This window comes from Cydia splendana, chromosome 16 (genome assembly GCF_910591565.1).
Source record: "Cydia splendana chromosome 16, ilCydSple1.2, whole genome shotgun sequence".
NCBI classification, from domain to species: domain Eukaryota; kingdom Metazoa; phylum Arthropoda; class Insecta; order Lepidoptera; family Tortricidae; genus Cydia; species Cydia splendana.
In genome coordinates, this window is record NC_085975.1 from 19,464,016 (window position 1) to 19,536,004 (window position 71,989).

Consider the following 71,989-nt stretch of genomic DNA (forward strand, 5'->3'; position numbering starts at 1 on the left):
AGTTTGGGGCTAGGTTGATCTGTGTAAGATGTCCCCAATATTTATTTATTTATTATTTTGAAAAGGCACGCTCCATTCATGGGGTGCCATACTACCTAGAAGTTATATCGGTAGATAGATAAGCTAACTCTAGCTCGATCGGAAACTAAAGAAGTAACATAGTAGGTATAGGTTTGTACTAGGTACCTAAGCTAGTATGAATTGATTACACAGACCTAATGACAAGGGCAGACATGGGGACAGGATAAACTAAATAAAGCCTATAAAAAGTAATAACGAATGTAATTAAATTAGTCTCTTAACATCACATTAATGTATACATATGTATTTGGACCCATATTTTGTGCACGATTTTTAACGGGCGGCGAATATCGCAAAAAAAGATTAGGTACCTACTTACCTATCCTATAGGTAGAAAACTTAGGTAAAGCCCATATAAGTAAAGAAAGAGTGGTAGAATAACTCCATACATCAGTTTTCTTACCAAAACGCGAGTTACTTCGTAGTCGACGTCTAGCGTCAAGTAGCGGTATTTATATCAATACTGCTAGTTGACAATAGATTTCGCGGCGAACGAAACCTCTAATATTTGGTACTCATCAATTTTCAGCTAATATTATAACCGGATTAACTGGAAGTATATTTTCAACTCCTTCTGCTTATAATATTAGTTCTAAGTTTTAGTAGCACATTTTACCGTCAGTAGCGACACTTGTGACATCTGCCCCCGTAGCACGGTCGCGTTTTTATCGCTTGTCACCATGCCTGTCACGTTCTAACAAGTATGTAAGTGCGAAAGGGACGCGCATAGTGATAGGCGATAAAAATGGAACCGTGCTGAGCCCGCTGGTGTCAAGTAGCGGTACTGATAGTTCCACTACTTGACGTTAGATGGCGATGTGAGTTATCACTCTTTCTTTACTTATATTACTCTATGGGCTTTACCTAAGTTTTTAATTATATCTACCGTACTCTATGATGCCTACTTTTCTCTGCTCGCGGCAGATCGATCGCGGTGTCAGTTAAGTTGGCAACTAATGTGAGATCACATTATCGATTATCAAGTTCTAGTCGGCCAGTAGTCTGAGAGTGTTTGCCGCTAGAGGACGCCCCAGGCCACGTAGTCGTCCACGACGCCGTTGAGCCGGTCGCTGAAGAGTGAGCTGGTCTTGACCTGCCACGCGTCTAGGCCCATGTCGTCCATGCGCGGCGCGTTGGCCGCCTCCACCGTCACCAGCGGCAGCACGAACACACAGATCAGCAGCCCGTACGGCAGGCTCTGAAATCAAACGTAACAATTGTAACTAAGTAAGTGCATTTCAAACACAATCTTGTATTATTGATGAATAAATATAATGATTATGATGAATCAGGGACCGACTTCAAGAAGGTTAAATATATTTTTTTGCAGCATAGGTACCTCTAGGCGCACGGGGCGCACCTAGGTAGTAGGTATAGTCGGACCAAGCTAACTCTGCACTGACTATGAGGTGACCAAGTGTGGCTGTGAAGAGTGATAGTAAACATATTAGGTATCATAGAAATTTGACATTGCCGCTGGCACACAAGTTCCACATTTTGCATTGCAGAATCTGTAATGTGCAGAGCTAGCTCGGCCCATGCAGATAGGACGCAAATTAGTTAATTAAATAGAGGTTCTCTTTTCGTCGGGATCATTTTTGGGGACGCCCATCAGGGGCGTATTTTGATAGTTGGCGCCCCGGGCCAATAAGTTTCGCCGCCCCAGAAGTCAAGGAAGAAAAACAAAATGCAAAATTGCTAACAAAGGATGGCCCTAGGGTAAATACGCCCCTGGGGACGCCTGGGATAATTTGGAGAAATCCTATTACGTATTAGTCCGGTGGCCGGCTGCATGAAACAAACCTCATCAAAAAATAGAATATACCTACCCTGTAGAGGTACCTGACATTTAGTAGCTTCCAACGCACTTGGTCGGCCTAGGCTTAACCTGGCAGATTTTGTACAAATGGCAAAAACGTTGGACAAAAATTCATCAAAAAAAACCTCATCGAAAAATAGAATGAAACTTGTATGGTAGGATACCTGACCTTGAGGACAGTAAAAAAAAATTGGTCGGCCTCACCTTAGCCTGGCAGTTTTTGCAGTCCGACCAGATTTATTGGGTCACGTGAGAGCTACAATTTACCTCATCGAAAAATAGAATGAAACAAACGGATTATAATAGCTAAAATAAGCCTGTTGACGTATGTCTTGGTCGGCCTCACCTTAACCTGGCAGTTTTTGCAGTCCAACCAAATTTATAAAAAAATCATCAAAATTTTTTTATCGAAAAATCGTATGAAACTGGTATGGTACGATGGCTGCCTTTGAGGACAGTAAAAAAAAAGTGGTCGGCCAAATCCTGTGTTGGCAGGTTCCTGTGTCCGACCAATTTTGTGGTACCACGTGAGAGCTACAATTTTACCTCATCGAAAAATAGAATGAAACGAACGGATTATAATAGCTAAAATAAGCCTGTTGACGTATGTCTTGGTCGGCCTCACCTTAACCTGGCAGTTTTTGCAGTCCGACCAAATTTATAAAAAAATCATCAAAAATTTTTTATCGAAAAATCGTATGAAACTGGTATGGTACGATGGCTGCCTTGAGGACAGTAAAAAAAAAGTGGTCGGCCAAATCCTGTGTTGGCAGGTTCCTGTGTCCGACCAATTTTGTGGTACCACGTGAGAGCTACAATTTTACCTCATCGAAAAATAGAATGAAACAAACGGATTATAATAGCTAAAATAAGCCTGTTGACGTATGTCTTGGTCGGCCTCACCTTAACCTGGCAGTTTTTGCAGTCCGACCAAATTTATAAAAAAAACATCATAATTTTTTTATCGAAAAATCGTATGAAACTTGTATGGTACGATAGCTGCATTTGGGACAGTAAAAAAAAAAGTGGTCGGCCAAATCCTGTGTTGGCAGGTTCCTGTGTCCGACCAATTTTGTGGTACCACGTGAGAGCTACAATTTACCTCATCGAAAAATAGAATGTAACAAACGGATTATAATACCTAAAATAAACCTGTTGACGTATGGCTTGGTCGGCCTCACCGTAGCCTGGCAGTTTTTGCAGTCCGACCAAATTTGTGGTACCACGTGACAGCTACAATTTACCTCATCGAAAATAGGATGGAAAAAAAACGGATTATAATAGCTAAAATAAACCTGTTGACGTATGGCTTGTTACGGACGGCTTTCATAAATTCAATGTGGCAGTGTGCGGCAGAATCCACTTGCATCAAATTTGATGCAACACATTGTGGCTGGACATTAAGAGATGAAATGTACATATAAGATCAAATGGTTTGAAGGACACATAACGCCTTTGCGAGTCGAAGAAATAACAATAGATAAGTCGGAGTCTGGGGAAAGTTCGTCAGACTTCGACTCCGAAGATGATTATGATTAACAGTAATTATTAACAATAAAAGGGTTATTCCCACTAGTAGTCTTATCAGTGGTAACTACTGGGAATTATTTTCCCACCTTTTACCACTGGTAACTACTGGGGAAAAAAAATCCTAGTAGTTACCACCAACTCGGTTTGGTGGTACCTACTGGGAATTTTTATTCCCAGTAGTTACCACTGGTAAAAGGTGGGAATTTCTTTTCTACAAACCGAGCTTCGAAGGAGAAATGCTACAGTTGATGGAAAAAAGGCTGATTTGATGCAAAGATAATCACTTAATATATGTGAGGTTATCTTGTGTATTTTACCGTTTATTAAAATTTTGGAAGGCTCACGTGCAGTTTTTCCTCTTATATAACAAGTGTTCGATTGAAAACTAAGCTTTGGTATATACCTGGATCACCTGCATGTACAAGAAGGCCTTTCATATACGCCCGCCCATCAGATAGGTACACAAAGTCATGATGCGTATGGAATACAGCATGTGTGGCCAAGCCATTATGCCCTAAATTATGTACTACTTCGTTAAAACTTAGCTTACCTGTGTATTTAGTCTTTCCAAAATATTTATCTTCCTTAAAATGCAGCCTACACAAACGGTCTTTGTCATTTGCCTTAGTTTTTGGTACTCAAAGCTTTTTCTCACCGATTTATGCATATCGGTTCCTTGGGAAAAAAGGGAGATCCTATAGGTATATTTCCACAATTTGTCGCACACTATTGCAGTATTGTGGAGAAAAAAAAACATACAACCGAATTGATAACCTCCTCCTTTGGGATTTGGAAGTCGGTTAAAAAAGGAGAATGTTTACAATTTATTGGAAACAATGTATGTGATTTGACAGTGACAGCAACTCCACTATGGAGGCGCCACCTGGCGTGATAAAATGTCAGTTAACTTGTCAAAAATCGATGAAAACCTTTTTATTTTTGACATCTGTGAGACATCATCTCAACGTAAGTGTTACTCTGAAACCACGTCAGTAGTTAGAAAACGTTATTTAGATATTAGATAGATTTATGAATAAAATTTGAACTGAATGTTTTCTTTTTTTTTTAAAGCCCTCTAAGACCTCCATGGACTCATTTACTTATGACTTTTTTCAGTTAGCATTATTAAGTTAAGTTCAAGCTGCGAATAAACCATATTTTCAATATAGAAATTATTATTCTTTATAAATGTGGTCGGACTGCAAAAACTGCCTGGCTAAGGTGAGGCCGACCAAGACATACGTCAACAGGCTTATTTTAGCTATTATAATCCGTTTGTTTCATTCTATTTTTCGATGAGGTAAATTGTAGCTCTCACGTGGTACCACATAATTGGTCGGACACAGGAACCTGCCAACACAGGATTTGGCCGACCACTTTTTTTTTACTGTCCTCAAAGGCAGCTATTGTACCTTACAAGTTTCATACGATTTTGCGATAAAAATTTTTTGATGATTTTTGTATAAATTTGGTCGGACTGCAAAAACTGCCAGGTTAAGGTGAGGCCGACCAAGACATACGTCAACAGGCTTATTTTAGCTATTATAATCCGTTTGTTTCATTCTATTTTTCGATGAGGTAAATTGTAGCTCTCACGTGGTACCACAAAATTAGTCGGACACAGGAACCTGCCAACACAGGATTTGGCCAACCACTTTTTTTTTACTGTCCTCAAAGGCAGCTATCGTACCATACAAGTTTCATACGATTTTTCGATAAAAAAATTATGATGTTTTTTTTATAAATTTGGTCGGACTGCAAAAACTGCCAGGTTAAGGTGAGGCCGACCAAGACATACGTCAACAGGCTTATTTTAGCTATTATAATCCGTTTGTTTCATTCTATTTTTCGATGAGGTAAAATTGTAGCTCTCACGTGGTACCACAAAATTGGTCGGACACAGGAACCTGCCAACACAGGATTTGGCCGACCACTTTTTTTTTACTGTCCTCAAGGCAGCCATCGTACCATACCAGTTTCATACGATTTTTCGATAAAAAATTTTTGATGATTTTTTTATAAATTTGGTCGGACTGCAAAAACTGCCAGGTTAAGGTGAGGCCGACCAAGACATACGTCAACAGGCTTATTTTAGCTATTATAATCCGTTTGTTTCATTCTATTTTTCGATGAGGTAAATTGTAGCTCTCACGTGACCCAATAAATCTGGTCGGACTGCAAAAACTGCCAGGCTAAGGTGAGGCCGACCACTTTTTTTTTACTGTCCTCAAGGTCAGGTATACTACCATACAAGTTTCATTCTATTTTTCGATGAGGTTTTTTTTGATGAATTTTTGTCCAACGTTTTTGCCATTTGTACAAAATCTGCCAGGTTAAGCCTAGGCCGACCAAGTGCGTTGGAAGCTACTAAATGTCAGGTACCTCTACAGGGTAGGTATATTCTATTTTTTGATGAGGTTTGTTTCATGCAGCCGGCCACCGGACTATATACTAATAAATATTGATTGATTTTTCCTACTTTGTCCCATTTATGGTCTACATAAACTAAATGGATCCAGGTGGAGAAGGAAACTCTAACTGCTATATTAGGTAGACTACCTATACCTATACCTATACCTATTCTTACCTAAACCACCCTAAGCCTAATACCTACTATTATTACCTACTCGGTCAACACCGCAGAGCAAATTTTCGTTTTTAGGGTTCCGTACCCAAAGGGTAAAACGGGACCCTATTACTAAGACTTCGCTGTCCGTCCGTCCGTCCGTCCGTCCGTCCGTCCGTCCGTCCGTCCGTCCTTCCGTTCGTCCGTCCGTCCGTCTGTCTGTCACCAGGCTGTATCTCACGAACCGTGATAGCTAGACAGTTGAAATTTTCACAGATGATGTATTTCTGTTGCCGCTATAACAACAAATACTAAAATCAGAATAAAATAAAGATTTAAATGGGGCTCCCATACATAACAAACGTGATTTTTGACCAAAGTTAAGCAACGTCGGGAGTGGTCAGTACTTGGATGGGTGACCGTTTTTTTTTGCTTTTTTTTCGTTTTTTTTTTTGCATTATGGTACGGAACCCTTCGTGCGCGAGTCCGACTCGCACTTGTTGATTACAGACACGAGTATTTCACAAGTATTTCATCACGAAAACAAGTTATACAGTCTACTCATCGACTCATCGTGTTTAAACGTCACTCGTGGCCATGAGCCATGACCCACTACACGATGTACAGTGAGCTAGGTACCGACCGGCTAGGATATTTTATTTTTAGACATCTTATATTACTTTACTCTAAGAATTAGATACTTAGAGGTACCCGGCTCTAGGCATTTTCAAAACTGTTTCCGGAATACTATGCCTACTTATGTACACCATATGGCACACCATAGGAAAATTCCACATTGAAATATTTCGGAAACTTCTAATATTTTTATTTTGTTTTTTCCTATGAAATTTTATTGAAACTTTTCCAACTGTTTATAGAAACTTTCTGCAACTTGCAAATCTGTAACTACTGCCAGCTCATAAGGAAAACCACCCGTAGAAACCAATATGAGTGTATTGCAATGGTTATGATATGATACTATCGTCAACACAGTTAACTGCCTGCCTATTTTAGACCTTATTGCGACGTGTTAAGGTTCATAACTATTAATGGTCAGCGTGTTGTTTGAGTAGGCAGGCAGGTTTGTGTTTGTAGTCTGTGCTTATAGTAGGAGATCCCACATATGGTCGACCTTTACCAATCTATCTGACGGATGAAACTATGAAAATATGTCCCAGAACATAAATAAATAGGGTTGCCTAAAGAAATATGGTCAAGGCTATTTTTAATAAATTTTTGAAAAAAAAAATTATTCGGCAAATTTCACCGATTTGTCTGACGAACGAAATAAGTTTCAATGGAAAGTATACAACTTGTACAACATAAATCAACTAGGTTGCCTATCTTTTTCCGGTCACTATTATGTGGTTGCCGTGTTTAAAGAGGTGATTTTATATCGATAATTGCACTCATCTGTCTGACGCTTGAATTATACATCAAAATGATGGTAATTTTATTGCAAATACAATGGTATAGGGTTGCCTGCGAAAATCCGGTCACAAATAAGGGTTGCCAGGCTTTTAATTAAAATAAGAAGGGAAGACTTTTAGCGATAACTCATTAACGGCTTAACTGACCAAGTTTGTTTTAATTATATTTGATTGAATTTTTTAAGCACTATTTTCATAATTTTTTCCATATTTTTTGGACAAATTATTTATTTATTTATCGTATGGCGGTTACACACTGGTTATTATATACAAATATTACAGGAAGTATTCAAAATTTACAATTATGCAGATATAAACTCGCATTCTTCGTTAGGTTTTTGAAATCTTCAGCGGGTCCGTTGTATTTGGTGATACACCCATTTGGTTTGGACAGATGGTTTCTAAACTTAGAAGGAAAAACTTTTTTTTTTCGTTCAAAACGATTATTTCCGAAATGGTTCACATTATCAAAAAATGTTGTTTATAGACCACTAATTATTTTGAATGGTCTATCCAACGACACCCTACACTATAAGGTTGAAACGATAAAAAAATTGTCACATACATTTTGTTTCTTTCAAAGCGAAATTCATTTTGAAAGACCTTTCCAACAACATCCTACACCATAGGGTTGACAGGAAAAAAAAATCCTCACGTACATTTTGTTTCTTTCGAGGCGATTATTTCCTAAAATATTCACTTTATCAAAAAATGTTTTGTAAAAAACCGTATTTATTTCAAAATACCGCATTTATTTCAAAATACCTTTCAAACGACATGTCACACTATAGGGTTGAAGCGAACTTTTTTTCGTTTGATACCTACGTTGTAAGATGTCATTTGATATGAGTTTTAAAATAAATAGGGTTCTTCAAAAAAACATTTTTTGATAAAGTGAATATTTTAGGAATAATCGCCTCGAAAGAAACAAAATGTACCTGAGGATTTTTCGTGTCAACCCTATGGTGTGGAATGTTGTTGGAAAGGTCTTTCAAAATGAATAGGGGTTTTAGAAGAACATTTTATGATAATGTGAATATTTTCGGAAATAATCGCTTTGAAAGAAACAAAATGTGTGTGACAATTTTTTTATCGTTTCAATCTTATAGTGTGGGGTGTCGTTAGATAAGCCTTTCAAAATAAATAGGGCTCATTAAACAACATTTCTTGATAAAGTGAATCATTTCGGAAATAATCGTTTAGAAAGAAAAAAAAAGGTTTTTCCTTCTAACTTTTGAATCATCTGAACCACCAAAAAATATGGAAAAAACATGAAAATAGTGCTTAAAAAACTTAATCAAATAAAATTAAGAAAAAAATTGATCAGCTAAGCCGTTTATGAGTTATCGCTAAAAGTCTTCCCTTCTTATTTTAATTAAAAGCCTGGCAACCCTTATTTGAGACCGGATTTTCGCAGGCAACCCTATACCATTGTATTTGCAATAAAATTACCATCATTTTGATGTATAATTCAAGCGTCAGACAGATGAGTGTAATTATCGAAATAAAATCACCTCTTTAAACACGGCAACCACCTAATAGTGACCGGAAAAAGATAGGCAACCTAGTTGATTTATGTTGTACAAGTTGTATACTTTCCATTGAAACTTATTTCGTTCGTCAGACAAATCGGTGAAATTTGCCGAAAAATTTTTTTTCTCAAAAAATTATTAAAAATAGCCTTGACCATATTTCTTTAGGCAACCCTCTTTATTTATGTTCTGGAACATATTTTCTTTCATATTTTCATAGTTTCATCCGTCAGACAGATTGGTGAAGGTCCACCATATTATATGGGATCTCCTACTAAGTATTACGTGTTGGCAATGACTAAACGCACTCATTTGAATGTCATTAAACACAGCTTTGGATGTAACGCGGAAGTTATCTAATCGCCATTCATGATAACACTCAATACGCTTTAACAACATGCTTGCCTAATGAACAGGCAATGATGCCCTATTGACTAAAGTAGGTACTTAACAATAGCACATTGCTTACTAACTATTCTTGAATACTTGGCATACTTGCAATACAAGTCTATTCTTTTATTTCGAACTTCTATTTCTATCCTATATTTGACTTGACTGATGTATCTTAATCTTAAATGTAGGTACCTATCAGATAGATTCTTGTATTGTTATTACTATGAGACTCGATCCTCGATGTAAACTGAATGATGGCAGAATATAGTATAATATTTACGTAAGTACCTACCTATTAAAATGATGTACCTATTTGATGGCATTATGTAAGCATCAGCAAGCACGCCATTAGGTACAAGTAGGTGAGGTAATAAATATATTAGTAAGTAGCTGCTGTTAGGTTTGACTGTCAATGGAACCGTCGGGCCAGATTCGCATGCAGAGTTCGCGAATCGAGGTCGAGAGGAAAATGGAGATTGCTCGTGGCCGCGTGACGTTTATCATTATTAGATAGTTGCTCTCGCTACGCGACCCAATCACTGCGATGGTGCTAGTACCCAAGGCCACGGACTGATGGACGCACACGGCGCGCCTCTTGCGTCCAGTCCGCGGTCTAATACGAGTTGTATATTATACGATTGATAACAAATGCTAAAGAATCCCAACCACAGGGCAACTACATAGTTATAACCAGCTATCTTATAGCTCTTTGTCCCGGTTACATCCCCACCTACAGCTACCTACTGATTCGGAGCGCAGAAGCCGCTCTTACAGAAATAGTCAGCCAGGCGGTTTTCTGCGTCTAGATAGGCCGAATCATCAATATGTAGGTACTTATTCGTGGCTCTAAAATTATGCAGAGACTGCTTACTGCTAAGTCTGGCTCTTCTAACAACACCTAAACTCAGAAAGTAAAAAATAAAAACTCTGTGATAGGGCTGATGCTGATGCATATATTATAGGGTGGGTCATTTTTCCTTTTTTTTTAATTTAATAGGGGGCACAGTATAAAAAGGTGCCATTTGGTAATTAATTATTGCACGTATTTTTATTTTATTTTTAGCTTTAATTTTACTGCTTTCGGATTTTAGTCAAAGTTTTTTAATTGTTAAATGTATGGACATTATGAAAAAGAAAATGTTTCTTTTTGAGTACTTTTTTATTTATTTATTGGCTCTGAACCTTTACCATGCTATTTCGAGCTAATAATGGTAGGTATAACTTTCTAGCTAAAGTTTGAATAAAGAGACGATACATAAATATACTCCGCAGGGCGCAGACCATACAAAATATAACAATATTTATATGAAAACTTTGAAATGGATCCGGAGGCAGAAAATGAATTCCGATTACAGAATAATTTGAAATACTGTTTATTGGCATTATTACGCAACTTTTTGTAACTGTGCCCGAAGGATAAGTAATACTTTTTTTTTCTCCATACACGAGTGACCCACCCTAATGTATAAGTAGTTATAGGTAGAGTACTAATGTACGTATGTACCTGTTGAAGTTCATAATCAAAGTCCGCCCTCGGGTAGAGCATGTCGGGGTCGAGCCGCAGCCGCCGCAGCGCCGCTTGCAGCTGCGCGTAGTACTCGTCGAGTAGCCGGGTGTAGTGTTGGTCGCGGAAGGCCTTGTCCGAGCCGGCGAACACCAGGTACAGCAGGTCGGTGACCGCGCAGCCCGAGCGCACCGTCTGCCAGTCCACCGGCACCACCTCCACCGCGCCCTCCTGCATGCCCGAACATATCACCAGTGTTCACTTATTATTAGGACTTACTTATACAGTACTTCGAATCGCTACACAGAATCGAGTTAGCCCGACACAGATTGTTTATAATGACGATGAATAACAGTCACGGTCATAATCGTACTCGTTTATTAAATTTTGAAACAATTAAATATTCCATTCACTTGCACGAGCACTCATTTCGAACCCAGAAATGAGTCCGCGCGAACGTTCACTATAGTAGGAGATCCCACATATATGGTCGACTTCACCAATCTGTCTGACGGATGAAACTATGAACATATGAAAGAAAATATGTTCCAGAACATAAATAAATAGGGTTGCCTACAGAAATATGGTCAAGGCTATTGTTAAGAAATGTTTGAAAAAAAATTTTTTTCGGCAAATTTCACCGATTTGTCTGACGAATGAAATAAGTTTCAATGGAAAGTATACAACTTGTACAACATAAATCAACTAGGTTGCCTATCTTTTTCCGGTCACTATTATGTCGTTGCCGTATTTAAAGAGGTGATTTTATATCGATAATTGCACTCATCTGTCTGACGGTTGAATTATACATCAAAATGATGGTAATTTGATTGCAAGTACAATGGTATAGGGTTGCCTGCGAAAATCTGGTCACAAATAAGGGTTGCCAGGCTTTTAATTAAAATAAGAAGGGAAGACTTTTAGCGATAACTCATAAACGGCTTAACTGATCAAGTTTATAATATAATAATAATAACAATTCAGCCTATATACGTCCCACTGCTGGGCACAGACCTCCTCTCATGCGCGAAAGGGCTTGGGCTTGATCAAGTTTGTTTTAATTTTATTTGATTGAGTTTTTTAAGCACTATTTTCATGTTTTTTTTTTATATTTTTTGGACACATGGTTCAAAAGTTAGAAGGGAAAACCTTTTTTTTTCTTTCTATACGATTATTTCAAAAATGATTCACTTTATCAAGAAATGTTGTTTAAAGACCCCTAATTATTTTGAAAGGCCTATCCAACGACACCCCACACTATAAGGTTGAAACGATAAAAAAATTGTCACACACATTTTGTTTCTTTCAAAGCGATTATTTCCGAAAATATTCACTTTATCAAAAAATGTTCTTCTAAAACCCCTAGTCATTGTGAAAGACCTTTCCAACAACATCCCACATCATAGGGTTGACACGAAAAAAAAAATCCTCACTTACATTTTGTTTCTTTCGAGGCGATTATTTCCTAAAATATTTACTTTATCAAAAAATGTTTTCTAAAAAACCGTATTTATTTCAAAAGACCTATCCAACGACATGTCACACTATAGGGTACATTTTTTTCTTTTTTGTCGTTTGATATCTATGTTCTAAGATGTCATATATGAGTTTTAAAATAAATAGGGTTTTTCAAAAAAAAATTTTTTGATGAAGTGAATATTTTAGGAAATAATCGCCTCGAAAGAAACAAAATGTACGTGAGATTTTTTTTTCGTGTCTACCATATGGTGTGGGATCTTGTTGGAAAGGTCTTTCAAAATGAATAGGGGTTTTAGAAGAACATTTTTTGATAAGGTGAATATTTTCGGAATTAATCGCTTTGAAAGAAACAAAATGTGTGTGACAATGTTTTTATTATTTCAACCTTATAGTGTGGGATGTCGTTGGATAGGCCTTCCAAAATAAATAGGGGTTTTAAACAACATTTCTTGATAAAGTGAATCATTTCGGAAATAATCGTTTAGAAAAAAAAAACAAGGTTTTTCCTTCTAACTTTTGAACCATGTGTCCAAAAAATATAAAAAAAATCATGGAAATAGTGCTTGAAAAACTCAATCAAATAAAATTAAAACAAACTTGATCAGTTAAGCCGTTTATGAGTTATCGCTAAAAGTCTTCCCTTCTTATTTTAATTAAAAGCCTGGCAACCCTTATTTGTGACCGGATTTTCGCAGGCAACCCTATACCATTGTATTTGCAATAAAATTACCATCATTTTGATGTATAATGGAAGCGTCAGACAGATGAGTGCAAATATCGGTATAAAATCACCTCTTTAAACACGGCAACCACATAATAGTGACCGGAAAAAGATAGGCAACCTAGTTGATTTATGTTGTTTGTGTTGTTTCCATTGAAACTTATTTCGTTCGTCAGACAAATCGGTGAAATTTGCCGAAAAAATTTTTTATTTTTTATTTATTAATAATAGCCTTGACCATATTTCTTTAGGCAACCCTATATATTTATGTAGTGGAACATATTTTCTTTCATATTTTCATAGTTTCATCCGTCAGACAGATTGGTGAAGGTCGACCATATGTGGGATCTCCTACTACTACGAAACAGATCAAAACCTGCACAATGCGCACCTGAACGATGCGAATTGTAGGTATAGTTCCGCCGGCAGCCGGATACCGAATATTCGGCTGCGGCCGATGGTCAGGCCGAACATCCGGTATCCGGCCAAACAACTATCCGTTGCATCTCTATAGTTCGTTTTTTTAGCATTAGAAAGAACTTGAAAGAAGGTAAGCGATCTTGACATGTCTTTTATTTGAAAAACCTTAAACTAATAACGCATAGACAGATAGTCCCCTTACGGCTAACCTGCCAAAAGTGAAGCCGAAACACGATCGATGTGTGCGTGGAACGCTCGTGTTTTATGCTCAGCAACACACACACATATACAAAAACGTGTTGCCAGTATATAGATATTTCCCTCAAAATGGGGGATTTAACAACATCCTTAACACTTGGTTATTAATAATTTGTGTGTAGATTTAATAGCAAAAGCTTTTTTTTATGTTTATTTAAGGAATTTGCATTTCTGTCCTTTGTGAAATAAGGTTTAAATAAAAAAAATATACATTTTTACAATTTTTTATTTAAAATGTGCATAAAATTACTACATAATTTAAAATGAAATAATGAAATATTTAAAAATATATAATTTTTATATAATTATACAAGGAACTTCAATTAAGCGTATTCATTTTAGAATGTAAACGTCATGTCCCATTTTGAGAAAAAAATATTCACTACACTGGCAACATTTATAAGAAATGGCGGCTGACGAAACATTGGATTTTTATAGTTACGATTACGTAAAAATATCACATTAAACTGTATACTTCCGCGTGAAATGTAACGTAAGTCGGTTTGTTTTTATGATATGATGCGTTGTGACACCCATTCAATGCACAAACAACCATTTTTCCTGTGTTTTTGATTTTTAAACGAGAGGTGTACACAAACCGACGTGACCTTGAGTACTGCCAGGGCCGATCGAATACGGTGACACCATAGTCTAATAAAACATGGTCTTCCATTCCCAGAGTGACACGGGCCTACGTCACAACAACATGGCCGCTATATATAGCGCTATCGCATATTATCATATAGCGCTGTCGCATGATGACGTAGGCCCGTGTCAGTTAGGTGACCTAGAAAAGACGGGAATGGAGTACCAGGCGGAGTATATTATTATACCATGCGGTGACACGAGTGCGACGTGACGTCGCACTTGAAATGGCTTCACTAGGGATGTACGAACACTCGATCTATGCCTTATAAATCTATGTGAAAAACGCTTTTTAAAAATCAGTAACTATTATTTATGAAAGCAGAAGAATATAAATGATCGTATTAGATTCATAATTGTTACATATTTGCCGTAACTTATTTTTAAAATGTGTTTTTCAATTAAAAGACACAAGATTGTTTACCTTATTTCTAATCCTAAAAAAACGAACTATAATAGAAAACAGTTCAATTAAATTGCATATATGTATAAAAAAACCGGGCAAGTGCGAGTCGGACTCGCGCACGAAGGGTTCCGTACCATAATGCAAAAAACGGCAAAAAAAAAACGGTCACCCATCCAACTGACCCCGCCCGACGTTGCTTAACTTCGGTCAAAAATCACGTTTGTTGTATGGGAGCCCCACTTAAATCTTTATTTTATTCTGTTTTTAGTATTTGTTGTTATAGCGGCAACAGAAATACATCATCTGTGAAAGTTTCAACTGTCTAGCTATCACGGTTCGTGAGATACAGCCTGGTGACAGACGGACGGACGGACAGCGGAGTCTTAGTAATAGGGTCCCGTTTTACCCTTTGGGTACGGAACCCTAACTATTAGTCTATTAGCCAATAGTGACATCTTGAATTAATAATCTTTAGCCTAGATCCTATTCCGATACATGCAAGCTAGGTACATTACATTGATCTATTAAGTGGTCTTTTACTTTACTGGAAAGTTTCAAGGAAATCCGATGAAAATTTGTTGAGATTCAAAATAATTAACGGCTGCTATTTAACTGATCCCCAGATTTAGTAAAATTTAATACCAAAAAAATATATTTTACCACCCTAAAATAATAAATGATCACCAAAATTATAACACCATTTTAATGTGAAATGATTACCAATTTTATTACATTTTACTATCCTATTAAAGGAAATGACACCAAACTAATCATTATTAACCCAAAAATAGTAAATGATTACCAAATTTCAAACCCCATTTTAATGTGAAATGATAACCAAATTTTTACATTTTGCTATCCTATTAAAGAAAATGACACCAAAATAATCATTGTAAACCCAAAAATAGTAAATTACCACCAAAATTAGAACTCCATTTTAATGTAAAATTATAACAATTTTTTTAAATCTTGCTATTCTATTAAAGCAAATGAATCCAAAATAATAATTGTAAACCCAAAAATAGTAAATGACCACCAAAACCGTAACCACATTTTAATTTAAAATGTGCAAATATTTAATACATAATATATCGTTATCCTATTAAATTAAGGCTACAAATATAATGACCACCAAAAAATACTTTGGTACCCTAACTAAAAAAACCATGCTTACCAAAAAAAATGACTGAACACCAAAAAAATAAGGCCTAAAAATACAAAAGTCCCACCGTTTTAATTACGACTGCACTTCAAATTGTATTCAAATACCAAATATATTGAATGATCACCAAAAATCATTAATGATCACCAAATCTTGAAGACCAAATTAATGCGATATGTTCACCTAAATAAACCACTATGATTACCAAAAAATGTAAACATATTACCAAATAAAGTAAAGTGATGCCAAAATTACTAGCCCCTCCCGCTCAACCCCCCCGTACCCCGCACCGCATACCTACCTAACCGAACCTACTTTTCTAGTAGCATTTCGTTATGCTACTAGAAAAGTAGGTTAAACTGCTATCAGTTTGAACTGCTATCAGTTAAGTGGGTTAGGTTAGGTTAGCACTGCGACCCTTACAGAAACGAAATGGTACTAGAAAAGTAGGTTAGGTTAGGTTTGAACTGCGACCTTTACAGAAACGAAATGCTACTTTAAAAGTGGGTTAGGTTAGGTTAGAACTGTGATCCTCACAGAACCGAAATGCTACTAGAAAAGTGGGTTAGGTTAGTTTTCAACTGCGACCCATACAGAAACGAAATGCTAAAAGAAAAGTGGGTTATGTTAGATTTGAACTGCGGCCCATACAGAAACGAAATGCTACTAGAAAAGTGGGTTAGGTTTAAACTGCGACCCTTACAGAAACGAAATGCTACTAGAAAAGTGGGTTAGGTTAGGTTTGAACTGCGACCCTTACAGAAAAGAAATCCTACTAGAAAAGTGGGTTAGGTTAGGTTTGAACTGCGACCCTTACAGAAAAGAAATGCTACTAGAAAAGTGGGTTAGGTTAGGTTTGAATTGCGACCCATACAGAAAAGAAATGCTACTAGAAAAGTGGGTTAGGTTAGGTTTGAACTGCGACCCTTACAAAAAAGAAATGCTACTAGAAAAGTGGGTTAGGTTAGGTTTGAACTGCGACCCTTACAGAAAAGAAATGCTTCTAGAAAAGTGGGTTAGGTTAAGTTTGAACTGCGACCCATACAGAAACGAAATGCTACTAGAAAAGTGGGTTAGGTTAGGTTTGAACTGCGACCCTTGCAGAAAAGAAATGCTACTAGAAAAGTGGGTTAGGCTAGGTTTGAACTGCGACCCTTACAGAAACGAAATGCTACCAGAAAAGTGGGTTAGGTTAGGTTTGAACTGCGATCCTTACAGAAAAGAAATGCTACTAGAAAAAGGTGACGAAATTAACGATAACGATATATTAAATATTTGCACATTTGTAATTAAAATGTGGTTACAATTTTGGTGGTCATTTACTATATTTAGGTTTACAATGATTATTTTGGAGTCATTTGCTTTAATAGGATAACAAGATTTAAATATTTGGTTATAATTTTACATTAAAATGGAGTTCTAATTTTGGTGGTCATTTACTATTTTTGGGTTTACAATGATTATTTTAGTGTCATTTTCCTTAATAGGATAGCAAGATGTAAAAATTTGGTTATCATTTCACATTAAAATGGGGTTTGAAATTTGGTAATCATTTACTATTTTTGGGTTAATAATGATTAGTTTGGTGTCATTTCCTTTAATAGGATAGCAAAATGTATTAAAATTGGTAATCATTTCAAATTAAAATGGGGTTATCATTTTGGTGGTCATTTATTATTTTAGGGTGGTAAAATATATTTTTTTGGTATTAAATTTTACTAAATGTGGTGATCAGTTAAATAGCAGCCTTAAATTAATTAATCCACTTCGTCACCTGCTTTTTCTAGTAGCATTTTATTTCTGTAACAGTCGCAGTTCTAACCTAACCTAACCCACTTTTCGAGTAGCATTTCGTTTCTGTAAGGGTCGCAGTTCAAACCTAACCTAACCCACTTTTCTAGTAGCATTTCTTTTCTGCAAGGGTCGCAGTTCAAATCTAACCTAACCCACTTTTCTAGTAGCATTTCGTTTCTGTATGGGTCGCAGTTCAAACCTAACCTAACCCACTTTTCTAGTAGCATTTCGTTTCTGTATGGGTCGCAGTTCAAACCTAACCTAACCCACTTTTCTAGTAGCATTTCATTTCTGTAAGGGTTGCAGTTCAAACCTAACCTAACCCACTTTTTTAGTAGCATTTCGTTTCTGTAAGGGTCGCAGTTCAAACCTAACCTATCCCACTTTTTAGTAGCATTTCCTTTCTGTAAGGGTCGCAGTTCTAAGCTAACCTAACCCACTTATCTGATAGCAGTTCGGTTCTGTGAGGATCGCAGTTGTTACCTAACCTAACCCACTTTTATAGAAGCATTTCGTTTCTGTAAAGGTCGCAGTTCAAACCTAACCTAACCTAGTTTTCTAGTAACATTTCGTTTCTGTAAGAGTCGCAGTGCTAACCTAACCCACTTAACTGATAGCAGTTCAAACCTAACCTAACCTACTTTTTTAGTAGCATTTCAGTATGCTATTAGAAAAGTAGGTTAGGTTAGGTAGGTATGCGGTGAGGGTACGGGGGGTTGAGCGGGAGGGGCTAGTAATTTTGGCATAATTTTACTTTTTTTGGTAATCATATAGTGGTTTATTTAGGTGAAAATATCGCATTAATTTGGTCTTCAAGATTTGGTGATCATTAATGATTTTTGGTGATCATTCAATATATTTGGTATTTGAATACAATTTGAAGTCCAGTCGTAATTAAAACGGTGGTACTTTTGTAATTTTAGGCCTTATTTCTTTGGTGTTCAGTAAGTTTTTTTGGTAAGCATGGTTTTTTTATTTAGGGTACCAAAGTATTTTTTGGTGGTCATTATATTTGTAGCCATAATTAACATACTTATCGGTGCACGTTTATGTATTAGGTACCTACACTAAATATTCCTATTATTTAAATTTGTAGTAGTGCTTTTTTGGAGTCATTATTTTTTGTTACGTGTTATTGTGTCTTTAAAATAAGTTCATTAAACATGTTCAGGGGGTTTTACTAATTGCAACTTTCTAATACAAATTCTTGCTTCGAATTGTCAGCTGATATATATAGATGGCGCTGTCCGTACAGCGTATGCGTACTGGTCCGCCTCCATACATTATGCAGCAATGGTACGGTCGGTCGGTGGTTGGCTAAATGTTGACCTACCTACCTAATTAGTATTCATTACCGAATTATAATATTGTTAGAGTTATTTGTAATGGATTATATTAGTTATGTTAATTAAGACTACATCGACTGTCCAGTGGCGCCCTCGTTGGGGGAATTGTACCGTGTTTTCTAATAATAAACCAATTAGTTTATGTATAAATCAGTGTATTAATATTGTTGTCCTACTGATTGCCCAACTTTTGGTCTTTGTCACATATTTATAATTTGCTTATTTTTGCTTTATTAACTAAACGGCAAATGGTGGCCACATTTTTCCGTTTAGAAGGCGATATGCTGAGTTGTTGACTGTATGTATATAAATTATTAGTCGTTACTGTTCCTAGCCTAGCATAAGATTGTTTATTGACGCCTGGGTTTAGCGGTGACATATGTTTGGACGGTATATTATAAATAGCTGAACGCGGACTATAATTAGAATAGTCAACACAACACCACATTACATTAATTCCTACTGCAAAGTGAAATGAAACTCACTGGTTTGAGCCTGTGCATGAGGTTGCTGGGGCGGTAGTCGCCGTGCACGAGCACGGGCCGCCGCAGCGGCTCGTAGTAGTCGAGCACGCGCTTGGCGTTCTCGGCCAGGTACCGGCCCAACCGCGCGCGGTGCTGCTCGCCGCACGCGCTCACCGCGCCGCGCACCATGCCCTCCCACACGCCCTTTGTCTTCTCCTCGTCCGACCCGAACTCGAACCTCCGCTCCTTCAGCACGCGCGCGAACTCCTCCGGGTTGTCGTGCTCGTACGCGAAGGACAGCGCGTGGAACTTCGCCAGCTCGGCCACGGCGGCGGCTGCGTACGGCCAGTCGATCGACTTGAGCCGGTCGTGCGTGCCGAACCCGCGCGCGCCTAGGTCCTCCAGCACGATCGTCTCCTCGAACACTTTCGGATTGCAGCCGTAGTATTTCGGGAAGTACAGCCGGTGCTCGGCCGGCACAGAGTTCTGCTCTTCCAGTTTGCGGTAGATGTCCACCAGCATCCCGTAGACGAATCTCTCGGTCTCGTACAACTTGGTGATGGGCGCGGCGTCGCGCATTTTTCCGTTGATGTTGGCGACTTTGGCGAAGAGGCGCAGGTCGTCGCGGCCGGGCGCCGCGACGGTGATGAGGAAGAGCTCGGAGGTGTAGTTCCCACCGCCGGTGGAGAGCGGGGTGACGGCGACGCGGTGGTCGCGGTAGTCCTGGCCGCGAGCGACGTCGTCGAGCAGCGCGCGCAGCGCCGGCGTCGCCGCGTGTGGAGCCCCGTCCGCCATGTCGCGAGGAGCGCGTGCGACTGACCGAGAGATCGTCTCGGCCGCACCACTAATACTAATCTGCAGAGTAAATTGAACGCGTTTTTGTTCAAATGACCTATGTTCATGGGTTGTGCTACATCCGGTGTTGATCCAAGTTTATGGGCCTTGATACTGGCTGATACGCCCACCAGACTCATGGTAAGAACGCTAGAATTTTGTACTTATTTATTTAACTAAGTACTTTAGTTTTAGTTAGTAAAATTAAACGTATTAGTTGTAAGTATAAATATAATCGACGCTCCATAAAACAACACATTTACTTACTTTAACTGTGGATTTATCAGTGTTTTAGCATAATAATAAAGTAAGTAGGTAACTCATTCTGGTAACATTTGAGAAGATTTTACATGTAGGTACCTCTTATTAGGTACTATGCTCATAATTTATAATTAAGTAAGTACTTAATTAAAATATTATCCTTTTTCTTATCTTATCCTATTGCCTGAAACACGGGAAATTCTAGTATAGGCATTTGTAAACTACTTTTATCTAATAACAATTCTTATATAGTCTTTCAGAGCAACCACCACCTTTTTCAATAAATTATTTGTATTTGAAGATCAAGGGTTCGAAATAGGGTTGCAGATGGTCGGAATTTGGCGGAATTCTCCGGATTTTAGCATGTGTTCCCGATTCCCGACAAAGTGAAAACTGTCCCGAAAACAGCTTTACGTTATACTTATAAAACAATAATTTCAAGTTCCGAACTGTCGTCGAGCGAGCGAGCGACCCGCGTCGAGTTTTTTGTTTGTTCAAGATCTCAAAGAATTTATACAATTTTTATATAAAAACGTCTATGGGCAGAGCAGCTGACGTAGTGCCAATAATGTATAATATCGTTGTTGTTTATGACTTATTACAATACCAAATGTGTTATTTTATTCAGATCAAGTCTGATTAAAGATACTTAAATGAACCACTATAAAGTCCAAGCCGTTATTTCGATACACTAGTGAACCTCTAAACAGTTAAAAGGCATCTTGTAAACGTTTACACAGCCGCTATGCAGATAGTATCAATGGTAGTATAATAAAGCTGTTTAGCGGTAAACATGTTCAGCGCTAAGCTGTATTATGCGCCACATGTGTTCGATTATACGTCTATTGTTTTCATAATAGTTCACTCGTTCTCCCTTAAAAAGTCAGCGTAATAAAAGCTGCTTAGCGGGGTAAACGTGTTCAACGGTAAGCTGTATTATGCGCCACATGTGTTCCACTATACGTCTATCGGTTTCATAATAGTTCACTCGCGCTCCCTTAAAAAGTCAGCGTAATAAAAGCTGTTTAGCGATAAACATGTTCAGCGATAAGCTGTATTATGCGCCAAATGTTTTCCATTATACGTCTATTGGCTTTATAATAGTTCACTCGTGCTCGCTTAAAAAGTCAGCGTCATAAAAGCTGCTTAGCGGTAAACATGTTCAGCGATAAGCTGTATTATGTGCCACATGTGTTCCGTTATACGTCTATTGGCTTCATAATAGTTCACTCGTGCTCTATAAAACGTCAGCGTAATAAAAGCTGCTTAGAGGTAAACATGCTCAGCTAGAAGCTGTATTATAAAGAAAAGAAGAAAGAAAGAAGAAAGAAAGACATTTATTGTAAAAACCTTCTACATACAGCGCCACTTCAGTTACAAAAAAGAGAGAAGAACTTACTAACTAAAACACTATTATGCGCCCCATGTGATCCATTATACGTCTATTGGCTTCATAATAGTTCACTCGTCCTCTCTTAATAAGACAGCGTAATAAAAGTCCACAATTACCTTCTTATACAGCACATGGCGTAATTTTATCCACTAAACAGACCTTATAACGGTTAAAGCATTTGATAACCCTTAAAGCTGTATAGGTTCGTAGCAAATATACCTTTATATCACTCTTTGCGTATTAATGGTAGTTTTCAGAGCCGTGATGCAGCGTTTAATCAGCCCTAAGCTATATAAATATCACTGAGATCTATTATACAGCTGTAGGACCACGAGTGTGCTCTTATAAGAGTCTTAATACGCACAGAGCGTTAAATAGAACTAAAAGTGAGTAGTTATAGAGCTATCTGTGCTACTTGGGCGAATATCCGGTATCCGGCCAAACAACTATCCGTTGCATCTCTATGAAGTACCACCTTCATCACTCATGTGACTGTAGCCCGCTATAATATATATAGGTGCCCTTATCAAGTCGACACAGAAATGTGTGGTGACACAACGTATGTCGAGCAGATGTCGGGACACAAATATTCAAAGCGATTTTGAAATAATACACACTGTAGGGTCTGTAGGTATATTTCGAGCTGTCACCGTCCGGGGACCCTCGTTTACGTCGTTTAAAATACCTTAGCAGCGAGATGACTGATCCCTCGACTTTCACGACCTCAGGACGGACGGAATATTTTTTATTGTAAACTTGAATTTGAGCCTAGATTCCGATGATAAACGATCACGTAGCTTCATTAGAGTTGATTCATTGCGTTTGTCGGCCGGCGAGAGGCCGGCGGCGACGGCGGCGGCGACGGCGGCATACGAAACCAACTCCCGCAGATACTCGGAGCTGCTCAAATTAAATAGACCGACACGTGCTACGGCTACTGCCACGATTTATTGTCGGTGCCTTCTAGTTCACCAACAAAGGACAAACAAAGGTAGAAGTCATTTTAGTGGCAATTTAGGTCATCAGACATTTGACGCTTTTCATGAATAAAACGGTGCATATTTATTGAGTTCAATTCGAGCTAAGCCAATGGCAAGTCATTACAGTAATCATTATTCTGTTCGAATTTATTCTACTTATTTATTTAATTCACTGAATTCAATCCATGTTGCGTTATTTATTACAAATTCATATTCATAATTTAAACTTAACTGCTAATTTATTAAAATTACCGCCACGTAACAATTCAACGGACACTCCAAAAATAAAATTTATTATTATCACTATTCGACAAACTATGCATTCTTGTGGTACACTTTACGGAAAAACTACTGCACTGTTAGGTTTGAGATTTAACATAGTAATTTATATTAATGTCTAGGTGTGTTATTAAGCATAAAAATATCATTTTATAAACCGACCGATTTGACGACCGGTCTGGCCTAGTGGGTAGTGACCCTGCCTATGAAGCCGATGGTCCCGGGTTCGAATCCTGGTAAGGGCATTTATTTGTATGATGATACAGATATTTGTTCCTGAGTCATGGTTGTTTTCTATGTATTTAAGTATTTATATATTATATATATCGTTGTCTGAGTACCCACAACACAAGCTTTCTTGAGCTTACCGTGGGGCTTAGTCAATTTGTGTAAAAATTTAATGTCCTTAATATTTATTTATTTATTTATTTATTATAAACCTAAGAAAATAAAATAAAGTAATAACACTTTGTATTATACTACTAGCGCCATCTGTTGGCAAAACAATGAAATAACATTGGTGCTAATGTTAATTATTTAGGGGTCATCCATTAATTACGTCACACGTTTAGGGGGAGGGAGGGGGTCAAGAAAATGTGACATATTGTGACATGGGGGAGGGGGGAGACACAAACTTTGTGACGTCACTTTAACTTCATCAGTAACCGATTTTTTTTTTTAAATTATTTTATTCGCTGTACATTTAAATAACAAGTTTTTAAAACGATAATCGTTTTTATTCTTTTAATTTTCTTTCCTAACCAGTTTTGGGTTATAAAATTACTAATATTTATATCGTCAAAAATATTTTGATAAAATATTAATAATACTTAGGTACTTACTTAATTCGATTTGGCGATTTCGTAGAAAAAATGTGACGTCACACTAGGGGGGAGGGGTTTGCCAAATGTGACCAAATGTGACAAGGGGGGGGAGGGGTCAAAAAACCTAGAAATTCGTGTGACGTAATTAATGGATGACCCCTTATTTCTCTAACAGATGGCATTAGTAGTAAAAATAAATATTGGACATTCTTACATTACAAATTACATTACATTACAAATTGACTAAGCCCCACAGTAAGCTCACGTCAGTATTGTGACGCTGACGAACTGATCAATCATGTTGTGTTAGCAAACTTAAATCGGGTATTTTCAGTTCGAGAAACAATTTTGGCGCCATTCATTTATTACGTAAGACGACTTAGGGGTGGAGGGGGATCGAACATATCTTATTTTTTTTTTTTATTACAGTGGGGTGGGAGGGGGTTTTCATAGTTCTTACGTAAGATCACAAAGATGCGATTTTATTTTAATCTCTATGAAGTTATAACGTTTAAAATAATAATAATACTTCCACACTCTATGCTATCAAACACTGTGCAGAGTTAGCTTAAACGAGCTCAAATACCTTTGTACAGTTACAAATAAACATTCATAAAAATATTTTTTTGAAAAATAAACACTAAAACAAACCAAATGTGTACTCATTTCTTCCTTTAGATTTATACGCCATATATGGTAATATAGGGTGGTGGGAGGGAGAGGGGGTCAGCCTATTCTTATTATTTCTTAGATAGGGGAGGGAGGGGATCAAAAACTGGCAAAAATTGTCTTACGTAATTAATGAATGGCGCATTTAGTGTTACTATTGCTTGTAACTGCTAAAATTATAAATAAAGATAAGCATATTAATAAAAGTTTCAGTGCCTTAGGGCCGATACACGACTGCAACTTGTATGGGAACTGCACGCCGACTGCACGCCAATTGCAACGTCGGCGTGCAGTTCAACAAAATGACCCAGAACCCTGGCAGTTCCTAGTGGAACTCAGGTTTGGTGCAACAAAGGCACATCATCCGACTCATCTTGATGAACACTTAGGAGAGTGTAGTACCCAAGATAGAGCTGATGCTGAAACCTGGCAGTACCTAGTGGAGCTCGGGTTTGGTGCAACATAGGCACACGCTGTTTTGGTCATGCAACTCGTTTTGATGAGTACTTAGGAAAGTAGTACCCAAGATGGAGCTGATGCTGAACCTTGGCTGTACCTAGTGGAACTCAGGTTTGGTGCAACACAAGCACATGCTGTTTTAGTCAATCCACTCGTCATGATGAGCACTTGGGATAGCAGTACCCAAGATAGAACTGATGCTGAACCCTGGCAGTACCTAGTGGAACTCAGGTTTATTGCAAAATAGGCACACGCTGTTTTGGTCATCCGACTCGTCTTGATGAGCACTTAGGAGAGTAGTACCCAAGATAGAGCTGATGCTGAACCCTGGTTGTACGTAGCGGAACTCAGGTTTGGTGCAACATAGGCACACGCTGTTTTGCTCATCTGACACGTCTTAATGAACACTTAGAAGAGCAGTACCCAAGATAGCTGATGCTGAACCCTGGCTGTACCTAGTGGAACTGTGTCTGTGTGTTTATGTGCGGAGCAGCGTAATTACCGCCAGTAGGTGTCCAGTCGTACGTACGTACCTAGGGAGTGTGGTCGACCCTTCTGGGGGAGCGGACAGCGATGTTGAATCGCGCATCAACAAGGCGCGAGCAGCATATGCGCAGCTGAAGCCTGTATCGTCCACCGTGATAACTCGACGTACGAAAATCAGGATGTTCAACTCCAACGTCAAGTCGGTCCTGCTGTACGGTTGCGAGACATGGCTTGTGAGGAAAGATGTCACCAATCGTCTGCAGGTGTTCGTAAACAAATGCCTGCGACGCATTCTAGGGATCTACTGGCCACGAACCATCTCAAACGTCAGACTATGGCAGATGACGGAACAGAAGCCCATAGGAAGGGAAATCCTCGAAAGGAAATGGCGCTGGATCGGACACGTATTCCGTAGGCCGGACAGCCATCTGGCCAAGCAGGGTCTCCGCTGGCATGCGGCTGGCAGTAGGCGGTCGGGGAGGCCTTGTACTACATGGAGGCGATCAGTTGAGAGAGAGGCTGGCTTAACTGGACTCGGCTGGAAAGAGCTGGAAGAAGCCGCTCAAGATCGTGACAAATGGAGAATTCTTCTGCGAGCCCTATGTCCCTAATGAGGGATAACAGGAATGCATCAGGTGTCCAGTCGGGATAGTTTTTCGGTCAATTGTGTGGTGTGGACGCAAAAATAAATTCAAGGACATTGGCTCGCTGACCCAACATTATGTAGGAAAGCCAGTTGGCTTCCTTACAAAAAGTACTGGGCGACCTTGTAGGATGTAATAAGCGTTTATGAAATTGTATATTACGTGTGGATGATATTGGCAATTTGATTTTGTCGTCTCTGACTCTCGTCGGACACGTTTTTAATGGACAAAGTAGAAGCTGTAACAGACAGGCGTACCGGACAGCAACCGGGTCCGGTTAGTATATTTCTTTCTTGCTCTCACTTATAGCTGCGTTCTTAACGGACTTATTACGTACCCACTCGATCGAACATGAAACAAGCCTCGAATTGGATCAAAGTCGCGGTCCGGTACGTTTAGGTAGAAAAACTCCGCGAGACCTTACAAAGCTCTGCTTTTTGCTAGTATTTATTTACACACCTTATGGAAAAGTTGTGTTGTGGGGTCTACTGATAATCAACGATGTATTTGTCTATTTAGCAACAGCTGCCCACATTGACATACGCGTGTTCACTCCTACAATCGATGTCAGTAGGTGTGGGTATAATGTAGGTGGGCTATATCTGGTGGATGTTTGCGCAGGTACGCGTTCCGCATCTACGACCTGGACGACGACATGTACATCGGACGCGGCGACCTGCTGCAGGCGGCGCGGCTGCTGACGCGCGGCCAGCTGACGGCGCGCGAGCTGCAGGACGTGGTGGCCAGCGTGCTGGACGAGGCCGACCTCGACGCCGACCAGCGCCTCTCCTTCATGGACTTCGAGCACGTCGTCGTGCGCGCCCCGGACTTCCTCTCCACCTTCCACATCCGCGTCTAAGCCCCGACCCGCACCTGACTAACACACTATAATAGATGACCGGCTGACCGACTGGGGGTTTGTCATCATTACAGTTCATTCGACATCATCATAACAGTTCATTCGATTTTCTGATTTGAGCAGAAGTGCGATTTTTCATTGCGATGTTAAAAATTGTATTCGATCATGATAAATACATATCTGAAATGAAATCAAATACATATCTGGGGGCCTAGCCAAGATAACAATCGTTGATAGAAAATGCAGATCGAAACGTAAATAATGCATGGAAATAATGACTTTTCGTAGCATCTATTATCCCAATATATTTATTCATTTCGTTTGGCGTTTGTCGATGTACGATTGTCATCTTGACTCTCGGCCCCCCCAAACCGGTGGTTTTATTTCATGTGATTATTAACGTATTTAAATGTTACAATTGTCACGAGGCGAGACGTCGGCTCACTGGCAACTATAAACACAGTAAAAGATAAAACGACAGGGTCTAATGAAATCAACCCTGTAAATATATACTTAAATAGGTATTGCGTAATATTTAGCTGTACATAGGATAAAATAATTATAAAACCACAAGTCTGGCTTTACGACAATGCTAACTCATACAAAATATTTCCATAAAAGGCGACGCGAGGATTCGTCTTCTACTAGTACCAACCAATACACAATATTGAACAAATTTCTGAGCTCTTTCTTTTAAGAGCGCTCTTACAAGAAAAGTCGAAATAATGCAAAATTGATGATACTAGTCGACGAAATTCAGGACTTTGCGCTCATTATTAGAAACAATGAGTACTTGTTCCAGTAAAAGCGTCTTCTTATCTTTATAAATATCGTTGTAAATATTAGAAAAAGGACTTATTAAATTAGTAATGATTTTTTTTCTGATGGTCGTTTCCGAAAAACCCCGTGAAGCACTGAATGGCGAGCTCTTATTTGGAAATGTTGAGAATTTTACTCTGCTAAACCTGGCTATTTTGTATTACTAATACCCTGTACTTTAGGCATATCAAACTATATTTTTCCTACATACCTTTGAGAAAGAGAAAATCAAAGTAAAACGAACTCGATTTTCTCTCCGAAACAAGTGTCAATTCCTACGAAAATCTACTTAATATCGAAGTCATTTTCATACTCAAGCAATCTGCAACGTTTGCTTATACTGTTGGTATACATTAGTGTTTATGAAATTCTACTATAATTTTTTGGCAATTTTTTAGGGTTCCGTACCCAAAGGGTAAAACGGGACCCTATTACTAAGACTTCGCTGTCCGTCCGTCCGTCCGTCCGTCCGTCCGTCCGTCCGTCCGTCCGTCCGTCCGTCCGTCCGTCCGTCCGTCCGTCCGTCTGTCACCAGGCTGTATCTCACGAACCGTGATAGCTAGACAGTTGAAATTTTCACAGATGATGTATTTCTGTTGCCGCTATAACAACAAATACTAAAAACAGAATAAAATAAAGATTTAAATGGGGCTCCCATACAACAAACGTGATTTTTGACCAAAGTTAAGCAACGTCGGGAGTGGTCAGTACTTGGATGGGTGACCGTTTTTTTTGCTTTTTTTTGTTTTTTTTTTGCATTATGGTACGGAACCCTTCGTGCGCGAGTCCGACTCGCACTTGCCCGGTTTTTAAATATAGACTGACCACGAGTGGTTGTTACTACAAAATAAAAAAAATGTTATCAAACTACACAACGGGACTTAATCGCGTATTTAAGTTTTAAGATTTACCTCCGACGTTTCGAGGACGGCGTTGTAAGCGGAAACGAATATGGACAGTCGAATCGTTAGTGTTGTGTGTCGATAGAGTAACATCCCTAGTGCGCAAAACGTTCAAACTGATAAACAAGACCAAGTGCGGGTAGTTCGAAAAACTCGCGCGGCTATACTGCAAAACGTAATTCAAGACCAAAAAAAGTAGGACAATGTTGCCATTGCAATAATTTGTTTGTAAAATAGTAAATTTCTTTTGATAAATAATCACGCTAAGATAATTTATTCATTAGTAATTTTACTCCTACTATTTAAAAAAGTACTTTTATTTACTTATTTGTACATAAATACAAGACGCGCTAGTAAAAAAGTGGCAACATTTCTTACTTTTTTTGGTCTTGAATTACGTTTTGCAGTATAGAAGATGTTGATGTCAACTTGAGCCAGTCTTCTCCGAGACCACGGGGACAACGCCGTCCTCGAAACGTCGGAGGTAAATCTTAAAACTTAAATACGCGATTAAGTCCCGTTGTGTAGTTTGATAATGTTTAATAATCGTGAAAGTTTAAATCAGTATAAAAAAAATACTTTGAAAAGTTTCCTCGTATAGGATTACATGTCGTTTTGTTTTATTTTTAGTGCGTCACGCTCGCACTCAATTACACCTATATATTTCACACAACATTTTCTCTATTGACTATTGAATAAAAAAAAGAATCGAGATTTTCCAATTCTCCTATACATTTTTATCCGATTCCCCGCAATTTCATAAATCTGAAAAGGGCTTTCATGCCATGAAACAAAATAACCGACCATAGAAATATTCAGAATTAATCTCATCAAAGCGCTGAAACCGTATTTTTGAACGCACCCTGCGAAATGCTTTTAGGGGTGTTATTACAATCGCCTCCGTGGTGTGAGTCGAACGGATAAGGGACATCACATACTGGGTAATTTTCAGAAGACGCTGGTTCCGTCTCAGCCTTGGGCATTAGAGCGTTTGGTCACTTTTTCTTTCGTACTGTCAACCGGACCGGACTAATCCCAATAATCGACATTAAGAGACCATACAGGGTGTCCCATAAGTGACACGTCACAGTGACACTGGAGGTAGACCAGGCCAAGAGGACCCAAACCAACTTAACATGACCCCAGTAAAAGTGGCACGGTTTTCGAGTTATTGCCAAATTAAGGTTTTTCATGAATTTTAACCGTTTTTAACATTGTTAGTGCCAGTGTGCACTCGCAAAGGTCTCGAAGTTAGTTTTTTTATGTGTACGGCATCATGAATAGTTAATTAAGATAACAGAATAGGTATTTTATCGATAAACAATGTAAAATGCAAAAAAGTACTGGTTTAATCTTGAATTAAATTCACAGCGAAACATTAATTTCGAGTTTGACCACCTGTCGTGAAAAAAAATTACTAGTAAAGTAATGAGCAAATAACATCAAGCTATTGAGCATTTTATGCAGATTCAAAAATGGTACGATACATGTACCTTCCTGCTATAAAATAGGAATTATTATCATCTTTCGAAAGCCTCATAAAAATAAGTTAAAACTAGGAAATCTGCAATCCGTTGCTACTTCGTAAAAATAACGATTTATGTAACTCTGGATACAGAAATAAAAAAACGCCTATTCAGTATTTGCCGAATGCCTAAAAGAAAGAGATGGAGAATGGTTATCTCCCTTTTTAAGGATATCATTGATTTGATAAAGGTTCAAAGAAAATAAAATACTGCAGGTTGAAGTTTAATCAATTTATGAAAAAAATAATTTTATTTTACAATAGGAGCTCGAATTGTTTTTCCCCGGCTCGTATGCACGCTTGGCACCGTCTTGTAAAGCTTCAAGTTAATTTCCTTAAAGTAATTTCGAATATGTATCGTGCTGCCTCGAACATACTGTAGTTCCTCTTGGGACCTTATTGGCTTGGAGTAAACTTTATCTTTTAAGCATTTTAAGCATCCCCAATGAAAAAAAATTAATAGGTTTAGGTTCGAGGAACGCGGCGGCCATGCCACTGGTCCCAACTCCCAATCGGCTGATCCATCTGGGAATTTCTGTGTTAGGTGGTCGCGGACATCGCGAGCGTAGTGTTCTGGGCAGCCATTTTGCTGTGGTTCCAGCTCCAAGAAGATGATTCGGCCGACTGGAACCAGTGGCATGACCTAACGTTCCCCGCACCTAAACCCATTAGATTTTATTACTGGGGATACTTAAAAGATAAATTTTACTCCGAGTCAATAGCGCCCCAAGAGGAACTACGGCGGCATGTTCGAGGCAGCACGAAACATATCCGAAATTTATTTAAGCAAATTAACTTGAAGTTTTACAAGACGGTGCCAAGCATGCATACGAGCCGAGGAAAAACAATTCAAGCTCTTATTGTAAAATAAAATTATTTTAATAAATTGATTAAAGTTCAACCTACAGTATTTTATTTTCTTTGAACCTTTATCAACTCAATGATATCCTCAAAAAGGGAGATAATAATTTTCCATCTCTTTCTTTTAGGCATTCGGCAAATACTGAATAGGCGTTTTTTTTTATTTCTGTATCCAGAGTTACATAAATCTTAACGTAAATCGTTATTTTTACTAAGTAGCAATGGATTGCAGATTTCCTAGTTTTAACTTATTAGGGTTCCGTACCCAAAGGGTAAAACGGGACCCTATTACTAAGACTTCGCTGTCCGTCCGTCCGTCCGTCCGTCCGTCCGTCCGTCTGTCACCAGGCTGTATCTCACGAACCGTGATAGCTAGACAGTTGAAATTTTCACAGATGATGTATTTCTGTTGCCGCTATAACAACAAATACTAAAAACAGAATAAAATAAAGATTTAAATGGGGCTCCCATACGACAAACGTGATTTTTGACCAAAGTTAAGCAACGTCGGGAGTGGTCAGTATTTGGATGGGTGACCGTTTTTTTTTTGCTTTTTTTTTGTTTTTTTTTTGCATTATGGTACGGAACCCTTCGTGCGCGAGTCCGACTCGCACTTGCCCGGTTTTTTGAAAACTACTCTATATTACCGATGACGCGCGCTGCGCCAGCTCAGTGCCGCGGCAGAGCTTGTAGAGGCAGGACGTGTGTCGGTCGAACGAAGCCAAACACGAAGTGGTTTAGTTGCATGGTTGATTGGTACCGGTCACCACCTTCCGGATCCATCATCAGACCCTCAGTACTACCTTGTGTCAAAGATCTTGTTGAAACGAATAAAACGAGCCTAAACACGAAGTGGTTTAGTTGCATGGTTGATTGGTACCGGTGACCACCTCCCGGCTCCAACATCAGATCCTGAGTACTATCTTGTGTCAAAGATCTTGTTGAAACGAATAAAACGAGCCTAAACACGAAGTGGTTTAGTTGCATGGTTGATTGGTACCGGTGACCACCTTCCAGCTCCATCATCAGACTCTGAGTATCACCTAGTGTCAAAGATCTTGTTGAGACGAATCAAACGATCCTAAACACGATGTGGTTTAGTTGCATGGTTGATTGGTAATGGTACCTTCCAGCTCCATCATCAGACCCTGAGTACTGTCTTGTGTCAAAGATCTTGTTGAGACGAATCAAACGAGCCCAAACACGAAGTTGTTTAGTTACATGATAGACTGGTACCAGGGACAGGAACCGGTTACCTTAACCGGGGTTTTTCATAGGGTTATTTTAGAGGTGTTTATAAAAACCCCTACCATAACGGTAACCGCTTAATAAGGTAACACTTTGATTCGGTAACCGTATCAGATCGAGTTAACCTCTGTTACCGGTAACCGAAATAAAAACCCAGTCTATTCAGTTACCTCATTATGAGGTTTTTGACCAGTTCAAACGATTGTAATCTTTACGCACACTTAAATTCAACTTATTATTGAATAACCGAGGTTGGCATGGGCGGTCTATGAAGCCTCCAGCACAAACAAGTTTTTTTGCCTTTCCTTTGTTTATCTTTATACCTACCTGTGTGGTGTGTTCTTATTATAAATATTATTATATTATAACTAAAATAATTAAAATAAATAAATTAAATAAGTTTAATAAATTAAATAAATTAAATAAATTAAATAAATTAAATAAATTATATAAATTAAATAAATTAAATAAATTAAATAAATTAAATAAATTAAATAAATTAAATAAATTAAATAAATTAAATAAATTAAATAAATTAAATAAATTAAATAAATTAAATAAATTAAATAAATTAAATAAATTAAATAAATTAAATAAATTTAATAAATTTAATAATAATTTAATAATTTAATAATAATTTAATAATAAACTTAATAAATTTAATAAATTTAATAAATTAAATAAATAAAAATAAAGTAATGAATTAAATAAATTTATTAAATTAAGTAAATTAAATAAATTCAAAAAAAGAAATAAATTCAATAAATTCAATAAATTCAATAAATTAAATAAATAAATTAAATTAAATAAATTTAATAAATAAAGTCAATAAAATTAACAAAATTTAAATAAAGTAAATAAAATAAACAATTTTTTTAGTATTTTTTTTAGTTCTGACGGCACATCACTAAAACTACTTTAATGTAGCAAACCAGTAAGCAACCGATAATAAAGGTTACCATAACTGAATGAAAACCTGTTAAAAACCCTTAACAAAAACCCTATCGCGATGGGGTTTTGAGATTAACTCGGTTAAAGGTTAGGGTTACCGTTTCAATAAGGTTACCATTACAATCAGGTAACAGTATGATAGGGTTACCGAATGATAAGGTAACCGAATCGATTGGGTTACCGAATTGATAGGATTAAGCGTAAAGAGGGGTTTTCCGGTCCTTGACTGGTACCCGTGGCCACCTTCCAGCTCCATCATCAGACCCTGTGTATCTTCAGTGTCAAAGATCTTGTTGAGACGAATCAAACGAGCCTAATCATGTTACTACATGGTTGATTGGTATCCGTGACCACCTTAATCATCATCAGACCCTCAGTACCAGTTCGTTTTTAAACCCTCGTTGATACAAACTTTACAACCTATAGGTACCAAATGCAATGACGAAACATGTAAATAAGCGAGTAGGTACCTATAATTTCTTTCGAGTAATATACCTTCATAAGTACGAGTATGGGGCTATTCATAAATTACGTCGTTTCAAATGGGAGGAGTGGGGGGGGGGGGGTCTGGACATCGGATGATGGTAACATGACGTAGGAGGAAACAGATTCATCCGAAGCTTGATTTTTGGATGATTTGAGGGGTGGGGGGGGGGGGGGGGGGGTCAAAAATCGTCAAAAAAGATGACGTAATTTATGAACAGCCCCTATGTACATTTGCACTGCATTTAGTATTTTCGTACTTACCAAATAACAGTTTTAGAACTTTAAAAGTTAAGTACAGTTGTTATGGTTGATTTAAATATGCTTCGCGAAGGATCAAGAATGTTTAATCCATCATTGTAGTGCGAGTGTGGTAGAAGGGATCGGCGTACTGAGCTCGCACGGCCTGCCGCAGCGCGTAAAATACCTAAACTCGCTCAACGCCGAAATGTAATAGCGCTCTTAATAAAACCGGAGAATAAACCATGCGACAGCGGCAGGCAGGTAGTAGGTAGGTTACGTTTAATATAACGTGTACCCGTCGCCCGCGGCTGTTTATAATCTCCCGTCATTCAGGGAAGCTGCATTTCGCCCGGATTTAACATTTTACTTTACAGAGATTTTCATTTCGGAAATAGGCTCAAAGATTCGAAGTAAATTTAATAATTTTACATTACATGAACATAATTATGAGCATTTACAATACAGAATGGGCACCAAATATATACGATACGCTAAATTAGTAAGGACTGGCGATGAACTAAACTTAGCAAACAGTTGTAACAAGAAGTTTTGACTGTGTTCGTCTGTGTGGCTAGACGTGTGCTTGCTACGTAAATAGGTAGGTACGTGAGATGTATCGTATCGTAATATGCCCAGCCGTGATCTATATTTATCTCGTTATCTTAATAGCCTGTTCACTGTCGCCAGGATTGCCTATTACGGTGATCAGGTGCGTCAGGTGTCGCTTACAGAATTCACGTGATGGCTTAGTTAGAGGCCAATGTAGGGCGTGATAGGTTTACTTTGAAGAGATACAGTAACGACACGTTAACACGATTAATTGCATCGTACCTTATTTATTTAATATAACAATATAAATATCAAGGGACCAATTTAATTGATCCAACTTTAAAGTAATATTTAATATAATTATTTTATAATATAGGTAATGATTTCATTAGTTCCACCAAATACATAATTATTGTAGTATTTCAAGCTCATCAATAAAACAACTGTACCTAACAAAAATTTTTTTTTTTTTTAGTTTACTTAAATTCTGATAGTAGAAGTATTCATTAGAATTATCATTTACTTTTTGCGTAGGAAAAAAGGAATTATAATTTATTAAGAGTATTATGTAGTTTAAACACAGTACTAATAACGCCATCTGTGGACTTAAACTGAAATTACAATATTTAAGTAGTAACCCATTTATAGACAAGATTGCAGCCATTGCAAAATCCTTTTTTGATTATTATTATGACGATGCGAATCACTATATTGTAATATAATATAATAAATATATTGGGAAACACCTTAACACTGCGAATGTACTATTTCGACGCGTGTTGTACAGCGACATCTAGCGGGTAATCACTGTACTTGTACTAGTATGCCATTTTCTCACGTATGGAGACAATGTATTTGTACAATCTCTCTATATATATTGGTTTTTTTTTTTTTTTTTTTTTTTAACGACACGTGATGTTTTGTATTTTTGACAAAGTTAAAGGGCCAGTTATAATGAACCTACTAAAGAAATAGAGTTTACTAACCTAATTAGGTTAGGTTGACTAATTTTCATTTATCTTAAGTTTACACATTTCGCAAGGTTTCGTAATTATAAAGCTACAGGAAAGGTGAAATTTGGTAAATGTTTACTAAATATCGAGAACTACTAGCGCCATCTAGTTGATTTAAGTTTAAGGTAATCATATTTATACGTCTTAAGGTTGCATAATCATAATAAATGCCAATAGATGTATTTGGGAAAGTTTACAATTACAGCATCACCCTCATCGGTGTTTGTCGAAATTCAACCAGTAGAATCGGAGCAAATTGGCAGTAAAACTGACTATAATAATCATAGTCTTTGATAATAGTGTTTTACAAAACATGCAGATGGCACTTGACAAAGAACTCGAACAAAGATAGATCACGCTGTTAAGATTTATCTACGCCTAGCCTAATAGTTTAACCCATATATTGGTTAGGTAAGGTTCGGAGTTAGGTTAGGTTTTGAGTTAGGTTGGGGTGCTACGGACAGGAAACCTCCTAGAGTGCCGAGTCTCTTGTCATTCCTCTTGATCAGTTGATCCGGGGGAAAGGTAAGGGTTCTTGGACGGTGCGCCCCGGGGGCAACGGTAAGTAATCTCTTGATTTTCAAGTAATTCCTTACCGGTGCTGCCAATGTCCTGTCGTGGGGGGGTTGAGGGGGTTCCGCACAGGGTGTTCTCTCATTGAGGGAGAGTTCACCCGAGTGTGTGCTGGAGGGGGGCCTTCGGGCCGGGCGGCTGCGGTCGCGGATGAGGCCTTCGGGCCGGGCGCCTTCGGGCGCGTGAGGGCACAGGAATGCCGCTGCCCTGTATAAAACTGCGGTCCCCGTAACTGTCTAGGCAGAGGGCCTATGATGACGGCCGGGGGGGTTGCCACTGCTGGCCGGCGCCGGCGTGGTGGCCACGAGGATGACCACCTCTATAAAAAATCGCTAAGACAACCTGAGGGGGTGGAACCCGGGGTTTTTCCATCTCTTCCCGGCGTGGAGGTTGTCATGAGGGATCAGTGTGTGGTGTCGCCCTGCATACTACCTTCGAGAGGGGGAGCTTCGGCTCCAGGGCCTTCGGGTCCAAGGAGGGGACAGCCTCGGCTGTCGGCAGCAGGCGGTGTTCGCGGTAGAATGCTCTGCGATCCCGTGTTCACCGTCACCATTGCTGCGAGACGGGCATACCGTGGAGGGTTTAGTCGGTATTTGGCCCCTTGGCCACGAGTCCGACATATCCGTCCTAGATCCCCGGCTAGGCGGAATGCCTAAATGCATTACTCCACGTAAAAAAAAAAAAAAAAAAAAAAAAAAAAAAAAAAAAAAAAAAAAAAAAAAAGTTTTGAGTTAGGTTAGGTTTTGAGTTAGGTTAGGTTTTGAGTTAGGTTAGGTTTTGAGTTAGGTTAGGTTTTGAGTTAGGTTAGGTTTTGAGTTAGGTTAGGTTTTGAGTTAGGTTAGGTTTTGAGTTAGGTTAGGTTTTGAGTTAGGTTAGGTTTTGAGTTAGGTTAGGTTTTGAGTTAGGTTAGGTTTAGAGTTAGGTTGGGGGAGCATCGTGGTAGAATATTAGTGACCTCACTATGCTCCCCTATAACGGCAGAGAGGGTAACGCCGCAGGGGTTTTAGTGGGTATTCTCCTCCCCTCCCTCTGATTAGCAGAGGGAGTTACGGGAGGAGCGAGTCCCACATACCACCCCACGATGGGCCGCTCCAGCCCGGGGGTGGATGCGTAAACGCATTTCCCCTGCGACAAAAAAAAAAAAAAAAAGGTTTTGAGTTAGGTTAGGTTTTGAGTTAGGTTAGGTTTTGAGTTAGGTTAGGTTTTGAGTTAGGTTAGGTTTTGAGTTAGGTTGGGGCGCTAGGTCGGGTAACCTCCACGAGGGTCTGGGCCATTCCAATTTCTGTTAATCCTTGCGGATTTGCAGTCAAGGGAATGGTTTATGGCTGGTGCGCCCTGGGGGCAACGGTAAGTGATCTCCTGCGTGGGATTGCTTACCGGTGCTGCCAATAACCCGACACCCGGGGCTTAGCCCGGGGGGGGAGGGTGTTCTTGGAGTGTCTCTGTGATCTCCTAGGCTATACCGGACAGGGCTACCCATACCGGGTAGGCGAAGAGTGAGCGACACTATCAAGAGCAGGACGGGTTTGCCCGCTTTCAGTATAGAAACCGGGTGGACAGGCTCCGGCCACCGTCCCAAACTCGTTATCCCAAATGATAAGGTGTTGTTGTCATGTCTAGCAGCCTTTGATGGGACTGAGGGCCTTGCCTTGGTCGGCCGGGTCAAGAGGAGATAACCTCAATAAAAAACCACAATCCCTCGCATGGCGGTTCACCGTGCGGGGGTGCTCTCTTTAGAGCGGCTGGGGTGTGCATCAGCCATTAGTGGCCAACCTGTGACACCGCCCGACCTCACAGAGTATATAGGGCCACAGCTTGGGTGCGGGGATCTCTGCCCCTGTGGAAATTTAGTCTCCCCTACTCGTGGGAATTGAATGGATAATCTAAATAAAAACAACACAAAAACAACAAATCTTGAAGATATGGTGGGTGCTTCTGGCGCCGAAAATGAGAGGGACGGCGTCGTTTTAGAACTTAACACGACGCCAGCACAGCTACGGCTGCGGGGCTGCCGAGTGTCGCTACGTCCAGATGAAGCGATGGACTTAAATGCAAATAGCAGGGATCGGAGCCCATACGAAAAAGGAGAGGGATCAGGGACCAAATCAAATATGGCTGACAGTCAGAGGGAAATCAGGACTGAACGGTCAGAGAGGATGCGCCGACTGTCTGATGCGACGGACTCCGACGACCTTCCAGAAGTTATCTTTATAGATAAGGCTGGCGAGAAATCGGGGGAAAAACAGCTGGCCCAAAAACGGTACCATACTGGATCGGATGAGGATACGTGGCTGGGGACCTTGCCAAAAGTCAATACAGCACGTAGAGGCGGGAAAAACGGAAAGGGCAAGACTCGCGGAGCGTGCACGGGTATTTCCAAGGCCAAGCCCCTTGGGGCATACGTGGGAATCGCCAAGACCAAAACTTTGTTGAAAAGAAGGCTCGAAATGGATACTACTGGAAAAGATACCGGAAATGCGTCCCAATCTCGCGGGCCAGCCTCCTGCTGGATGAAGGACCAAACATCCGAACAGGTCATATCTGATGAGGAGCTGGAAATGGAGTACAGCCTGGTGCCGGAAGGCCCTCAGTCTCCGGCTGCTGACGGAGACGAGGCGGATGTGGCCCGCAAGGCAGCCAAGAGGGTGCTGGCAGAAATCAGCAAATGTATGAATTTAAAAGGTACAATCCGCGGCCGCATTAACAAGGCGTGCCGCGAGATAGTAACGGCCATGGATAACATGGACTCAAGAGAGGAAAATGAAGAGGTCCATGTCCTTCGGGCGAATAACAAAAGACTGAAGGAAGAGCTAGCTCATGCCACGACTGAGATGAAAGCGCTTAGAAAGGCCTTCTCCGAACGGAATAAGAAGGATACTCCAGCAGACAGTGCAAGGCCTAACCAGATTCTGGGGTCGGTAACGGATGCCTTGTCTGGGTTTAGGGAGGAGCTAGAGGCGAGTCTATTCAAGTCGATTGGGGATATGGTTAATGCCCGCTTAGACGACATAAAGAGCCGCCTCCCTCCGGCGCCGATCGTCCGCCCGCCACTGGCGGCGGACCGAAGAAAGGCATCTGAGGCTGCCGATGCGACGGTTTCTCCAACAGCCCCCGTGGTTGATTTGCCGGATGATCCCTGGACCCCGTTGCCTGCCCCTGCCCCTGTTCCTACCGCAAGGCCCAGGAAAACGGCAGATAAATCTGTAGCATCGTCGGGGTCAACGCTAATGCCCCCTGCCAGAGCTGCACCAGGGACCAAATTGCCGCGGAAGAAACAAGCGGCTACCAAGCAGGTAGTACCCCGGGTGGCACCTCCCCTTCCTGCGGAAAGGTCGACAAAACCCACCCCCGCTCCCCGAGCGAAGAGGGTCCCTCAGACGGTGCCGCCCCCATCACCGACGACTGCTGCTCCGACGTGGACGGAAGTAGTAGGCCGTAAGGCAAAGAGGAAAGCTAAAAAACCAACAGCTGCAGCAGGCCAACCGGCTGTTAAACCAAAGCCGAAGCCACGTAAACTGGTGGCTCCATCAACGGCGGGCATAGTAGTGGCTCTCAAACCAGAATCTGAGGCTACATATGCGGGAATCCTAACCAAGGTGACGACCTCGTTTGGTCTAGCCGAGGTGGGGATAGACCACGTCAAAGTTAGAAAAACGGCCGATGGGGCGCGTATCATCGAGGTTTCTGGTACCGACAATGGCAGGGCGGCCGATATCCTGCGCGAGAAATTGGAGGGCCTTATTGGCGACGACGCGAGGGTGTACCGGCCAACTAAAATGGCTGGCTTGAGGATATCAGGACTCATGGAATCTGCAACCACGGAGGCAGTAGCCGAGGCAATAACAGCGAAGGGTGGTTGTAGACTTGACGAAGTGAAGGTCGGTGCAATCCGTACCGGATTGAATGGGGCAGGATCGACCCTCATTAAATGCCCGGTGACAGCCGCCAAAAAGATAGTAGAGGGAGGGCGTTTGCTTGTGGGGTGGTCGAGTGCACAAGTACAGATCCTAGATCCAGCACCGTTCCGCTGTTATAAGTGCATGGGGACGGGACACACTCGCGCTACTTGCCCCTCACAAATAGACAGAGGCAACACGTGCTTCCGGTGCAGCAAGCCGGGACATAAGGCGTCCGGCTGTACCGAGGCGCCATTCTGCGCGGTATGTCATCAGGCCAAAAAACCAGCCGGACACTACATGGGAGGCCAAGCGTGCTGCCCCCCACCGACTAAGGGTAGACAAGACCCCATCCGGCCCCAGGGGCCTGATCAGAGATCCGCCCATGGGGCTGACGAGGGACAAGACATGGATGTGTAATGTTGCCACGCCCTTACGAACTCCTACAGACCAACTTGAACAACTGCGCCCGTGCCCAAGACCTGCTTATGCAGGTAATAGCAGAGTGGGGCATTGGCGCGGCTGTGGCAGCGGAACCATATTGTGTTCCTCCTCAGCCCAACTGGGTAGGAGCAACTGATCGGAAAGTGGCCATAATGGTACCGGCTATCGGGGACTATCCTCCCCTGATCGCCGTTCATAGAGGTCCAGGAATTGCGGCAGCCAAATGGGGAAATATTATAATAATCGGCACTTATTTTTCTCCCAATAGGCCACTATGGCAATTCGAGGGTTACTTAGACGATCTGGGGGGGCTGATAAGGAGGTTAGCGCCAACCCCGGTACTCGTAATGGGAGATCTCAATGCTAAAAGCGCAGCCTGGGGTTCCCCTGTTACAGACGTGAGGGGCGAAACCCTTAGGGATTGGGTGCTAGCGATGGGGCTTGTGGTTTCAAACCAAGGTCACGCTTACACATGTGTGCGACACCAGGGAGGGTCCATTGTGGACGTCACTCTTGCAACCCCTGTTATCGCCAATCGAATTGAGGACTGGCGTGTACTAGAGAATGTGGAGACCCTCTCCGATCACGTCTACATCAGGATGAGGATTTCTCCATCTCCAGCGGCTCCACCACAGGGTCTACCGCATACAGCGGGTAGGCGTCGTCCCAATGGCCGCTTCCCTAGGTGGTCCTTGGCTAGCCTAGATAAAGAGATGATTGAGGAGGCTGCATTGATACAGGCTTGGTGCGCTCCCCCGCCAGTAGACCTCGGGGTTGAAGAACGGGCAGCCTGCTTCCGTACCTCGCTCACCACGGTGTGCGATGCTGGCATGTCGAGGGCAAAGAAACCAACTGGCAAAAAACAGGTCTACTGGTGGTCGGAGGAAATTGCGGCCCTCAGAGTAACCGCCAATGCTGCACGCCGTAAATTCATAAGGTGCAGGCGCCGACAACACACAGCGGCAGAGGAAGAGATACTCCGGGAGGCCCTAGTAGCTGCAAAAGGGGCATTGAGAACGGCCATAGTCAAACGGAAGGATGAGGCCCGAGAGGAATTCCTGAGAACCTTAGACAGGGACCCATGGGGGCGACCCTATAAAATTGTGAGGAACAAAATGAAACATGCTCCACCCATGGATTCCTTAGAGCCGGAACTACTAAGAAGAGTTGTTGAGGGCCTCTTCCCGGTGGCGCCGGACTTTACGCCTCCCGTCATGGCTCTCCCAGTGGAACAACCGGAGGGCCTCCCGGATGTCCCTTTAATCTCGGACGTGGAAATCATGGGAGCAGTGTTCAGAATGAGAGCCGGCAAAAAGGCTCCTGGGCCGGATGGTGTGTCAGGGAGAGTCCTCTCCCTGGCATTGAAACACCTCGGAGTCCGACTTCGCGGGCTATTCGATGACTGCCTCAAAGAGGGAATTTTCCCTCGATGCTGGAAGGAGGGTAGGCTGTGCCTGCTGCAAAAGGAGGGTCGTCCAGCTGACTCTCCTTCAGGATACCGCCCCATCGTCCTCCTAGATGAAACTGGAAAGATGTTGGAGCGCATCATAGCAAAGCGTATCACTAAGCATCTGGAGGACACGGGCCCAAACATTAGTGAACGGCAATTTGGGTTCCGCGAGGGGCGGTCTACAATAGACGCAGTAGGCACGTTGAAGAAATTCAGCGATCTGGCAGCAGAGAAAAAGGAGGGAGCAATAGCAGTGTCTCTAGACATTGCCAATGCATTTGGCTCTCTCCCTTACGGAGTTATAAAAGAGGCGCTCCGGTACCACGGCGTCCCTCTCTATCTAAGGACGATCGTGGAGCACTACCTTACTGATAGGGTAGTGCTCTATGAATCGGGAGGCGACCGCTTTGAAAGACGGATGGAATGTGGTGTTCCACAGGGGTCGGTTCTGGGGCCCCTGCTCTGGAACATCGGATTCGACTGGGCAATACGAGGAGAGCAGCTTCCCCGCATGGTCACCATTTGTTATGCCGATGACACAATGGTGGCCGTGAGGGGAAAGCAGTTCCAGGAAACCTTGAGGAGAGCCGCTGTCGCAACCGAACTCACGGTGGGACGCATCAACCTCCTAGGGCTTGCTGTGTCCCTCAATAAAACTGACGCCGTGGTCTTCAAAAGAAGAGGCTGGAAACTGCGGCCCAACGATGTGATCCCAGTAGGGGGTGAGGCGGTTCCCCTGAGGGCCCACATCAAATACTTGGGCCTAGTCTTGGATAGCAAGTGGGAGTTCGAGGAACATTTTGCCAACCTGGTTCCTCGGCTCGTTGGTGCCGCCTCGGCGCTGAGCCGTCTATTGCCCAATGTAGGAGGCCCCCAAGCTCCATGCCGACGCCTATATGCGAACGTCGTTCGCAGCATGGCACTATACGGGGCACCTATATGGGCCGGGAGGCTTAACAGCAAAACTAGGGCCCTCCTCCGAAGGCCGCAGAGAGTGATTGCGCAACGCATCATAAGAGGGTACAAGACAATAGGGCACGCAGCCGCTTGCGCCCTCGCCGGCACCATACCGTGGGAGCTTGACGCCCGACTCCTGGCCGAGAGGTACAACCAGCGGACGGAGTTACGCATCGCCGATGAGCGTCTGGCTCCCAGGGAGTTGGAGGCTCGGCTTGATGCGGAAAAGAAGAGAGCGAGAGATCGTTGGAAAAGCCAGCTGGAGGACGAGCCCTATGGTACGTATACCATAGCGGCGCTCCTCACATCTTTTGATAGCTGGCTAGACCGAAAAAGTGGTACTGTTACGTATAGACAAGTGCAGGTAATGACTGGACACGGCTGCTTCGGTCATTACCTGTACACAATAAGGAGGGAACCTTCGCCGGTTTGTCACCATTGCGGGTACGATGATGACACTGCTTATCACACGATGGTGGAATGCCCAACCTGGGCTCCTGAGAGATGGGAGCTGGAAATGGCCCTGAACGTGGATGATCTCTCGCTGCACAATATAGTAGCAAGAATCCTAGTCAGCGAGAGATCCTGGGCGGTGTTCCATAACTTTTCCGAAAAAGTAATGAGAAAGAAGGAAGAAGCGGAGCGGGCGCGCGAGGACAGAGCCGATGCGCATCCGCTACGACAAAGACGGAGGGGAGTCAGGCGGCGGCAATTCGTCAATGCCTTGATTCCCCAGTAGAGCTGCGGGCTGGGGACCCGTAAATAAAGCTCTACAAGCTCGAGGAGGGGTTGTAGCGTTACACAATCCCTCCTCCTCCAATCTGAGGGTGCCCCCGGTGAACAGCCGGGGCGGCCGGGGGAGCATCGTGGTAGAATATTAGTGACCTCACGGTGCTCCCCTATAACGGCAGAGAGGGTAACGCCGCAGGGGTTTTAGTGGGTATTCTCCTCCCCTCCCTCTGATTAGCAGAGGGAGTTACGCGAGGAGCGAGTCCCACATACCACCCCCACAATGGGCCTCTCCAGCCCGGGGTGGATGCATAAATGCATTTCCCCTGCGTCAAAAAAAAAAAAAAAAGGTTTTGAGTTAGGTTAGGTTTTGAGTTAGGTTAGGTTTTGAGTTAGGTTAGGTTTTGAGTTAGGTTAGGTTTTGAGTTAGGTTAGGTTTTGAGTAAGGTTTGGTTTTGAGTTAGGTTAGGTTTTGAGTTAGGTTAGGTTTTGAGTTAGGTTAGGTTTTGAGTTAGGTTAGGTTTTGAGTTAGGTTAGGTTTTGAGTTAGGTTAGGTTTTGAGTTAGGTTAGGTTTTGAGTTAGGTTAGGTTTTGAGTTAGGTTAGGTTAGGTTAGGTTAGGTTAGGTTAGGTTAGGTTAGGTTAGGTTCCACCTTGGACGGCGCGAAGCAATTCGGCTGGAAATGGTGGACATTTGGGAGGAGAGACTGGCGCATCCGATTGCTGGTCACCTAACTATAGAGGCAATACGTCCGGTCCTAAAACAATGGCTTGACCGGGACCATGGCCCTATAACATTCCGAGTGACGCAGGTCCTTACAGGACACGGGTGTTTTGGACGATATCTGTGCAACAGATTGGGCCGAGAACCGACGCCGATATGCCACGGGTGCGGTGCTGCTGAAGACACGGCACAACATACGCTGGCTGTATGCCCAGCTTGGACAGAACAGCGGGCCACACTCGTGGCTGTAGTGGGGCGCGACCTCTCCCTGCCTGCCGTAGTGAAAACTATGGCAGACAGCGAGGGATCATGGAAAGCGGTGGTCTCTTTCTGCGAAGGCGTAATAGCAAGGAAAGAGACCGCGGAAAGAGAAAGGGAAGAAGATCCCGCCTCCCAACCGATGCGCCGCAAACGCGTAGGACGGAGGCGTTTGGCGTACGACCGCCGACTTCCTCCTTAAGGGTACCCGTGGGCGGCAGGCTCGGGGACGCCTGTCGCCTACACGAGGGTCCCTGGGATGGCCAGTACGCCGACTTAACGGCGCACCTTTTTAAAGTGACAGAGGAATACTCCCTCCGAAGTCGAGTCCAAAGATCGGACAGCCGCTGGCGGGGTTTCGGAAGCATGCTCTCGGTCGTTTCCCGTGCCCCGCCTTATAGCCTTGAGGCGGCCAACAGAGGGGTTTTAGTGGGTAAACCTGGGGTCTCATTAGCCCACAACAGGGAGTCCCACATAACCATCCCGGCCCGTCCCCGCGCCGGGTGGTATGCGTAACGCATTTCCCCTCTTAAAAAAAAAAAAAAAAAAAAAAAAGGTTAGGTTCCACCTCGAAGTGCTGCCACCTTGCCGTGGTGGGGGGGCTTGCGTGTCTCAATGATCCTCGGGGCTACGCCGGACAGGGCTACCCATACCGGACAGGCCTGGGGTGAGAGACCAGACAAAGAGCGGCACATGACGGTTCTCCCCGCGTCCCTCTGACGGAGCAGAGGGCGCAGGGGAAGTACATAGGGTAGGCGGGCCTTGCCTGAGATGTGTGTGGATCTCACGAGGCCAGGTACCCGCGACGGAGGCACGCACGGTGGTGGTGCGCGTGCACCGTGTTTGAAGGAGCCCTAATATTGGGCAGCGGCCGCCTTCGAGCGGCGTGGGATGGCGGGCCTTCAAGGCTCGCGGCGCGACGGGTCTGGCAGTTGCAGTCATGCGGCTGCTGGGTGAGTTTCGGCTCCCCGTCGGGCAACCCGTAACCCGCACTGAGCCGGCCGGGGGTGCTGCTCATTGAGAGTAGCACCGCGTGGAAGAAAACCACTATAATAAATTACCCCAATCCCAAGGTGAGCAATCGCGCCGATGGGATGCGTGGCTGGAGGGAGTCCAGTCCCGAGCGTGCGGGGGAGCTCACCCCTTAAAAAAGCTAATCATGGAGATCAGCAACTTTAAAATTCTCCGGGCGGGTACCCAATCCCGTTCACTCGCTTCGGCGGGTGAGAGCCCCGTCGTATACGGAGGGGGCAAAAGTTGCTTCGTGGGCCGGCGGGATGCCGGCTCTCGTGAACACGACATTGGCTATGAACAAACGGAACTCGATTACGCAAGCGATATGGATATTTTGCGGATGAGGGGAGGAAACTCTGAGGACGAGGAGGAAAGGGTCTTTCTTCCGCGAAGCTCCTTGGCGCGTTCGCCCGTGCAGGGGCCTGTCCCTGCACAGGCGAACGTGTCACAGCACAGTCAATGTGTGGACTATCCAAGCCCACGCATTGACCTCAGCTTGCCCGAGCTGCAGATCCCTCCGTTTGGAGGGGCTGACGTCCTAACAGCGGCAAAGGACAGGCAGGGCCGCTTTATACGGCGTGCGCCAGGTGCAACTCCGAGCACCGCCACAGAAGTAGGGGCAAGACAGGAGGAGCCACGCGCACTACTGGCGCTCGAGGGAGGCCGTGAGGCCAGGTTCGAGAGGGTCGCCAAAGTCCTCCTGACCCGAATAGACCCAGGGATTCTAGCGGGAAGTGGGGGTGACTCGGACGGCACCATGTACACGGTGCGGTCCAGCCCGTCGCCGGTGACCACGGAACGTCAAGGAACCGACGTGGAGGGGAAGGCTCCAACGGGCAACCCCAAAAACCGGGGAAAGGGAAAGGGAAAGGTGCGCCCACGGATGCCGACCCCACTCAAACCCGCGGGCCTAGTGCCAATTTCGGACGTGGAGACAACGGAGGGTGAAGAGTACGGTAGGATGTGGCAGGACCGCCCAGAAAAAAGAGCTCGACCATCCGACTCGGACTCTATGCCAGGCTCCAGCGGAGATGAGGGGCGCCGTTCAACCGGCAGCGGGGGCTCATCCCAAGCCTCTAAACGCCGGGGCCGCCCCCCCACGACTGGAAATTACATGGGCATGGCTAAGGCAAGAGAAGCTTATAACCGTGCCCTCCGGGAAGAGGCTCGCCTCGAGGCGGAGAAAGAGCTGGAACAAATGGAAATCCGAACGCGGCAAGGGTTCCGCAAAGACACCATTCCTCGGCCTGGGGCAAACCCCGAAGAAGAGCCCGGCATACGGGACCTGAGACGACAGGTCGCGGATAGTGTGGCTGTCATCGAAAGGGTGGCAGCCACATCAAAGAATCTGAAGGGCCCGTACATCCGCCGCCTAAAAGACGCCTCGTCGGCAATCACGGATGCGTTTGCTGAACTCAGCCAACGCACAGCCACCGAGGAAACGACGCGGCTTCAGGCCGACAACGACCGGCTGAGGGGGGAGATGGCCAGTCTCCGAAAAGAAATGGCCGAAATTAAGGCCCAAATGGAGGCGATGCGTCAGCAGGGCAGTGCTGCATCCTCCCTACCCGGACAGGATAGGAGTTCGAAGACGGTGGCCGAACAGAGCAAAACCTCGGCGCCTCTGACGAAGGAGATCTGTCGCGTGGTCATGGCCCAGGTGACGTCGTACCTGGACGCCCACATGACCACAATCCAAGACAGACTCCTCCCTCCGTCCGGCGGAGAGACTACTCAGAAGGAAAAAAGGCTCGCGGGCGTTTCCTCGAAGGCCCTGGTCCCGCCTACGGTGCCTGCAAAGGGACCTTCCTCCTCAGGCTCTGTGGGGAGGAAGAAGAAGAAGAAGCCCCGGAAGGGAAGCTCCGCCCAGGAAATCCCTGCTGCGCTGGCGCCTGCACCTGCCACGTCAACCTGGTTCGAGGTAGTAAAGAAGGGGAAAAAGGGAAAGCCCAAGGGTGCAAAAAAGGAGGTGAGCCCGAATACGAACAAGGCTCCACCAAAGAAAGCCCGGAAGCTTCGCCTTCCTAACACATCAGCGGTGGTGCTGACACTGATACCCCAGGCCGATAGCAGCATGAGCTACGCCGCCGTACTCAGCGAGGCTAAAAGCAAGGTCGACATTGACTCGATGGGGATCGCGGGTGTTCGGATCCGAAGGACCGCCACGGATGCCCGCGCCTTCGAGATCCCCGGAGCGGCGAGCGGCCAAAAGGCAGATGATCTGGCCGCCAAACTGCGGGAGGTGCTGGACCCTGCCCTGGTCCGTATATCTAGGCCCACCAAATGCGCGGAGATGCGCATCTCGGGCCTGGACGACTCCGTACTTTCCTCGGAAGTGGTGGCGGCGGTAGCAAAGGAAGGTGGCTGCGCAGAGGAGGACATCAAGTCCGGGGAGGTCACGCTCGGCCCTTCGGGGTTGGGTACGGTGTGGCTGCGGTGTCCTATCGCAGCTGCCAAAAAGGTGGCGCAGGGCGGACGGGTCCGCGTGGGGTGGGTGTCGGCGCAGGTCAGACTGCTCGACAGTCGGCCCACGCGATGCTTCCGATGTTTGGAAGTGGGACACGTGCGTGCGAAGTGCAAGTCGGAGGTGGATCGGAGCCTTATATGTTACCGTTGCAGTGGGACGGGCCATATCGCGCGTGACTGCAATGCCACCGCGCATTGCTCATTGTGCGCCGCTGCGGGCATCCGTGCAGACCATAGGGTGGGAAGCAAAACATGCAACCCACCCAAACGGAAGAAAACTGCTGCAGGTGGCCCCGGAGCCTCTGCGCAGCCAAGTCCCCCACGAAGGCCTGAGCCCGGGGTCGAGGAGGATCGGACAGCCAATGGCTAGAAATGGCCGTCCGGTATCTTCAGGCGAATATCAACCATTCCGCCAGAGCTCAAGACCTCCTGCTCCAAAGCATGGCGGAGTGGTTGATACATGTCGCGGTGGTGGCAGAGCCCTACTCTGTGCCCCCGAGGGACAACTGGGCTGGTGACAGGGATGGCCTAGTAGCGGTTGTCACGCAGGCCCAAGCTAATGCGCCGCGTCACCAAAACGTCACCAGAGGCCACGGCTTTGTCGCCACACTATTAGGAGACACGATGGTGGTCGGGGCGTATTTCTCGCCAAACAGGAGATTGGCCGAGTTCGAGTCATTCCTGGATGAGGTGGGCTCTCTGATCGGCAGCAGTCGCCCGGGGCTGGTGCTCGTCGCGGGAGATTTTAACGCCAAGTCCACGACATGGGGATCCCCAGCGACGGACGCGAGAGGGCAGGCCATGGAAGAATGGGCGGTCGAAGTGGGGTTGCAGATCCTCAACAGGGGGTCGACACACACGTGCGTGCGACAGCGGGGCGGGTCAATTGTGGATCTAACAATGGCCAGCCCTGCTCTCGCACGGCGCGTAATGGGGTGGGGAGTGAGGGTAGACGTGGAGACGCTGTCGGATCATCGCTACATTCGATTCGATGTCTCCACGTTCCCTGCCACTCCAAGGGGTGTCGGTCGACCCACTGCGGGGGAAGGGCCGCGCTGGAAACTGCGCAAACTCGACCGAGAAATGGCCAAAGAGGCAGCGATTGTCGAGGGGTGGCAGGCCGGGCCTAGGCCCATCGGTGAAGTCGACGCCGAGGCGGAGCGGCAGGTTGCTGCTCTCCAGCGCATATGCGATGCAGCAATGCCCCGAGCAAAGGCGACTCCGCCGCGGCGCCGGCTTTACTGGTGGCGCGAGGAGCTTCGTGAGGCACGAAGCGGATGCACAGCTGCGCGCCGCCAATACACCAGGAGCAGACGGAGAAGGATACGCGATCCGGCCAGGGAGGATGAGCTCTACGCCGCCTACCGAGCCAAATGCCACGCCCTGCAGGCAGGCATCGCACAGGCTAGGGAAGCGGCGTGGAAGGAGTGGCTGGAGACGCTGGACCGGGACCCATGGGGACGCCCTTACAAAACTGTAAGGGCAAAACTCCGGCCTTGGGCCCCTCCGCTAACCAGCAGCCTTGAGCCGGACCTCTTAGGACGAATCCTTACTGGTCTGTTCCCTGAAAGAGGTGTATGGCATCCGCCAGCGATGGGTGGGAACGCTACCAGAACTGCGGTAGAGGAGGACATACCTCCTGTCACAGAGGGGGAACTCGGGGCAGCGGTGTTAAGGCTCCGGCTGAAAAACAGCGCCCCCGGACTTGACGGTGTGCCCGGACGTGTCGTGGTGCTCGCGCTTGGTGAGCTGGAGGAGAGAGTGAGGGCCCTTTTCCACGCATGTCTCCAACAAGGTCGGTTCCCGCGAAGCTGGAAGACCGGTAAGCTCGTCCTTCTTCAGAAGGACGGGCGCCCGGCTGAGTCGCCGTCGGCCTATCGCCCCATAGTCTTGCTTGACGAGATGGGCAAGCTCCTTGAGCGAGTGCTCGCGGCCCGTCTCGTTAGTCACCTCGGGGAGGTAGGACCCGACTTGCACGAGTGCCAGTACGGCTTTCGGCGGGAAAGGTCGACCATTGATGCCATAGCGCGGTTGAGGGTCCTCGCCGATGGGGCAGTCTCACGGGGTGGAGTGCTGTTGGCAGTGTCGCTAGACATAGCGAATGCCTTCAACACTTTGCCCTTTGAGACTGTCAAGGAGGCACTGAAGTACCACGGTGTGCCCCACTATCTCAGAATAGTAGTCGAGGACTACTTCAGAGACCGGGCCATCACATACCCGACTCAAGCTGGATGGGCAAGCAGGACGGTCACGTGCGGTGTCCCACAGGGGTCAGTCCTCGGACCACTCCTGTGGAACATCGGGTACGACTGGGTGCTTCGCGGTACCAACCTGCGGGGCGTCAACGTACTGTGTTACGCTGACGACACTCTCGTCACCGCAAAGGGGAGCACCCACAGGCAGGCCGTCCTGCTCGGCACAGCAGGGGTAGCTCACGTGGTGAGTCGCATTAGGGCCTTGGGACTCGAAGTGGCCCTCAACAAGTCCGAGGCTCTCTGTTTTCACGGGCCTCGAAACGCACCGCCTCCTGGGCTGGAAATAGTGGTCGGGGGAACCTCCATCGCCGTCGAGTCGACGATGCGGTACCTAGGCATTGTCCTCGACGGTCGGTGGAGCTTCACTGAGCACTTTGCGCGGAAGGCGCCAAAATTGCTGGCCGCAGCCGGAGCACTCGGGGGACTGCTCCCGAACACCGGGGGACCGGGCAGCACATGCCGCCGCCTTTATCAGGGTGTTGTGCGCTCCATGGCACTCTATGGGGCCCCAATATGGGCAGAATCCCTGAACGCTCGGAACGTGGCCCTGTTGCGCAGACCCCAACGGGTTATAGCCACAAGAGCGATACGAGCGTACAGGACGGTCTCCTTTGAGGCGGCGACGTTGCTGGCCGGCAGCCCACCATGGGACCTGGAGGCTGGGGTCCTGGCGGCGGTATATTGGCAAGTTGCGGAAGAGCGGGCGGCGGGAAATCGTCCACTTCCGGAGGAGATCAAGCTTTGGAGGGAGGAGGCCAAGGATGACCTTCTCCGGAGGTGGGATGAAAGGCTAGAAGCCCCGAGCGCAAGCCGCGAAGTGGTGGGCGCAGTACGCCCAGTCCTTAGGGACTGGTTGAAGCGCGACTTCGGGCCAATGACGTACCACTTGACACAGGTACTTACTGGGCACGGTTGCTTTGGTAGGTACCTGTGGCGAGTGGCACGACGAGAGGACACAGCGGTGTGCAAGCACTGTGACAGAGGTGTGGAGGACACGGCGCATCACACCCGCGCCGTATGCCCTGCGTGGGATGAACCGAGATCGGAGATGGCTGCGGTTCTTGGAGCAGACCTATCGCTGCCGGCAATAGCCAGTGCGATGGTCCGCAACAGAGGCACCTGGGAGGCGGTCGTCGCGTTCTGCGACGCTGTCATGTCCCTAAAGGAGGCGGCGGAGAGAGAGCGAGAGGACGATCCCCTCTCGCTCCCTATCCGCCGAAAAAGGACCGGGCGGAGGCGGGCCGCGTATGACCGCCGCTTGCCGCCCTAACTGGGACCTCGGGCAGGAGATCGGGGGGTCTCCTGCCTGACGAGAGTGTCCCGAGGCGGATAAGGCGCAAAAAGTGCACACACTAGGAGGGACAGTGGCAAAAGCCGCAATAGCCGAGCCCGCAAGGGCGACACGCACATGGCAGGGCCGAGGTAAGCGCCAAGCGTTCCCTTAGCCCTACCTCAGGCGAAGCGAGGGTACACCGAGGGGTTTTAGTGGGTAGACCTCCCCCTAAGGGAGGAGAGTCCCACATAACTCCCGACCCCCCCCCGGGGGCGGGAGTATGCGTAACGCATTTCCCCTCGTAAAAAAAAAAAAAAAAAAAAAAAAAAAGGTTAGGTTAGGTTAGGTTAGGTTAGGTTAGGTTAGGTTAGGTTAGGTTAGGTTTTTTTTTTTTTTTTTTAAAGATACTATGTTATTATGGGAGAATGGCCCTCGCTATCAATACGGGCGACCATTGCCCCTGCGGCTATAATTCTGATATTTCTATTAATCTTATGTGTGGGCGCCGGGGCTCAACTAATTTGAGACCCGGCATCGCATTACCTTTAATCTTGAATATAATGTCCCCGCAAAGGATACGGGCGACATTATTTCAAGTTTATTTTAAATGAATTATTTTTATAATTAGAACTATGGTTTTTAATTTTTATCTATAATTTATTAATCTTTATAAATTGTTTAAACTGTTATATTTGTACTATGATTTAATAGTTAACTTTAAGTATTATTGAATTTCTTTAAACTGTTTATAATTTTATTTATGAATTTATTGAACGATTCTATAGATGTTTCCTTAGTTATTATACTATTGATGTCATAAGGATCTATATTAATATTTTGGCATATTATTTCGTGCTCAATACGAGCTCGGTCATAATACGGGCACTGTGTTAATAGATGGTCAATAGTTTGACAGGTAGTATTGTCACAGGGGCATCGGTTGTCATCTGCTATCTTGAAGCGGTGTAGGTATGTTTTATGATAGCCATGCCCCGTGAGTATTTGAGTCAACTGAAAACTGACTGACAAAGAGCCACGCAGCTTTCTGATTGTTTCGATGCTAGGTAAGTACTTTTTCATGTGTCTGCCAGTCGTGCTGTCCTCATACCATTTGCTGTGCATCTCGAAAATGTATTTCTTATGGTTGATTTTGTGATACGACAGCGGGAAAAGATCGTAATCTGGTGACTTATGTAATGCTGCTGCAGCTTTGGCCGCCATGTCAGCCCTTTCGTTCCCGATCAGGCCAACATGCGCCTTAATCCAGCAGAATTGTATCGCTGTTTTCCCAGACTCCCTGATATTATATAATAACTTATGAATTCTGTTCACAATGCTGTTTGTACTGCTACGATTAGAGATTTCCATCAGTGCAGCTTTGGAGTCCGAGAAAACAGCGACCTTTGGTAATTCTTGTTGAATGCACTCTCTACAAGCACTTTCTACTGCTAAGCACTCGGCCTGGAATACAGTGCAGCTGCTGTGTAACTTGAGTTTCTTCATTAAACTCCTACCGTCAGGGTAGTCAATCACAACAGCCGCACCGACCAACCCGTCGTGCCTACTTCCGTCAGTGAAGACCCTGTGCATTTCATTATCTTCATAGTATAGGTCAAGTTGTTCCTGATTAAAAACTTCTTTGAAGGTAATATCTATTCTATCCGCGGGATGTAGCAATTCGGTAACGGAGACCCTTTTATCGTACTTTATATCGTTTGGCAAGTACTCAGTTATCTGTGTACGCTTCACCTTTTCCGTCGAGGCAACCTCTTGGACTTTTAGGTGAAGGGGTGTCAACCCGGCCAGTGCAATAGATGCTACAGTCGGTAATGTCCTGAAACCATGAACCATCTTTATTGCGAAACCACGCTGGAGGCTAAGTAATGAACCAATGACCTTTTTGTACTTTACAGCGGGGTGCCATATCTCTGCCGCATAGGTAACTATCGGTTCAATTACCTGCCTGTAGATGGTGTTCACATTTCCAGCGTGGATCCCCCAAGTTGGCTTAATATAGATACAGAGCTTCTTGTATATGGACTGCGCCTTTTTGATGATATATTCACTGTGGTCAACAAAAGTTAGGTGTTCATCTATTATCACGCCTAGTAGTTTAAATTTAGTGTCAAATTTTATGTTTATACCATTCATTTGGACCTTTGCAGCCTTGGCCTTGGGGGTTGGTGTAAGCATTTTAGTTTTCTGGGGTCCAAAAGCTAATTTGTTATCAATGCCCCATTTATATACTCCTTCGAGCACTGAATTGGCGTTACGCTCTAACTGCATGAGGTCTTCCCCAGTACATATAAGCAACACATCGTCAGCGTAGGCCTGCATGTAATTTCCCGGTGGCAGGCTCTGAACTAGTAGCGAATCAATTATCGTATTCCAAAAGATGGGTCCAAGGACTGACCCTTGGACGCAACCTCTGGTCTGTGCTTTACTTATCGATGCGTCTGCATAATTAAGGGTTACAGTGCGATTAGTCAGATAGCTCTGTATGATGTGATATATGTTTGCAGGACATTTTGTTTGTTTTAGCCGTTTTAACAGGGCTGGCCACCAGGCATGATCAAACGCTCCTTGAATGTCCAGTGATATGACCAGTACCAGCTTCTTTTCTGCCTTAGCCTCCCTGATAATATTTATTGCTTTATGCAGTGCATCAGTGGTTGAGCGTTGCTCCTTAAAACCGTACTGATGATCACTGCATGCAGAAGTCTTTTGCATGTGGTATGTTAGACGTTTCGCTATTAATTTTTCTAGTATTTTACCGAAAACGTTTATCAGTCCAATAGGCCGATAGGAAGATATACAGTTATAATTGTCTTTATTAGGTTTAGGTATTGTTTTTATGTAGGCGCATTTCCAGGCAGTGGGAAAGTAATTAGTCGTAAGGCATCTATTATATATTTTAGTAATTAATTCGGGATATATGTCTGTGAAATGTTTGCAGATATCTGCGGTTAAATGGTCTAAGCCTGGAGCTTTTTTAGATGACATATATTTAATTGCTTCTTTAATTTCAGCGATAGTAAATGGCTTTTCATTATTATCTACGTATTGGTTGTTGTTAACTTGTGTGTATTTTCGGATCAGAGTGTGGCAGGGTGTGTCTTCACTTAAGTCGTCATCGGGGAAGAATTTGGTGGTAAGTTTCTCCGCTGTGTCAATCGCAGTAGTTGTGTAACGGTCTCCTTCAATTCTTAACGTGGCAGGCGGTAGCGGCGGGGGTTTGCATTTAAGGAGCCTGTTAGTGACTGACCAGACGTCGTCTTTCCCTTGCTTATTGCAGAACTCTCTGAAGGCTTTGGTGGATGTATCTCGCATTTTTTGGGCGTATTCATCACGGGCCTCATTGAGTTCCGCAATAATCCCAGTCAAGTCCTTATTTCCCCTCTTCAAATCCTGTAATCGGTGGTGCAAATGTATTACCTTTTTCTTTAATATAGTCAGTTCTGGGGTCCACCAAGGTATTCTTGTTAAAGGCGTATTTCTCCTAAAAACATTGTTACATGTATTAGTAATGACATTGGTTATGCTGCTTATATATGTATCAAATTGATTAGGGTTTAAGTTATCAATGTCAGTAGTGTCATAGCCAGATGTAGTTATATTTTCTTTTAAGATGGTTTCGAATTCATTCCAATCGGCCTGACTAGTGTTATATTTAAAAGTGGTTGTAGATGTTTTCTTTTTGACCTTATTACTGTTAAGATTTATTTTAAATTGGATGGCATGGTGATCTGAGGAGGGTGTGATAGCATGGTTAACTTTCCATTCTTCAATTTTATCTGCGAAAGTTGCAGAAACCAGAGTTAGATCGATCACTGATGTTCTTATTCTGCTATGTGTTGTTGCTTCAAAAGTCGGTTCTGCGCCGAAGTTGCATGTAACAAAGTCGTTATTTAGAGCAATGTCATAAATAAGCCTGCCTCTGTCATTGTTCTTCACTGAGCCCCATGATGTGTGCCACCCATTAAAGTCACCACAGACAATATGCATTTGGTTTTTATAAAGTTGAATGATGTTTTCCAAATTCTTCAATGTATGTAAGGGATCTTCTTTAGGCTCTACATATACAGATGTTAGATATATTTTTTGGTTGTTCCTCAGGCATAACTGTATGGTGACTAAGTTTGTGGTTATATGCTGCGTCATTGCAAGGCATGTACCCAGTTTACGTTTTACTGCAATACATGCCTTGGTTGGATTGGTGCTTGTCATGTCGGATTGTTGAAATAGGTCATAATCAGTTACTGGTTTCATTTTAGTGCCTCTACCAACGTATGGTTCAGTGATAAAAATTATGTCGTATTTGTCCTCTAATGCGCATCGTACTATTTCCTCAGAAGCATGCTGATTACGGGCTAAGTTTGCTTGCACCACAGAAAGGGTGTTATTATCACATGCAAGTCTAGGTGTATTATTACCACGGAGCATATTAGGTCGTCCAGTGTCATTCTGTGAATTATTTAATCTTTGATGTTGCATCTGGCTGCCCTTAGCAATACTGGACCGATAGCCGAGCTATCCGGTCCCACTTCTGCCATTCTGGGCAGTCAGTGCTATACGCTGGATGATCGTGTACTACGCCCTGTTTTTTACAGTTGGCGCAGCAGGGTGATGCGTTCGGCCTTTGTGGACAACTGCGTGTGTCATGATCTAGAGTGCAGTAGCCGCAGACGTTTTTGTTTAGGCAGTTTGGTGCCCTGTGGCCGTACTCCTGGCATCGGAAACATTGTACAATGGGTGAGTGATCATACACCGGTATAATCTGGTACCCAATTCGGATCTTACGGTCTTTGAGAGTGGCCCACATTGAGGGGCTAACTTCGATGACCAAATTATTGGTCGCGGTGGTTCTACCCCTATTTCGTCGAACAACTCTGACCTGCCGTTCTACCTGTGGGATATTACCTATCAGACTCTCATTTTGTTTCACTACGGCCTCTGCCACTTTCTCATTTGTTACATCAGGTGTAACACCTATGAGTCGTAGCAGGGGTTTACGCAGTTGTGGAATAGTCACTGTGAGTCTCTCGGTGTGCGTTTTCACAGCTTTGGCGTACTTTGCGCGGTCCTTTTCTGAGTTGCATATTACGGCAACTTTCTGTTGTTTAGTGACACGAACATTGTTAACTTCTATGCCCATCTCCACAACATCAACCTTATTTTTCATCTCCTTTACTATTTCCTCTCCGTTATGTCTGGGATCAATTGACTCTATCATTACGGTGTATCTCGCCCGGGTGGTAGAGTCAATTGGCCCAGGTGCAGTTTCCGTACGTAGCCCCTGCGCACGCCTCCTCCTATCTTTCTTTGAGAGGACCGGAGTGAAATCTCCCTCTCCATCCTCTACCATAATCTCATCATTAAAATTGGATGTGACGGGGCATTGCTTCTGACTTGAAGTACGACTTCTGTCTGTGTGTTCGTGTTTGCGGAGATTATGTAAAATTGTTTTTATCTCTCCAAGTTCTTGTTGAACGGTGTCTTTGATGAGTTGGGCCATTTCTGTTCTTTTCGGCAGCTCACAAAGTCTTTGTGAAATGCCGGTCAGGGACTCTGTAACTCCAGTCATGCATGTCTTGTTCAGCCCTTCACTGATTTCTGCACTTATGGGCGGTATTGTTGTGTGACTATCTGACATTCTAAACTGAGTCCGTGCGGGTGGAGGACTTCTGGCCTCCTCGAGCACCTGCCTGATTTCTCTAATTTTTGAGGGTTGCACATCGTATTTCAGGATGTGTCGACCTTTATCTAGGGCCTTTATTATTTCAAAGGATGCTCTGGTGATAGCGTCCTTGTTGGCTCTATTTTTAAAAAAAGTTGGCTAAATTTGGCTAAATGTGACGTCCCACGGTCAAAGGTACCTTATGGCGGGTATGGAGTTATGCATACCCCAGTAATCTACAATAAATAAGCTATCGATAACACAAAAGATCAACCTTCTAGGTTGCGTAGTTACAGAGATATGATTTTTTGAAAATAATGTTGTGAAATTAGCAACTTTACGATAGAGAAGTTTTAAGTTTAGCCGCATAAAAAACTATGTTCCTGAAGTAAGTTACATAGTTGACTACAAATAATAATACCTTATATATCTGAGATTAAAAAAATATTGCGACTTGTTCTGTAATGCAAATAGAAACTTTTGATATCGACTGATTTATGTGTATACTAACCAATCTCTTGAAAATAAAGTTTTATTTCATTTTCACGATTGATTGCAATGAGCTCTCAAGATTTAAATTTTATCTATTAGAAAACGACACTGACAGGCAGTTTAAGCAAAAAACAATACCGATTTAGAGGTGAAAATGTATTTTCTGACTTTTTCATATAAAATCACAAAATTGAATATTTTTACTTTTAATGTGACACACAATCAATTTTTCTGAGCACATATGAAAGAAATTCTGTCATTCAAATGAAATAAATCCTAAAACCCCAACTAAATACTATATTTAACCCCTTATGCCACTTTAAACTTACATAACAATAACAGTATTTGCTCCATACATTTACGAAAAGGTACCTTATGGAAATAAATCTAATAATACATCACTACAAAATATCAATCATATTACAGTTTATCTTTTATGAATAGAAAATATTAATTTACATTAAACTGCCCCAAATTTAATTAGTTCTTCGTCATAATAATCTTAAAAAAGACCAATAATTTGTATGTAATGAAAAGGTACCTTGTGATTAAGTTTCATGATGAGGCATGATGATGATGGAACAGTTAGGATAAACTAATAATATTTTGGGGTTAAGATGGTATAAATCGTCTATTTCTTATCAATAATATATTTCGGTTGCTATTGAAGATAAGCGGCATTGAGGTTCAATGACCTCAGATATTCCATAAGGTAATGCGTCGGGTATTGGCATTTTTCAGCAAACCAATGGCTGATTTACTGCATGCGACCAAACCAAATGAAGATTATTCTAGTTAAGAAACACTTGACGAGAGTAACTTTGGTATAATAGCAGGCTACTTGGATTTGTGATGTCGGTCTATGTACGGTCATAATATTTGCGAGGCGCCCCAACCAGAACTGAAATTATCAAATTAGTTTTGCAGAATGCTAATACAGTTCTCTACCAAACTTCTTTTCCCGTATTGACTAGTTTTTTTGGGAATTTTCAATCTTTTTTCCATAAGGTACCTTTTCTACTAAACTCTGAGACGACATTACTAGGCTTATAACTAACTTATAACAAAAATAAAAACAGGTAAACAAACATTACGCATTAAGGTTTCAGATCACACAATAAAAAAAAATTGAGCATTTTTTCACCTCTTTACAAAACATTTCATATCTCCGAAACTAGAAACCCTCATAAGGTACCTTTTTCCGTGGAACGTCACAAATGACCAACTACGGAGAAAAACGAGTCAATGTCGGTGATATCGGATGCATATGCACCGATTTCAACCACGTCTTCAGGCTTAAGTTTTTTAGAGGTCTTTACTTTAGCTTTGGTGGTCTGTGCCGGGTTTTGCGATTGCGTCTGATGCTGCGATTGCGTCTGAAGCTGTGACTGTGGCAGCGGCTGCGATTGTAGTTGCGATTGCAGCCGCTGCTGCTGCTGCGGATTGGTCTGTATGTCTCTCAGATAAGCAAACACATCGTTCTGGCTGTGGTCAGACCGATCTTTCGGTGTCGTGGTTTCTTTATTTAAAATTACCGGTGTTTCTTGGCTGAGTTGAAGAGGCTCCATATCGCCGGAGCTGTCGATGTTAAAAGCGACCGCGGGCCTATGAGTGCTGGTGAGCTTTTTGTTTGTTTCTGTCGCTGTCGCTACTGCATGTCCAAGCGTGAATGTCGCGTCCATAACGTGAGTATTCAGCTTTGGCAGGTCCATATCAATGAGACTTACTTCGCTTGTATTCCCTACAGCGGGTTCTTGCTCATCGATGTGTTCAGGCTGAGTCTCCGATTGCTCCTGAGGAGCCTGCTGCTGGTTCTGAGAGGCCAGCGGCTGCCCCTGGTGGGCATCCTGCTGATGTTCCTGCTCATCATTGTGGTGCTCTGGTCTAGCAGACCGCAGGCGGTTTTTAACTGGTGAACGGGGAACCATTTTCATTTATTAATATTTTCTAAAGTACGCAAGTAATCGCTATAAAACTTATAATATAAAATGCACAAATTAACTACTACCTACGATGCTAATTTCTGATTTTAAGAGCAATGAATGGCGAAAAAATAAAGAAATTATGATTAAATTATAATATTAGGTGAAGGGTTGATTTTAAAGGACAGCAAAGAGTTTACGAGAAAAGTTTATAAAAACGAAATTGAAAAACAAAAAGATCTATCACATAAAATAATAAAAAGAGAAATCTACCAGGTAGAAATAAAGAAAAATGTATTTAAAGTGGATTGCCGCTATAATTCCTGCAGGCACCGTAAAATAACCAAGAAATTATGAAATAAAACTATAAAGTGGTATAGAAGCTACTATTTATTATTAAACTGTTTTAATGAAATACCAGAGCGCAATTTTATAAAGAAAGAAAATTATAAAAAAGTTGAAAAACGGCTGAGAATTGAATTTTTGAAAATTTGAGAAATTTGAAAAACACTAAAAATTTAATATCTCCGTAACCAGAAGGGCTCAGGAGATAAGAAAGGTACCAAAAAATAGGGCTTAGTAAGCTTTAAAAGTGTATTGAGTTTCAGAATTTTAAGATGAGTTTCGTTGAACAAACAATTGGAAAGTGTGAAAAAGTTAGGTCAGAAGACGACGGAAGTGAACTTAGAAGTTATTAGAAAAACTATAAGAGATACAAAGTTGTTTATAGTACAAAAATAGACGACAAAAATTAACTTTACTTAATGAAATATAAATTTGAAATATCTATTGGGTGGATTCAGAAATATTAATATAAATGTAGATTGCCTGTAGGTTTTTGGCAGGTGCAATTAAAAAGTGAAGAAAGTTGGATATTTCTATGTGATGTTGTATGAGAATAGACTACTTTTAGGATAAAATTATTTAGGAAAGATGAAAAACGATTTTTAGGAGTAGAAAAAATGTTAAAAAGTGGAAAGATGGCCGAGTTATGAATTTTTGAAAGAGTAAGATTTTGAAAAGAAGGATAAATTTGAATATTAACGGAACTAGAGGGACTATAAAAATAAGTGAGGTATCAAAAAATCGGGCTCAATGAGTACTAAAATTGTGCCAAAAATCAATTAATTCGGGTAGTATTTGGTCACTTTTAAAAGGGTTGGTTAGGTTAGGTTAGGTTAGGTTAGGTTAGGTTAGGTTAGGTTAGGTTAGGTTAGGTTAGGTTAGGTTAGGTTAGGTTAGGTTAGGTTAGGTTAGGTTAGGTTAGGTTAGGTTAGGTTAGGTTAGGTTAGGTTAGGTTAGGTTAGGTTAGGTTAGGTTAGGTTAGGTTAGGTTAGGTTAGGTTAGGTTAGGTTAGGTTAGGTTAGGTTAGGTTAGGTTAGGTTAGGTTAGGTTAGGTTAGGTTAGGTTAGGTTAGGTTAGGTTAGGTTAGGTTGTGGCCTCGCCTTACAGCACCGTGGTGACAAACAGGTGGTTTTAGTGGGTAGACCGGATTCTCGTGGGAGTCCCACATAACCACCCGGGTGTCCCCGCACCCGGGTGGTATGCGTAATGCATTTCCCCTGTATAAAAAAAAAAAAAAAAAAAAAAAGGTTAGGTTAGGTTAGGTTAGGTTAGGTTTTTTTTTTTTTTTTTTTTTTTTTTGCTTTAATGATATTCTGAAAATTTATAGACATATGGTCCTCGCTATGGATACGGGCGACCATATGCCCTGCAACTGAGTTTATACAATACTGAAAGTTATTATGGTGTGACTAATTTCCTGAAGCGTTTACAATTTTAATGACTATGGATGGAGCATGGAGCATTTACAATAAATTCTATGTTCATGGAGCGGTCCTAAATTTAACTATTAAATCTGCAGCTATTTTACAATTTTCCTTCTAAGTTCGTGGAGTGGCTATGGCTAAAAAATGACTATGGATGGAGCATGGAGCATTTACAATAAATTCTATGTTAATGGAGCGGTCAGACATTTAACTATTGAATCTACAATTATGTTTATTTTATACAATGCTAGTAATTATTTTGGTGTGTCTAATTTCCTAAGGCTATTATTCTGGAGTATTTACATTTTTCCTCTAAGTTCGTGGAGTGGCTATGGATGGAGCATGGAGCATGGAGCATTTACAATAAATTCTGTGTTCATGGAGCGGTCTTAAATTTCACTATTATGTCTACAGCTATTTTACAATTTTCCTTCTAAGTTCATGGAGTGGCTATGGCTATAAAGTGGCTATGGATGGAGTATGGAGCATTTACAATAAATTCTATGTTCATGGAGCGGTCAAACATTTAACTATTGAATCTACAATTATGTTTATTTTATACAATGCTAGTAATTATTTTGGTGTGTCTAATTTCCTAAGGCTATTATTCTGGAGCATTTACATTTTTCCTCTAAGTTCGTGGAGTGGCTATGGATGGAGCATGGAGCGTTTACAATAAATTCTGTGTTCATGGAACGGTCTTAAATTTCACTATTATGTCTACAGCTATTTTACAATTTTCCTTCTAAGTTCATGGAGTGGCTATGACTATAAAGTGGCTATGGATGGAGTATGGAGCATTTACAATTAATTCTATGTTCATGGAGCGGTCAAACATTTAACTATTGAATCTACAATTATGTTTATTTTATATTATACAATGCTAGTAATTATTTTGGTGTGTCTAATTTCCTAAGGCTATTATTCTGGAGCATTTACATTTTTCCTCTAAGTTCGTGGAGTGGCTATGGATGGAGCATGGAGCATTTACAATAAATTCTGTGTTCATGGAACGGTCTTAAATTTCGCTATTATATCTACAGTTGTTTTACAATTTTCCATCTAAGTTCGTGGAGTGGCTTTGGCTATAAAGTGGCTATGGATGGAGTAAGGAGCATTTACAATAAATTCTATGTTCATGGAGCGGTCTTAAATTTCGCTATTATATCTGCAGCTATTTTACAATTTTCCGGTTAGGTTAGGTTAGGTTAGGTTAGGTTAGGTTAGGTTAGGTTAGGTTAGGTTAGGTTAGGTTAGGTTAGGTTAGGTTAGGTTAGGTTAGGTTAGGTTAGGTTAGGTTAGGTTGGGGCGCTAGGTCGGGTAACCTCCACGAGGGTCTGGGCCATTCCAATCTCTGTTAATCCTTGCGGATTCGCAGTCAAGGGAATGGTTCATGGCTGGTGCGCCCTGGGGGCAACGGTAAGTGATCTCCTGCGTGGGATTGCTTACCGGTGTTGCCAATAACCCGACACCCGGGGTTAACCCGGGGGGGGGGGGGGGTTCTTGGAGTGTCTCCGTGATCTCCTAGGCTATACCGGACAGGGCTACCCATACCGGGCAGGCGAAGAGTGAGGGACACTATCAAGAGCAGGACGGGTCTGCCCGCTTTCAGTGTAGAAACCGGGTGGACAGGCTCCGGCCACCGTCACAAACTCGTTATCCCAAATGATAAGGTGTTGTTGTCAAGTCTAGCAGCCTTTGATGGGACCGAGGGCCTTGCCTTGGTCGGCCGGGTCAAGAGGAGATAACCTCAATAAAAAACCACAATCCCTCGCATGGCGGTTCACCGTGCGGGGGTGCTCTTTTTAGAGCGGCTGGGGTGTGCATCAGTCACTAGTGGCCAATCCTGTGATACCGCCCGACCTCACAGTGTATATAGGGCCACAGTTTGGGTACGGGGATCTCTGCCCCTGTGGAGTTTTATGTTCTCCCCTTCTCGTGGGAATCTAATGGCATTTAATACAAAAAACAAATCAAACCTTGAAGTTAGTATGGTGGGCGCTACAGGCGCGGAAAAAGATAGGGACGGTGGCGTCTCCCGAGTGTGGATTCGACGCCTGGTTGGGACGGTTGGCGCAAGCGGCCCGGAACTCAGTTCTGAAGAGTGCTTAGAGCGGGGCACTTTAAGGCTAAGGGGTGGTGGTTCGCCAACGCGAGATTCTAAGGGACGGTTCACTCGTGGATCAGCCACTAAGAATGCTCAAGAGGAAGCAACGAGGTCGACGGCGCCTCCATCGGATGCTGAGATATCGGAGACCTCATCAAGTGCAGGGACCCGGAGTCGACCTAATAGCAGGCAAAACAGGAGGAAAAAAGATAAAAAGAAGGATAAGGGAGAGGGTACCAGAACAGGTGAAGAAAAGAATGACGGAAAGAGGGGGAAATCTTGTTTAAGCAAGGAAAATAACGGGGAAAACTCTGGTGACGAGTCAGAAAAGGAAGGAGATAGGGGATACATGGGGGGAAGAGGGGTTGATTCACGCTCACCCTCTCCGACAATTTCCCCAGATAACAGACCCAGATTCCGATTCTGGACGGCAGAGGACGACGAGAAGCGCTTATCAGGGGCCTCCTCAAACGACGAAGACAGCCCAGAGGAGGATGTCGCGCTTATGGATATACAGGAGGCTAACCTGAAAAGGCCGAAACGCAACAGTGACGAAGACGCTCCTGAACGAAAAAAGAGCACTGCTAAAAGAGGTCAGGCAAAGGGGGCCTATGTTGGCCTCCATGAGGCAAAAGCCCGCCTACAGGAGATGGAGTATGAAGAGTTGGAGAGGGAGCCCGGAAAGGACTCCAACTACACTCCACACAAGACACGTGGGGGTGCCTCGCAGTTGGTACCGCCGGATGCAACAGCCCAGAGACCCAGCGCTGACGAAGAGCAGAGTAACAGCGCTAGGGGAGACCCTGTGGCACTGGTGCGACGCTGCGCAAAAACGGTAATGGAGGAGGCGGCGAAAAGCAGCAACCTAAAAGGAAGCGTATGGGGCAGCATTAACAGAGCTTGTAGGGAATTGATGGACGTAGCGGACTCCTTAGAAGAGACGGAGATTGTCCGCTCCTTAAGAGCGGACAACAAGAGAATGAGAGAGCAGCTAGCACAACTCCAGATCGAGACCAAAGCGCTGCGAAGAGCGTTCTCGGAGCGACAATCACTGGCTCCGAGTCTTCCCGCGGAGCCCACTGGGGAGATTAATATGACAAAGTTGATGCAGGAGATGACCGCTTTAATGGATGCAAGCCTGGGGAAACTCAAAAGGGAGATGCTCGTTACCTTAGGGGAAAAACTCAACGCTCGCATAGAAGGCATTGAACATCGCCTTTTGCCTGAAGCCATCCTGCGGCCTCCACTGGCCTCCGATAAGAGGACGCACCAGGACCTGGAAGGGACGGAACACCAACCCGATGAGCCTAGCGCCCCCAGAAAGAATAAGAAAAACAAGGGGGCATCTCAGCCGGTCTCCCAAACGGCGTCTAAACAAACACCAGGGGTGGCCCCCCGAGTGGCGGAAAAGCCGCAGCTGCCGCCGACACCGGCTGGACAGGGCAAAACCAGACCTATACCTGCGCCTAGGGTCAAAAAATCCCAACCGGCGGTCCCTACTAATAGGGCACAAAGAGAACCGGCTCGTCCGAATGTTCCGCCGCCTGCGCCCCCACCGGAAAAGTGGACCACGGTGGTCAAGAAGAGCAAGGGCAAGGGCAAGGGCCCAGCTCCGAAACAAACGACGGCTCCAAAACTAGTAGTCCCAGCTATGGCGGCGGTCGTGGTAGTTCTTAAGCCTGATGCTCAAACAGACTACAGATCGGTCATGGAAAGGGCTACCACGCTAAAACTGGCGGAACTTGGGGTGGATTACCTCAAAGTGCGCAAGTCGGCCACAGGGGCGCGAATTATTGAGGTTCCTGGAGCGCAGAGCAGTCAGGCTGCCGACAACCTGGTGGATCGGCTCCGCGATCTAGTGGGCAACGTGGCTGAAGTATACCGGCCAGTCAAAAAGGCCGAAATAAGGATCTCCGGCTTTGACGAGTCCGTCACCCCGGAGATCCTAAAAAAAGAGGTTGCCGCCAGCGGCAAATGCCAGGAGGAACAGGTGACGGTTGGAACAATAAGAACGGCACGTAGTGGATCCGGCTCAGTCATTGTACGCTGCCCACTAACAGTGGCTAAAGCGGTCGTTACGGCGGGACGCATTATGCTCGGGTGGTCAGCGGCACGTGTGGAGGCTATGGAACAGCTACCCTTACGCTGTTACCGCTGCATGGGGACGGGACATACGAGGCCCTTGTGCCCGTCTCTGGTGGATAGAGGCAGCTGCTGCTATAGGTGCAGCAAACCAGGCCACAGGAGCAAAGACTGCACCGCGACGGTCCCCTGGTGTGCCGTATGCCACCATGCTGGACTAAAGGCGGGACATGTGATGGGCGGACAAGCTTGCACCCCCCCACCAGTTAGAGGGAAGGAGGCCTGCACTGCCGGTCCCACGGCTGACGCCGCGGCCGCCCTACCGAATGAACCTGAAAATCGGACGGAACGACAGCTTATGGAACATTAATGCCTCTAATACAAGATGCTGAGGTACTCCAATGTAACGTAAACCACTCCGCTCGTGCACAAGATCTCATGATCCAGCACATGGCGGAGTGGGGGGTTGCTGCGACCGTGGTGGCAGAGCCGTATTATGTACCTTCGCAGTCAAATTGGGTAGGCGATAGGGACGGCTCGGTAGCCATTGTGGCGCCGGCTATGGGTGGTCTGCCCCTCTCCAGACTGGCTTGCGGCTCTGGTTATGTAGTGGCCAAATTGGGGGATATTGTACTAATTGGTGTTTACTTCTCCCCTAATAGGCCACTGCGGGAGTTTGAGGCCTACCTGGAGAGGCTCGGACGGGCGGTAGCTGGAGCGACTCCCTCCCCCATAATGGTCCTGGGAGATCTAAACGCCAAATGCGCTGCCTGGGGCTCCCCTAGGACCGATCCCAGAGGAGCGGTACTCCTGGACTGGTTAACTGGACTCGGACTTGAGGTGGTCAACCGGGGCGCAACCGACACTTGCGTGCGCCGCCAGGGGGGATCAATTGTCGATGTCACACTGGCCTCCCCAGTGGCGGCAGCACGCATAGCAGACTGGCGAGTCCTAGCAGACACGGAGACCCTCTCTGACCATTTATATATCAGAATGAGGGTCTCCAGAGCCCGGCAATGCCAACAGCCCAGACCGGCGAGAAGAGCGGGGAACCTGCCGAAATGGAGCCTGGACTCCCTGGACCGTGAAGCGGCCAGAGAAGCAGCTATGGTAGAAGTTAGATGGGGGCGGCAACTACCCGACGATGCCAACATGGACATTATGGCCCTCGACTTCCGGGCCTCCCTCACGAGGACTTGCGACGCCTCAATGAGAAGAGCGGGGCCACCTCGAAGGAAAAGGGCCACATATTGGTGGTGTCCAGAGGTTGCCGCTCTACGGCTTACCAGCAATGCGGCACGTCGGCAATACACGCGCTGCCGAAGAAGACGGCACACACAGGAGGAGCTAGACGCGTACTACGTAGCGCTAAGTGAGGCCAAGGGGGCCCTGAGCCTCGCCATTGCCAAGGCGAAAGATGCGGCGCACACGGCCTTCTTGGCCTCTCTAGACGAGAACCCATGGGGGCGCCCCTACAAACTTGTAAGGAAAAAGCTCCGCCGGGCCGCTCCTATGGATGCAATGCAAATGGGGCCCCTCCAAAACATATTAGAGGGGCTGTTTCCTCCAGCCCCAGAATTCAACCCGCCTGCAATGGTGGTCCCCCGAGAGGAGGAACTGATGGAACCGGAGGTGGTACCCCTAGTGACGGAAGGTGAAATGGCCTATGTGGCCCATAGATTAAGAGCCTGCAGAAAAGCTCCTGGTCCGGACGGGGTACACGGAAAAATAATCCCTATAGTGATGGAGTACCTTGGAGACTGCCTCAAATCCATCTTTGACCAGTGCTTAAAGGATGGGCTTTTTCCAAGGTGCTGGAAGGAGGGTAGAGTGTGCCTCCTTCGGAAGGAGACTAGACCGGCGGATTCCCCTTCCGGATGGAGGCCCATTGTGCTGTTGGATGAGTCCGGGAAGATGCTCGAACGCATAGTAGCTTCCCGGATCACCCGGCACCTAAATGAGACGGGGCCAAATCTCTCGGACCGCCAGTATGGGTTCCGGAATGGCAGGTCTACAATGGACGCCTTGGGGGCACTTCGGGCCTTTTGTGAGGATGCCCAAAGAAGAGGGGAGGGAGCCATTGCGGTGTCTTTGGACATAGCTAATGCATTCGGTACCCTCCCGTACTCGGTGATTCGGGAGGCACTCAAGTATCACGAGGTGCCCCTATACCTAAGGCGAGTCGTTGACCACTACCTATCAGACAGGGTGGTGGTCTGCGATACACCTAACGGACGGCTAGAGAGACGAATGGCCTGCGGCGTTCCTCAGGGGTCGGTGCTTGGACCCCTGTTATGGAACGTTGGCTTCGATTGGGCCATCCGTGCAGTGCTGCTCCCCCGAATGGCCCTCATGTGTTATGCTGATGACACAATGGTGGCCGTTCGGGGCGGGGAACTGACAGAGGCATTGCGGAGGGCGGAAGTGGCGGCGGAGCTCATAGTCCTAAGAATCCGCCTCCTAGGACTGAAGGTCTCCCTCCCGAAGACCGATGTGATAGTCTTCGGGAGAAGAGGATGGAGGGTGCCCGCGGGTACCTCTCTTAGAATAGGTGGTGAGGACGTTCAGGTGAGGCCCCATATCAAATATCTCGGCCTCACACTGGACAGGAGGTGGAATTTCGAGGAGCATTTCCGCCAAATTGCTCCCCGCATAGTGACGGCGGCTTCGGAGCTGGGACGGCTGCTGCCCAACGTGGGAGGGCCCTCCCACGCATGCCGACGTCTTTATGCTGGAGTGGCCCGGTCGATGGCCCTCTATGGGGCCCCGATCTGGGCCGACAAACTGACTCCAGCCAATAAAGCCTTACTGCGGAGGCCCCAACGAATTGTAGCCATACGCGTTTGCAGGGCGTACGTGACGGTAGGATGGGCGGCAGCGTGTGTGTTGGCGGGCACCCCACCCTGGGAACTGGTCGCTGGGGTGCTCGCCGATGCGCATATGCGGAGAATCAGGAGCAGGGAGGCAGGAAATTTCCCTGCTCCTGAAGAAGTGCGAAATGCGCGCAAAATCGCGCTGAGAGGGCTGCGCGAAAAATGGAAGGAGGACCTGGAGAACTCTCCCTACGGAACCCGTACCATAGGGGCAGTTCTCCCGTCGTTGGACAGATGGCTGGATCGGACACATGGCAGTGTGGGGTACAGACTGGCGCAGGTGCTGACCGGGCATGGATGCTTCGGGCACTACCTGCACAGGATTGGTCGCGAGCCTACCCCAGCCTGCCATGAATGTGGTGAGACGGATGACACGGCCCAGCACACCCTCGAGGTGTGCAATCACTGGGTCGTGGAGCGTAGTGCGCTGGCGACAGCCATTAGGACGGATGATCTCTCGCTGCACAGCGTCGTGGCGGCCATGCTGAACGGCGAGAGATCCTGGGAGGCAGTGGTCTCCTTCTGCGACACCGTTGTCTCGCAGAAGGAGACCAAGGAGAGAGAGCGGGAGGAAGACCCGAATGCGCTCCCAATCCGACGCAGAAGACTGGGAAGGAGACGCAGGCGGTATGCCATTTTGAACAGTGGCATACCCCAGTAGGGCAGCGGGTAGGGGACCCGCATAACACAACCCTACACGGGACGGGGGAGAGATAGTTATGCGTTTGCTAACTCTCCCCGAATCTGGTGGTATTCCCGGTTAACTGGGCCAGGACTGCCGGGGGGATGCCGTGGTGACATGCTCGCGACCCCATTGCATCCCCCTATAACGGCATAGACGGAAACGCCGCAGGGGTTTTAGTGGGTATTCTCCTCCCCTCCCTCTGACTAGCAGAGGGAGTTACGGGAGGAGCGAGTCCCACATATCACCCCCCCAATGGGCGACCCCAGCCCGGGGGTGAATGCATAAACGCATTTCCCCTGCGACAAAAAAAAAAAAAAAAAAAAAAAGGTTAGGTTAGGTTAGGTTAGGTTAGGTTAGGTTAGGTTAGGTTAGGTTAGGTTAGGTTAGGTTAGGTTAGGTTAGGTTAGGTTAGGTTAGGTTAGGTTAGGTTAGGTTAGGTTAGGTTAGGTTAGGTTAGGTTAGGTTAGGTTAGGTTAGGTTAGGTTAGGTTAGGTTAGGTTAGGTTAGGTTAGGTTAGGTTAGGTTAGGTTAGGTTAGGTTAGGTTAGGTTAGGTTAGGTTAGGTTAGGTTAGGTTAGGTTAGGTTAGGTTAGGTTAGGTTAGGTTAGGTTAGGTTAGGTTAGGTTAGGTTAGGTTAGGTTAGGTTAGGTTAGGTTAGGTTAGGTTAGGTTAGGTTAGGTTAGGTTAGGTTAGGTTAGGTTAGGTTAGGTTAGGTTAGGTTAGGTTAGGTTAGGTTAGGTTAGGTTAGGTTAGGTTAGGTTAGGTTAGGTTAGGTTAGGTTAGGTTAGGTTAGGTTAGGTTAGGTTAGGTTAGGTTAGGTTAGGTTAGGTTAGGTTAGGTTAGGTTAGGTTAGGTTAGGTTAGGTTAGGTTAGGTTAGGTTAGGTTAGGTTAGGTTAGGTTAGGTTAGGTTAGGTTAGGTTAGGTTAGGTTAGGTTAGGTTAGGTTAGGTTAGGTTAGGTTAGGTTAGGTTAGGTTAGGTTAGGTTAGGTTAGGTTAGGTTAGGTTAGGTTAGGTTAGGTTAGGTTAGGTTAGGTTAGGTTAGGTTAGGTTAGGTTAGGTTAGGTTAGGTTAGGTTAGGTTAGGTTAGGTTAGGTTAGGTTAGGTTAGGTTAGGTTAGGTTAGGTTAGGTTAGGTTAGGTTAGGTTAGGTTAGGTTAGGTTAGGTTAGGTTAGGTTAGGTTAGGTTAGGTTAGGTTAGGTTAGGTTAGGTTAGGTTAGGTTAGGTTAGGTTAGGTTAGGTTAGGTTAGGTTAGGTTAGGTTAGGTTAGGTTAGGTTAGGTTAGGTTAGGTTAGGTTAGGTTAGGTTAGGTTAGGTTAGGTTAGGTTAGGTTAGGTTAGGTTAGGTTAGGTTAGGTTAGGTTAGGTTAGGTTAGGTTAGGTTAGGTTAGGTTAGGTTAGGTTAGGTTAGGTTAGGTTAGGTTAGGTTAGGTTAGGTTAGGTTAGGTTAGGTTAGGTTAGGTTAGGTTAGGTTAGGTTAGGTTAGGTTAGGTTAGGTTAGGTTAGGTTAGGTTAGGTTAGGTTAGGTTAGGTTAGGTTAGGTTAGGTTAGGTTAGGTTAGGTTAGGTTAGGTTAGGTTAGGTTAGGTTAGGTTAGGTTAGGTTAGGTTAGGTTAGGTTAGGTTAGGTTAGGTTAGGTTAGGTTAGGTTAGCTTAGGTTAGGTTAGGTTAGGTTAGGTTAGGTTAGGTTAGGTTAGGTTAGGTTAGGTTAGGTTAGGTTAGGTTAGGTTAGGTTAGGTTAGGTTAGGTTAGGTTAGGTTAGGTTAGGTTAGGTTAGGTTAGGTTAGGTTAGGTTAGGTTAGGTTAGGTTAGGTTAGGTTAGGTTAGGTTAGGTTAGGTTAGGTTAGGTTAGGTTAGGTTAGGTTAGGTTAGGTTAGGTTAGGTTAGGTTAGGTTAGGTTAGGTTAGGTTAGGTTAGGTTAGGTTAGGTTAGGTTAGGTTAGGTTAGGTTAGGTTAGGTTAGGTTAGGTTAGGTTAGGTTAGGTTAGGTTAGGTTAGGTTAGGTTAGGTTAGGTTAGGTTAGGTTAGGTTAGGTTAGGTTAGGTTAGGTTAGGTTAGGTTAGGTTAGGTTAGGTTAGGTTAGGTTAGGTTAGGTTAGGTTAGGTTAGGTTAGGTTAGGTTAGGTTAGGTTAGGTTAGGTTAGGTTAGGTTAGGTTAGGTTAGGTTAGGTTAGGTTAGGTTAGGTTAGGTTAGGTTAGGTTAGGTTAGGTTAGGTTAGGTTAGGTTAGGTTAGGTTAGGTTAGGTTAGGTTAGGTTAGGTTAGGTTAGGTTAGGTTAGGTTAGGTTAGGTTAGGTTAGGTTAGGTTAGGTTAGGTTAGGTTAGGTTAGGTTAGGTTAGGTTAGGTTAGGTTAGGTTAGGTTAGGTTAGGTTAGGTTAGGTTAGGTTAGGTTAGGTTAGGTTAGGTTAGGTTAGGTTAGGTTAGGTTAGGTTAGGTTAGGTTAGGTTAGGTTAGGTTAGGTTAGGTTAGGTTAGGTTAGGTTAGGTTAGGTTAGGTTAGGTTAGGTTAGGTTAGGTTAG

The 71,989-nt window shown here is 44.2% G+C and overlaps 1 protein-coding gene across 1 annotated transcript; it reads right to left on the bottom strand.

The window, feature by feature from the left end:
- Window positions 1-265: 265 nt before the first annotated feature.
- Window positions 266-20,417, bottom strand: LOC134798475 (uncharacterized). Its single transcript, XM_063770904.1, has 3 exons — window positions 19,572-20,417; window positions 10,856-11,086; window positions 266-1,279 (listed from the first exon to the last, which is right to left on the bottom strand). The coding sequence occupies exons 1-3, from the start codon at window positions 20,343-20,345 to the stop codon at window positions 1,100-1,102; spliced, it is 1,185 nt and encodes a 394-aa protein (XP_063626974.1). The 5' UTR covers window positions 20,346-20,417; the 3' UTR covers window positions 266-1,099.
- Between the last annotated feature and the right edge of the window lie 51,572 nt (window positions 20,418-71,989).

Bases quoted from the DNA above. Each gene is read 5' to 3' on its own strand.
- LOC134798475 (XM_063770904.1), bottom strand. From the start codon at position 20,345: ATGGCGGACGGGGCTCCACACGCGGCGACGCCGGCGCTGCGCGCGCTG. The intron at 11,087-19,571 runs GTGAGTTTCATT...TCGGGCATGCAG, and splicing joins TCATGCACAGGCTCAAACCA to GAGGGCGCGGTGGAGGTGGT. The intron at 1,280-10,855 runs GTACATACGTAC...GTTTGATTTCAG, and splicing joins TTGATTATGAACTTCAACAG to AGCCTGCCGTACGGGCTGCT.